The following is a 72,089-nucleotide window of genomic DNA, read 5'->3' as shown; positions in this document are numbered from 1 at the left end:
ACCTTACACAGCAACAGCAATTTTGCAGATGTGATTAAGAGCACAAACCTTGAGATGGGGAGATTATCCTTCATTATCCAAGTGGACCCAATCTAATCACATGAGCCCTTAAAAATGGAGAGCTTTTCCTGGCTGGATCAGAGAGATGAGACAATGGAATGCAGAAAAGTCAGCTGGAAGATGGCAGGATGAGAAGGATTCAATACCCATTGCTGCTTCTGAGAAGTAGGGGCCATGTACGCAGCAGAGAAAGGCCACTAGGAGCTAAGGGCAGCTGCCAGCTGCCAGCAGCAAGGAAACGGGGACCTCAGACCAAACCCATGGAACTGAATTCTGCCACCTGATTGATCAAGGAAATAGATTCTGCCCTAGAGCCAACAGAAAGGAATGAAGTCCCAATAACAACCTGATTTTAGGTCAGTGAGAGCCATACCAGACGTCTAACCTGCAGAAATCTAATAAAGGTGTATAGTTTAAACCACTAAGTTTGTGCTAATTTCTTAGAGTAACAGTAGAAAATTAACAATAGTTGGTAAAGGTAGAGATTGGCAAAATCCTGGAGGAAAGCAATATTAAAATATGTAATCAGAACTTTAAGAGTATTTATATCTTTTAACCAAATAATTCTACTTCTGGGAATACATACACAGGAAATAGTCATAAATATGGAAAACCTCTTATTTTAAAAAATATTTGTCACAGCATTATTTATAGTAGCAAAAAGCTAGAAGAAATATATTAATGTTTAACACTAAGGAAAAGGTTAGACCAACAAATACATCCAAAGGAACATTATCCAGCAAATAAAAATTAGGTTTATAAATATTAAATAACAATATGCTGCCATGTTAATTACTTAAAGACTTTTTAAAAAGTATCAATACATAGAAAAAATATCTGAGAGAAAAATACAAAAACATTAGTAGCATCTGCATTAGAGAAGAGGTGACTTTAAATACACTTTCCATTTCTCTGCATTTCCGAGTTTCCTTTAATGAGTGTGAATTCCTTTAATCTGCTAGAATAAGGCAGATGAGTGCAAGCATGGATGATGTTAGCACCTCTCCGACGGTGGGCGGGTTTTTACTCATTACATGTAACTTGACGTGGCTTTAAGGGTAGACGAATTAGGCAGCTTTCTCCATAGTATAAATTTAAGAAAAACCAGGAAGGTCTGTGGGCATTTCACACAACAAAGATAGAGAAGGAATGCTTGGCTTGGCAAATCCTAAGGAAATACATTGACTTCTTTCAAAAGCAATCCTATTCAAAAGCAGTAGAAAGAGCAGGGGACATACAGGTAGCTCCAGTATAAATTATAAAAGTATCCTTTTTTCTACTGTACTTTTAGTTTTTTTCCTTTTGATAAACTTACTTTGGAATAATTTTAAATTTATAAAAGTTGCAAAGATAGTACACAGATGTCCTATATGACCCTCACACAGTTTCCCCATTGTTAACATCTTACATTTGTCAAAAAGTAGAAACTGACACTGGAACATTATTAACTAAACCTCAGATTTATTTGGATTTCACTAGTTTTTCCATTAATATCCTCTTTCTATTCCAGCATCCAATTAATGGTACCACATTGCATTTAGCTGTCATGTCTCTCCTGTCTCCTCTGGTTTGTGAGTTTCTCGATTCTTCCTTATTTTTCATGACTTTGACAGTCTTCAAGAGTACTGCTAAGTGTCCTGTAGAATGTCTGGATTTGTCTGATGTTTTTCTCATGACTATACTGAGGTTAGAAGTTTTTGGAAGAAATAGCACAGAGTTGAAGTTGTCTTGTTGCATATCAGATGATAGATGACACACACATGACATCACTGGTGATGTTAACCTTCATCACTTGGTTAAGCCAGTGTTTGCAAGGTTTCTCCACTGTTAAATTAGTAGTGTCCCCTTTCCCTACTCTAATCTTTGGAGATAAATCACTAAATCTAGCCCACTCTCAAGGGAAGGTGGATGATAATTAAGCTTCACCCCCTGGAGAAGGATGTATCTGCATATTTCACCTAGAATTCTTCTCTAAGAAAGATTTGTCTCTTCTCCCCCATTCATTCATTCACTCATTTATATCAGTATGGACTCATGTATTTTTATTTCATACCTTAGCTTATAATCCAACCCTGCATTATTTCATTATTTATTTTGTTACTCAAATTACTCCAGCTTTGATCATCAGGAGCTCTTTCAAGTTGACTCCTGCGTTCCTTTGACATGTCCCATCCTTTTGGTTGATTGTGTACTTTCTTCCTGGTACTACAAGATGCTCATTTGTGTTTTCTCTGTCCCAGCCATAGAATCAGCTGTTTCTCCAAGAAGCCCTAAGGAATGGTATTTAGAAACCAAGATCTGATACTGGGTGTGCTTACTGCTACTCAGTCTACCATAACTTTATAAGTTTCATGTATCTACATCTTCAGTTTCTTTATAGCTATAAAAAGGCTCTAATCTTTGTTTCAATTCTGGGACTACTAAAAGATCTCATAGCAATCCTAATCTCTTTGCAGTTTCTATTGAGAAGGTATTTTTAAAATACTTTTCTATTTCTCTATGAGTAGAAATAGTCTCAACTTTTCTTCCCAAATGTCATCAATAGCTTATTTCTCTACAGAGGAATTTTATTTGTGCTTTAAAATTTTATTTTTTTAGAAAAGTAGCAAATGATATTCTTCATTTATAATTCTCTACTATTTCCTCTCTGAGTCAAACTGCCCTCACTCATTCATCTGTATTTTTTTAAAAGACAGACTCTTTTTTCCTTTTAAACTACTAAGGGGCAGCAAACAGAAAAGATTTTACTTTGTCTTGTTTAGTTTTCAATAAAGATTTCTTTATAGTCTCCCAACACATATCCCACTCCATCTCCCTGCCCTCCCCAACACAAAAATCTCTGAAACAGCTGTCATTATATCCAAAATTACACAACTAGGAATTTGTTTCTCTGACTTAAAGTTCTAATTCTAAAATATAAACATAATACTTCCTAACTAAATATGGTGGGTTGATCATGTGGGACAGGAAGCAATAGTGAACAAGGATTTCAACAAATTTTAGGAAGATAAGTTAGTTTGAGGATTGTTAACACACTTAGCAGAGCTGAAGTATCATAAAGCTTAAGTGCCCCCACAGGGAGATGTGGATGAAAAGTGGGCCACATTGTCCCCAGAGAGCACTGGAAAAGTTTACGACTGAGAAGCCCCATGTAGCCAAGCAGGCAGGGATGAGGCACAGGGCTCACAGGAGAGTGAGACTCTCCTCCACAACCCAAGCAGTCAGGATCTCCAATTTGTGCCCACTCTGCCAGGGGAGAACCAACGTTTATTCTCAGGGAAATTTAACCAGATAGGCTCTGGGCTCAGGAGCATCAGGAACAGCAGCATAAAGCACAGATTTGAAAGCAGAGTGAGCTTGGTGAAGTTGTTTGCACAGCCTGAACCAACCAAACCGCCAGCTAAAACCCATCGAGACCCTGCAGTCAAACTCACAAGGACACAAGCCTTGCTGTGCACATGGAGTTTCCCTTTTTTTTTTAAAGAGCTACTCTTAAATATGTTTATAAATAAAACAAATACAATTACTGTATATAAATAAATGTTAGAGGAAAACTTCTAACATGAAATACACTAAAATAAACCAAAAAAGAAGGGTATTTGGAGAAAATATACCTAATGCAGAAAACAGAGGTAATACAGACAAAACTTAAAACCTTCAAGATAAAGTTTGTTTTTATGGAAGAAAGTGGAGGGATGACACTATACATAAAATAAGAATAAGATGTTACAAATTTTTTTAAAAACATAATTGATTATGGAAGAGCTCCTAGAAATTAAATAAATATGATAGACAAGATAAAAAATTCAGGAAAAATGGGGTTAGGGACTAAATACAAGGAAATCCCCCATAAAATAGAACAAAAAGAAAAGGAAAATAGATTGGAAAATATGAGAAATTAGAGAATAAATTCTGCAGGTCCAATATCTCACTGGAGTTTCACAAGCGTAAGAGCAAGGAGATTAAAGGGGAGGAGATTACCAAAGAAATAATACAAAAGATTCCCAGAATTGAAAGACATAAATCTCAAGTTTGAAAGCATCCTCAAGAGGTCAGCAAAAGCAATGACAGGAATTTTATCATGAAATCAGAACAACAGAGATAAAAGATTCTCAAAGCTTATAGAGAGAAAAGAATACACACAGAGATCTATGCTGAGAATCAGTATTGCATCAGATTTCTCAGCAGCAGTACTGGAAGCTAGAAGGCAATGAATCAATGCCTCCCAAATCTGAAGGAAAATCTTTTTTAACCTAAAAAATTGTACCCAACCAAACTATCTATCAAGTATGGCAGTAAAGAAAACTATTTTATAGTATGCAAGGATTCAAAAAATTTACCTGTCATACACACTTTCTTGGGAAGGTACTGGAGTATGTTCTCTATCATTGCAAGGGAGTAAGTCAGTGAAGAAGACATGGAAACAGAATCCAACAATAAAAAGGTGCAAAAGAAAGACCCTGGACAAAAGCCATGAACAAGGCTTAGAAAACAACCAGTTCATGTGGGAGCATAGAGGGAAGTGGAAGGGAGGTCTGAGGTGTTCGAGAATTTTGAAAATACTATTGCTTGTATTTGACAGATTTTTTGGAGTATTCAGATAAAATAGCAGTAGGTAAATAGAAAGCAAAGCAAATGGAAAAATGAGGAAATTATTAACCCTAGGTTAAACAAAATTTACATATAAAAGAAAGCATAATCACAGCATACTACTTAGAGCAATTATGGGACACATTTATATAAACATAATACTATAAATATTGTGATATAATTATATTAGGAGAATATTAAGAGAATGAAGGGGAGATATTTAAGACGAGGTGTTAGAAAGCTAGTTCCTCATCTACAATAACAGAAAGTTAATGGATAACATCTAAAATTGATAAATTAATAAATCATAGTATATACATATACAAATACATGTGTAAGTTGTCCCTGACTTACGGTTTTTCAAATTTAAGATGGTGCAAAAGCAATATGCATTCAGTAGAATGCATACTTCGAATTTTGAATTTTGATTTTTCTTTTCCAGCTAGCAACATGTGGTACAATACCCAGTGATCATCAGGGTAAACAATGGATATAATTACAACCATTCTGTACCCATACAACCATTCTGCTTTTCACTTTCAGTACAGTATTCAACAAATTACATGAGATATTCAACACTTTATTATAAAATAGGCTTTGTGTTAAGTGATTTTGCCCAACTGCTGGCTAATGTAAGTGTTCTGAGCACATTTAAAGTAGGTGAGGCTAAACTATAATGTTTGGTAGCTTAGGTGTATTAAATGCACTTAAACTTACAATATTTTCAACTGAGATGGATTTATTGGGACGTAACTGCATCGTAAGTTGAGGAAAGTCTGTATATGGAAATATGGAAGTAAATACCAGAAGAAAAAGCTACAAGAATTTTAAATGGTTACTTCTACAGAACAGGACTGGGAGGGAGGTTTAGTAGAAGTGGGGCAGAGGATTAGTATTGTTTTAATAATCCTTTTACTATCACTTAATTTTCTAAACACATCAAGGGAAGTAACAAATGAAATCCGTGAAGCATCATTTTAGTATTAATAAATTTATCAGATCCTTTTCGCAAAAGGGATTTTGTTGGAGCGAAATCTGGAGAGAGCATATGAAAGTACGAAAATTTTACAAATTTCTTTAACCCATACTGTTGGTACTGTTTCTGGGACTCGGTCCAGGCCCCATCCTACCCTGCCCTTCCTTGTCTTACTCTACAGTCATTACCATTTTATTCACATCTAGACCTTTAATTACTCTCAAAAAATTGATGACCCCCAAATCCTAACTCCAGCTCAGACCTAGAATCTAGTCTGAACTTTGTCACTAATGAGACGTGCGACCTGGGGGGAGTCACTTCTCTTTGGGTCTGGGTTGCCTTGTCTGTAAAGTGAAGTACTCAGATGAATGATCTCTTAGGCCTTCCGCAGATAAGAATGGTAATGAAGGAGACATGTTTGTGTGGGTCTGGCTGTGGTAGGACTCCTCCTGAAATGTTGATCTGGAGCGGGAAGTGGACTCACAGAGCACTTATGCTGGCATTCTGAGATACACATACATATTCCAACATTCTGGAACCTCAAGTTCCCACTTTTCTCCTAATGGCTGAGCATTTGAAACTGCTGCCCTCTACTGCACAGAAATAATCCCACCAGGAAGGCTAGGAGGCCTCCAAGAACCAAAGCCAGCCAGGACAAGGCCCTCTGGGAGGCAAGTGAGTCACAGGAACTAGCCTACAATGCAGTCAGAAAATAAGTGAAAAATCAAGCTATAAAAATCTGCTTAAGCAAAATTGTGCTCCAGTACTTCAGATATGACCTCATCATTACCCTCAAGTTTTGCTTACTCCAGCCCCCTGATAGCCGGGCAGATTAAGGTAGGACAAGCAAGGGGGCCAAGGGCTGCTGCCCCATTCCAGAGGACTCCAGAAAACTCCAGAAACAAGTCCCTGGGAGTGTCACTATTGGAAGGCCACTGAAATATGGATACAAGGATAGGGTGAGGCAAAAAAGCTCTTTCCTAATAGCTGTTAGTCGAAAGAGTACTATGGGCCCTTAATTTGATCACCATTAGGATATTCTCATCTCTGAGAATAGGCCAATAAGCAAAGTAGTTAGTCTTACAACTTTGTTCTCTGCGGGGGTAAGTTTTCAACTTCCACCTGCAACCCAATGTACAACTGTAGCTTTGTGTTTGTTTTTCTTCTCACTCCCCAGAAGCAAGTTATCAAGGTTCCCATTCCATTTCCCAACAGCTCAGTAAATGGGATTGAATAGAATTTAGTGTCCTCTGGCCTTTTTCTCTGCTGAGACAATCCAACCAGTGCCAAATTCAGCCTGCCAAATGCACTGTCCCTTAGTATGGCTTTTATGAGCAGTGGACAGATGTGGGCTGAGAATACAAGAAAGGGAGAGGGGGAAAATTATGAGAAAAACTTTTCCATTGAAACAACTACACTTATCTAAATATAGCCCAAGTCATGTTGGTTAGTTACTCCCAGAACTGCTCTTTGCTATTCCCCGCAACTACACACACACACACACACACACACACACACACACACACACACACACACACTTTTGTATAAAGAGGAAATGTAGCGTAGGCTCAAGAACAATAATTGGCTTGGGACTGGTGTTGCATAACCTTGTCGTGATTCCCCTTATTTCACACTGACTTGAGCACGGCCCTGGCAACAGCCATCTGGTTCTGATCATCAACTGGTATCTCTCTTGTTGTGCTTAAAATCCTTCCTCCTTTGAGACTGTAGGCCAAACCAATCTCTTACCAAGTTGCCTTTCAATTGAACTGCTAATTGTGAAGTTCACTGAGAGCAACTGCTCTCCCTTCACTATTAGTTTTTTCCATTCCTCCTCAACCTTGACAACTTAGGAATTGCAACACACAACTATTACATTACTTTTCTCTTTCAAAAGCTATAGTTGGTGAACATAGCATTTTTTAGAATGTTGTTGGGATTAGGAGAAGGCACGGCAGGAAGCAGATAGCGTAGTAATGAAAAACAGGGGTTTTAGAGTCAGATAGAGGTGGATTTTCATTCCTACTGTTCCATCTACTAAGTTATGGAATTTTAGATGTTATTTAAACTTTCTCTTGATCAATGAATTATTTTTAAATGTATTTTAAAACTCAAAACGCATAGGGAGTAAAATATAATATTTTATATTTTTTATATTTTTATAAAAAATATCTATTTTTTCTTCTTAATTGAGGTACAACTGCGAAGAGTAAACCAACTTATTAGTTCTAATAACTTTTATGTAGATCCCATAGGATTTTCTTGGTAGATGGTCATATCATCTGCAAATAAAGACAGGTTTACTTCTTCCTTTCCAATCTGGATGCCTTCTATATCTTTTTCTTGCCTTATCACACTGGCTAAAACTTCCATACAACATTGAAGTGGCGAGGATGAACATATTGCTTTGCTCCTGATTTGGGAGAGAAAGCATATAATCTTTCACCATTGTGATATTAAACTGTAGATTCTACATACATGACATTTGTTTATCTCATTCATCCCTTCTATCCCTAGTGCAGTAAGACTTTTTATCAGCAAAGGATGTTGAATTATGTCAAATGCATTTTCTTAATCTATAATTTGTCTTTTTTAGGCTGTTAATATGGTGAATCACATTGATTAATTTTCAAATGTTAAACCAATCATGCATTCCCAGGATAAATCCCACTTTGTTATAATACATTATCCATTTTATATATCATTGGATTCAATTTGCTAAAATATTGTTAAGAATTTTACACCTATGTTCATGGCAGCCAGCCTCTAAGATGGCTCCCAATAATCTCTGCCACCTTTAAGCAGTCCCTTCCAGTATTGCACAATAAATGACCAATACAATATTCAATAAGTGTTGCTAGGTGACTCGAGATTAGCTTATAGAAGCTGTGGCTTCCATCTTGCTTGCTCTCTCTCTTGCTTGGATCACTCATGCTGAGGAAAGCCAGCTTCCATGTTATAAGCAGCAATCTGGAGAGGCTCCATAGCAAAGGAACTGAGGACTCTTGCCAATGGCCATATGAGTGAGTTTAGCATCAGATTCTCCAGCCCTAGTCAAGCCACCAGATGATTTCCACCTTGGATGACAGATTGATTGCAACCTGATGAGAGAACCTGAGCCAGACCATGCAGCTAAGTCTGGATTCTGAATCTTCAGAAACCATAAGAAAATATATATGGTTTTGTTATGCAGCAATAAAAAAATAATACAGACATCATTAAATTATGTGGAAACAGTTTGATCCTTTCGGTCTTGCTTTTAAGCTGTTAGGCTGCACAAGAACTGCACTTAGTCTAAACAAGAACTTTCTTAGTACTCTACCCAATAATGTGAATTATGAGGTTTTCCACTCCAAGCACTGTTCTTTCAGATGGTTCTTTCCTCAGCCTCAAGTAGTTTCTTTACACACATGTGATCATACTCAACTGAATACTCAAAGAAGTGCCTTTGCAGATCTTGTTTTCTTTGTGCAGCTCTCTCTTCTCTAGTATGCTGTGCTATGAACTCCAGCTACTTTGGCTTTCCCAAACTCCTAGCTCTATTTCCTCAACTCAGGGAGACAGCCATATTTTTCCTAGTTCCTCCTTCCTGTGCTATTGCCTGCAAATTCTCTCCAGGCAGCCATCCGGGACAATCACAGGGCTTACTTCATTTGTGTCCTGTCTCCCAGGGATTACTGACCTTCACTGCCTGATGGCCAATGTCTTCAGTGCCATTGTTTCATTTATTTAATCTGGTTTTTTAGTTGTTTCAGGTAGGAGGGCAAACCCAGGTTGTCTCTCTTAAGCTCCAGAGAAACAGACCAATAGGATATGTGTATATATTGAGAGATTTGTTTTAAGTAATTAGCTCATGCAATTGTAGAGACTGGTAAGTCCAAAATCTGTAGGGTAGACCAGAAAGCTAGAGACCCAGGGAAGAGCCAATATTGCAGTTCAAGTTCAAAGGCCATCTGCTGGCAGAATTCCTTCTTGCCCAGGACAGGTCAGTCCTTGTTCTATTAGGGACTTCAACTGTGATTGGAGTTGAAGGGATTGCCCACATAAGAAGGGCAATCTGCTTTACTCAAAGTCTAACAATTTAAAGGTTAACCTTACCCAAAAACAGTGTCACAGATACATCCAGAATAATGTTTGACCAAATATCTGGACACCGTGGCCCAACCAAGTTGACACATAAAATTAACCATCACAGTAATATAAAGAAAATAAATAATTACACTGATTGTTAGGAACCAAGATTTTCAGCTTAAGAAGAGACACAAATATGAAGTCCAAAAAGCACCTGATTTTTAAAAATTGGAATTATCAGTATAACACATCATATTTTTCTTTTCACAACAAATAAAATGTATTTTCTAGCTCAGTCTCCTAAAAGAGTCTAGAACCTCTAGCAATAAATACTACTAGTGCCTAGATATTTACAGTATCTAAATAACATTTCTTATTCAAAGGAACCAAGGCTTTTTGGAGAAATGGCTTCCTTTGACAAGTTGGACTCCTTTCCCACTGCTGGGCACCACTGGGTACCTCTATCTTTAAAGGGCTTGCAATCTCATTTGAAGGTGACCTCAGTGAGGTTTGGAGGAATTATCCAGATTTAACTTGTATTGGAAGTATGCAGAACCATCTACAAAGTATTTTTTATCAAAAAAAAAAAAAAAGCCTGAATCTGATCAGACCTCAGATTCAACTACAGTTTTCAGGAAATATGGAAGATAGAGGAAAATGTTAAAGGACAGCATGAACATGAAATCCAAAATCTGCAAAATGACTCTGGATAAACAACTAATTTTTTCCAACTAATAAATACTTTTTAAAAAAGAGGGAGGAGGACCTGGATAGGTAAAAAACGGACAAATAGTCAAAGGCAATAAATGAACTCAAGCAGAGCCTGATTCAAATAAATCAATATTAAAAAGATAAATACGTGATACTTGGGGAAATGTGAACACTGGTCGGATACTAGATGATGTCTTGGTCCATTCAGGCTTACTATAACAAAAATACCATAGACTGGGTGACTTGTAGACAACAGAAATTTACTTTTCACATATCTGGAGGCTGGGAAGTCTAAGATCAAGGTGCTGGCAGATTTACTGTCTGGTGAGTTTCCACTTACTGGTTCATAGATAAATGGCTATCTTTTTTCACTGTGTCCTCACAGGGAAGAAGGGGCAAGGGAACTCTCTGGGGTATCTTGTATAAGGGCACTAATCCTATTCATGAGGACTCCACCTTCATGACCTAATCACTTCCCAAAGGCCTCACCTCCTAACATTATCACACTGAGGGTTAGTTTTCAATATATAAATTCTGGGAGGACACAAACATCCAGTCTATAGCAGATGATATTAAAGAATTATATTAAGGTTTTTATGTAGAATTAAATTTAAAGTAACTCACTGGGGTTTGGGAGGTGGGAATTAAATGAAACAGGATTAGCCAATGTTAATTGTTAGGAACTAAATAACAAAGGGTCATTATTCTGTTCTCTACTATTGTGTATGTTTGAAATTTTCTGATTAAAAAATTAACAAAAAGAGTGGGTCTCTGGATTCAGACTCTGGGTTCACTTTCCAGCTTTGCTTCTTACTGGATAGATATAAAATCTTAAACAATTTTCTTAACCTCTAAGCCTCAGTTTCCTTATGGACCAAACAGTAAGAGTTCTCACCTCATAAGAAAGTAATAAGGATTAGATGAGACAATGTACATAACATGCTTAATACATGCCTGGCTCACGCTTAAGCACCATAATGAAATGCTGGGCATAGTTATCATTACTTAATTACTCACTTTGTATGTTCATGAGATTTAATCTCCCTTCTGTCAAATTTCAGATCTTTTATAAATACATAAATTAGGAGAAATTTTAAACTTTAAAAGAAAATCTGTCAAGTCTCATTTCAATCTTATTCATATCACCTATGTTATATATTTTACCATATAAAAAATATATATTATGAGTTCTACACATCATTTTGTTTAAAAAAGAAACAAAAACAACTTTGCCTGCCAGAAGAAAATCTGTGAAGGAACACTTCCTGAGAAGTAGAGTCACTGAGATAGAAATAAGGAAACTGATGTGGAAACAATGAGTCATGAAGCTATAATGATAGACTTTTCGTTCTTACATTGTCCTTTGTTCAGAACTTTGAAAACGCTATGTCTATATAAACATATTTGGTGTCAACACTGACTCACTGAGCTTTTGGCAAGCCTATTAGGCCTCTCATCTTTAACAGGCCATAATAAAATACTGAATTCATGTATTACACTAGAGGACTCATGTTAAGCCTCTCGCAGAAAAGCTTTAACTCCAAGTGGATTACCTTGAATTCTTATAGCGTATTTGCTTCATACACCAGTCTGAATTACATCATCAAATTTCACAAAGACGTTCCAAGTAATGCCCAAGCTCAGAGAGAACAGCATATGAAGACCATGTTGTTCTACACTACAGTAGTGCACTGTCAATATTCCATTATCTGAAGGTACGTTTACAACCCCCCAACTTTACCACAGCCCATTTTACCTCCAAGTTCTCTCACAGTTGTACCTAACTAGTTAATGTGAATACCCACGGTTTATTTATCCTTTGAGCCTTCATAAAAGGAAAAACTTTTTATCATAAAGTTACTAAGAATGAATTATCCAAAAATTTATGAGAAAAACACCCCACCCATAATGCCATCACCTTAACACATCGTTTTAGTTTTTACTTCTCATTCAGCTTGAAATATATTTTTAAACAAAATTATTCATTAACTTTCTCTTGTCCCCTATCATCCCTTGTTTAGGAAATGCTAAGCCAAAGATGGGTAAAATTTAGAAAGAGCACTGTTTAGGGTGGTTCCTTTCTAGCAGTCTGAGATATCTGCAAAATCAAATCGTCTCCAGAATGTTTGTTTCCTGGCCCCATCCATCCATTCTGTTTGTGCTGTTCTTGTCAATCTTCTTCACTCTTTGCCCCACCCCTTGTCTATTTTTCCAAAGCCAGAACACATTCAAACTTTTCCCCTCTCACCCTTGGTTGTTGATTTCTAAATTTCTAAATTAAGTCAACATCGCCAAGTCAGTGATTCTCACTTCTGGCTGCCCTTTACAATCACTGAATGTTTTTTACAAATTAGCTACCCAGGCCTTCCACCAGACTGAGAATCATAATCTCTAGGACTGGAGTATGTTTTTCTTAAAGCTCTCCAAGTGATTCAGAGAATCTACAGGGCTTGGAAACCACTGTTCCAGCGATTATAATTGTACTGGTCAGGCCTTGCAAATCCCATCTTCCATTATTCTACCAGTATTTGTACATTCCCTTGGTATTTTTTTTTTTAACATCCTTATTGGAGTATAATTGCTTTAAACTGGTGTGTTACTTTCTGCTGTATAACAAAGTGAATCTGCTATATGCATACATATATCCCCATATCCCCTCCCTCTTGAGCCTCCCTCCCACCCTCCGTATCCCACCCCTCTAGGCGGTCACAAAGCACCGAGCTGATCTCCCTGTGGGATACAGCTGCTTCTCACTAGCTATCTATTTTACATTTGGTAATGTATATATGTAAATGCTACTCTCTTTGTTCCACCTTCCCTTTCCCCTTCTTTGTGTCCTCAAGTCCGTTCTCTACGTAAGCATCTTTATTCCTGTCCTGCCCCAATGTTCGTCAGAGGCATCTTTTTTTTTTTAGATTCCATATATATGTGTTAGCACATGGTATTTGTTTTTCTCTTTGTGACTTACTTCACTCTGTATGACAGACTCTAGGTCCATCCACCTCACTACAAATAACTCAATTTTGTTTCTTTTTATGGCTGAGTAACATTCCACTGTATATATGTGCCACATCTTCTTTATCCATTCATCTGTCGATGGACACTTAGGTTGCTTCCATGTCCTGGCTATTGTAAATAGTGCTTCAGTGAACATTTTGGTACATGACTCTTTTTGAATTATGGTTTTCTCAGGGTATATGCCCAGTAGTGGGATTGCTGAGTCATATGGTAGTTCTATTTTTAGTTTTTTAAGAAACCTCCATACTGTTCTCCATAGTGGCTATATCAATTTACATTCCCATCAATAGTGTAAGAAGGTTCCCTTCTCTCCACACCCTATCCAGCATTTATTGTTTGTAGATTTTTTGATGATGGCCATTCTGACCTGTGTGAGGTGATACCTCATTGTAGTTTTGATTTGCATTTCTCTAATGATTAGTGATGTTGAGCATCCTTTCATGTGTTTGTTGGCAATCTGTATATCCTCTTTGGAGAAATGTCTATTTAGGTCTTCTGCCCATTTTTGGATTGGGTTGTTTGTTTTTTTGATATTGAGCTGCATGAGCTGCTTGTATATTTTGGAGATTAATCCTTTGTCAGTTGCTTCATTTGCAAATATTTTCTCCCATTCTGAGGGTTGTCTTTCATCTTGTTTGTAGTTTCCTTTGCTGTACAAAAGCTTTTAAGTTTCATTAGATCCCATTTGTTTGTTTTTATTTCCATTTCTCTAGGAGGTGGGTCAAAAAGGATCTTGCTGTGATTTATGTCATACAGTGTTCTGCCTATGTTTTCCTCTAAGAGTTTGATAGTGTCTGGCCTTACATTTAGGTCTTTAATCCATTTGGAGTTTATTTTTGTGTAAGGAAGTGTTCTAATTTCATTCTTTTACATGTAGCTGTGCAGTTTTCCCAGCACCACTTATTGAAGAGGCTGTCTTTTCTCCATTGTATTCTCTTGCCTCCTTTATCAAAGATAAGGTGACCATAGGTGCGTGGGTCTATCTCTGGGCTTTCTATACTGTTCCACTGGTCTATATTCTATTTTTGTGCCAGTACCATACTGCCTTGATTACTGTAGCTTTGTAGTATAGTCTGAAGTCCAGGAGGCTGATTCCTCCAGCTCCGTTTTTCTTTCTCAAGATTGCTTTGGCTATTCGGGGTCTTTTGTGTTTCCATACAAATTGTGAAATTTTTTGTTCTAGTTTTGTGAAAAATGAAGTTGGTAGTTTGACAGGGATTGCACTGAATCTGTAGATTGCTTTGGGTAGTATATCATTTTCACAATGCTCATTCTTCCAATCCAAGAACTTGGTATATCTCTCCATCTGTTTGTATCATCTTTCTTTCATCAGTGTCTTATAGTTTTCTGTATACAGGTCTTTTGTCTCCTTAGGTAGGTTTATTCCTAGGTATTTTATTCTTTTTGTTGCAGTGGTAAATGGGAGTGTTTCCTTAATTTCTCTTTCAGATTTTTCATCATTAGTGTATAGGAATGCAAGAGAGTTCCCTTGGGATTTTAGAGAATAAAGCTCACAATGGACATATCTATTTAGTTTCTGGCTCAACTATTCTTGCTCTAGGAAACTCTGTTTCTCCCCTAATTTATGTTCTCTTTTTGGTACCATCTCAGAACGTTTGATTAGCCACCCTGAATTCTCTTATGGCAGTGGTTCTCAAATTTGAGTATGCAACAGAATCACCTGGAGGGCTTGTTAGAACACAAATTTCTGTGCCCCATCCACATATGTGTAATGTAGCAATTCTCAGAATTTGCATTTCTAACAAGTTTCCAGGTGATACTGATGTTCCTGATCAGGAGACCACACTTAGAAAATCACTGCCACAGATTTTATTAACCCATAACTTGGGCATAACCTGGCAACTTCACACAGGTAAGTGACTCCTTCTTCCCAGAATAATAATCTCCCTTTAATAATCCATTTCTGAATCACAATATACATTTGCATTTTAAGGCAATTAAAGTCAATAAGTCAGAGTAAACATTGAGTGCTTACTAGGGGCACAACAGGGTTCTGATTACTAAAAACCTCACTGACTTTTCATAATACATGTTAGAATTATTGACGTACATTTTCTTGTTAGAACATAAACTTCTGACCCCAATTTGAGAAGGGAAATGAGGAGGTTCTTTGTTGAGTTCTGCCACACCAAACTCCAGGTCATAACGATGACCTTTAACTGTTACTGAACTTTTCATTCCTTACATTTTAGTACTAGATTATCTTCCCAATGTGTTAAGTGGGTTAATTTCATCTCTTTAAGCAGAATGCAAGCTTTGTAAGGAGAGGACCTATGTTACACTTTTTGTCCCTTAGTAGTGCTGGACATGTGACAGGCACTCAACCTTTATTGGCTGACTCATTCATTCATCACTTCCCAACATGCTTTTCCTAAATCGGGGCTCCAAAGAGGATCATGAATTGCAAAAGCATCAGTCTCAGCCAGAGGAAGAACAGACTTCTAAGCCAACTGAATGATTTGTGTTTTAGTCACTCTCCTGGGTTATGCATGATTTTTCCTTGTCTCTTTTTACCTTGATAACTGAGATCTTACTGTACCATGATGAATCATCAAGAGGAAATGCTGGAGATAGTTAGAGTTAGAAATGAAATCACATATTACCAGTGACAGCCTGAACTTCTAGGAATAGAAGGACTAGAAATTGAAAATGGAATTCTTTTTGTTCACCATCTTATAGATAACACTAATAATTCCTTTTTAGACATCAAAATTGGATCAATTTTGAGAAGCAAGAGAGAAACTGAGGAAAAAGAAATATTCAAATATCACACTCTATTGGGTTGATACATTCATTTGTGGCTATCAGCAAAGTTATTAACACACAGCAAGGGTGATTTTGACCAAACTCAGTGATTATTAACTCTCACATAAATTCCCCCATGCTGTTGCCAAGTGATTCTAATTCATGTTTTGATAAACATTTTACCCAATTCTATATTTGCTGAATTAGAATAATTTGACAAGGGCTCATGAAGGTACATAATGCTATCACCTTATAATTTCATGGCTCAGAGGCTTTCCAACTCTTTGCCCTTAATATACCCAGTGTTCCCCAGCCATTGTTCCCCTATAAAACCACTACCACAACCCCATACTGCCAGTGCTCCCCTCCCCTGGCACTATTAGTATGATCTTAAAGATAGGGAGACAGGAAATAGCAGATGAAAGTTCAGAAAAAAGGAAATGAAGCATACCATTCAGATGCTAAAGACTCGGCAGTTCTGTACTCACAATCCATTTTGGAGATTGTTCTGATGAAGAACTCAAACCTCACATCCTTTTGAGAAATGGAACAGATAACAATAGCAAAATTGGGCTGTTATTGAAATAAAACAGAAAATATGCTAAACACAATATTTAAGCCTTAGCACACACATACAAAAATTTTAAATAGATATAAATATCATACAGTCTTCAAAAAAAAAAAAGTGATCCTTAAACTTTGTACTTATAAAGAACAAAAGACCCACCCATGACATTCTATCATGTGACAACTTATCAATGGAAAATAAAATTTACTAATCTCTCCTTTAGACATAATTTTTAGAATTTTTCATTTATTCAGATGTCAATTTTTATGCTTTTGGTCAGTACTTAAAGGTTATATAAAATGTATTTATAAAGCTCAACATTTTTATGCAAACTACATGTTAGACATAGAGAATCCTTACTAACAACCTATGATCTATAGCCCATATTTAAAGAACCACCTTTGTCTTTTTTTTTTAATGTGGCATCTTTTAAAAAAAATATTTATTTATTTATTTGGCTGCACTGGGTCTTAGCTGTGGAAACGGATCTTTAGTTGCGGTATGTGGGCTCTTTTAGTTGTGGCATGAGTACACTTATTTGCAGCACACATGTGGGATCTAGTTCCCTGACCAGGGATTCAACCCAGGCCCGCTGCACTGGGAGCATGGAGTCTTAGCCACCGGACCACCAGGGAAGTCCAAAAACCACCTTTGTCGGTTTAATCCTCTAGCTGAAAACACAGAACAAAACTGGAATAGTAGTGATTAACTCACCTGGGGAAATGCAGGAATTATATTCTTTTGAAATCACAAGTGCCACCAAATATTTGAGCAAAAGAGAATAGCCAATGATATACAAGGGTTTTCAACCTTTACAGTTTGGGCCAGATAATTCTTGTTTATAGGTGGTTGTCCTGTGCATTGCAGGATGGGTAGCAATATTCCTGGTCTCTATTCATTAGATGCCAGTACTACTATCCCACCCTCTCAGTTATGACAACAAAAAAATGTCTCTAGACATTGCCAAACGTCCCTTGGAGGATGGCAAAACCATCTCTGGTTGAGGGCCACTATTATAAAGTGATAGGAGGATAAAGTTCAAAATTAGATATTCATAAAAAAAAAACTAGAAGATTGCAGTCACAGAGGTATCAATTTGATTTTTTGCATTATCTCAAAGTTTCTCCAAAGATTCACATTTTCCCAATGGAATAATTCCCTCAAGGTACAAATGACACTCCAGAGACAAGAAGAAAAGTTCATTTTATTGTCCAATCATTTTCTTAAAAAAATTTAATTTTTGATAAAATAAAACAAACTTTTAGTACCATAGAAACCTTTCAACATGTACAATGACATATTATTACTATGTACAACTTCAAAAACAAACGCTGCCAGCTCCAAGTAAAGTGATGTTGAACACTGTGACTACACGTAAGCTGTAGGAAATTTCCTAGATGGCCAATGTTTTCCTTAGCTTGGAAAAAAAAGTATACAATTGAAAAATATAAATAAGACCTTCAATCAGTTGAGAATCATAAAAACACTTTCTGAAGTTCAGTCATCTGGATCTTGGGGAATATGTAGTAGTTACGAGAGTTCAACAATTAAAATGAAAGCCTGTGGATATGCAAAACTGAGTATTCCAGGAGAGGTCCTGTAGGTTCACAGTCGGTCTATCAAAAATAAAAGCTATTCTTATTGTGGTGGAACTTGGTATCTGGCTCATATACCATTCTTCACCAGCTCATGGACTCCATTCTCATCAATGATTAAAGGTGCATGGAATTCTTTATCTGCCACATAACTTTCTAGTCCCTACAAGAAGGGTTGAAATGAAACACAGTTAGAAAACTGGTGGACACTAGTCATGTAATGCTGGACTTAATGGCTATAATAATGATATAAAGCATGAATGCCAAGTTGGGTTGAGATACAGAATTTACAAGTCAATAAAAAATCTACTTAGTATACTTTTTAAACTGGGCTTAATGACCTATTTATGGAAGCATAAAACAAAAAACAAAAAGAGGGAAAGTTATTCTGATTATAATAAAAGTTTTAAAGTTAATAAGATGATAATCATTCTTCCTTATAATCATCACTCAGTAGAGCTAACATTCTAAGCAAGGTGGCTGTTTCTGATGCTAGAAGTGAACAATTTGACAAGGATCTCCAGAAAAAAATATTACATATTAGAATAAAGGGGTCCCTACATCCCCCAGTCTTAAAGGTGAAAGTACTAAGCATATGAACAAAACAGACCCACTGAAAGGAAAAATTACATCACACTAAAAAATGACAGATGATTTACCTAAAAAACAAGGTTTATTTTTTAAAAGCCCATTGCATTTCAATGTGTAGGTGAAATGAAATAAACATTAAACATTCTGTTCATGGCAACTAATGGACAGATGCAAAGCCATAACAGGAACTCTCAAAGAGAAGGTTTCTCATTCCCAGGACGAGCTCTTCAGGGCAGGGCCACTGGAAAATGATGTATTTTCTCTAAGGACAACTCTACTTCAACATAAAACAATATCACAATCCTACTTCTAAAAGAATAGGGAAAAAAGCAAAAAGCAAACTTACTTCTCCAGCATAGGAGATAAGAGGAGAGATTTCACATTGTATTGGTACATCATTGGCATCCTTCAAGCTAAGAAAAAAAAAATCAGACACGGTAAAGATTCTGCTTCCCGTGTTACTTGCCAGAGCGAAGATACAGACCATAATTTCCCTCTAAGAAACCTGCAGATAACAAAATTCTCCTAAACAAATAGAACAGATCCTACCCTCATGATCACTTAATTCCCTGAGGAGTAAGTTAACATGAAATCATCATGGTCCAAAAGACACTATCTGGGGTAATCACCAGTAGCTATTCAAAGTACTTCGCCAACATTGACATACTTATCCCTTAATGTACATATCATTTTTTATCATTTCCAAATTTTAAGTTCATAGAGAAGGGACTAGTTACTGAGTACGCACTGTGTTCCAGGCTCACTGCGAGGCATTTTGAATCCTTCGTATTTCATTTTAACCCTGCCACAGCCTTGCATGTTACGTACTAACGTTGACCGACATTCTAAAGCTGCACTGTCCAAGACAGTGGCCACTAGCCACATATGGTTATTTAAACTTAGATTAATGAAAATTTTAAAAATTAATTAAAAATTTAAAATTCAGTCCCTCAGTCATAATAACCACACTTCAAGTGCTCTGTAGCCATGAATGGCTAACGACTACCAAATTGGATAGCACAGATATAGAACATTTCCTTCATTACAGAAAATTCCACTGGACTAAAAGGTCAGTTAAATTATTTCCCAGTACAGCCCAAATCTCCTAGATTAGATTAGCTGAGCTGATTTATTCAATGTTTCAAGGTGCTTCTCGGTTACTTTCACCAAGGTCCCTTTTTTAAGAGCTAAGGCAGAATGCACCCAAGTGAAGGCAAGACCAAAGTCACAACTTGCTTCCTCTAGATCACGTTCTAACATTTATAGCCACCTGCGATCCTGAGTTTCTAAATTATGTAACACAAAAGTCAATAAATAGTGCTTTTAATATGCTTAAAGTCACTAGCTTCGAGGTTTTTCACCATTTCAAGAATTTTACCAGTAAGATACAGGGCACACAAAAATCTACTCTTTTGCAGGCTCAAAACATATTGTCCTTTGTTTTACCAAATATGTGGTCTGAAGCTTTGGTGGGGTCAATAAAATCAGAGGGCTTCTGAGGTTAGCCACACCCAATCTTTCTGTCAACAGAACCATTTAGTGAGCCTTCAAGGCACTCTATACCCTACTCCAACTCACTTGTCCTGCTACTTCCCACTCAAACCAGGCCAGACACATGTACCTTAGATTATTCCAAGTCATTCTCAACTATGGTCCCTTTAACTATCCAAATCATACCCACCCTCCAAGACATAACTTAAGCCCCAACCTTCCTTTGACCACTGCATTTCATAGTGATTGCTCTCATTCAGTTATTTATAAAAAAAATAAATAAATTTATTAGACCTGTGATAAGTCACTGCCTCCTATTATTATTTATACCACACACTTAATACATACTGCCTGATGATGTTACTTTACCTTTATGTATGTGCATCTTGAATCTCACAGTAGGCTGTAAGAAATGACTTATTTCTCTTGTGTAAGCTACTTCAGCACCTGGGATACTAACAGTACCTGAAGGTCTGTGTGCAGGCCTACAAATGCTTGCTGGCTGAATGAATAAATGAACTATTGAGGGTAGATGGATGGCAGACTAATTCAGGTAAAAGATGAACTAAAAAGATGGAGCACATATCTCTCCAGCCAGAGATGTAGATATGTATCAGATTCTATCAAAAGAGCTCAAGAGATCTGGTCCAGACCCTCTGGGGCAGCTTGGAGTCCTATAAAACCAAATAGGAAAATGAGGACCCATTCCATTGATAAGATGTATATAACCCAGCCCCACCTGAACCCCTAAAGGATTTGGTGTGCCAGGAACTGAAGGTGTTTTTGAACCGGAGGAACACACAGCCAACCTGAATATAACTTCCCTTCTAGTACCACAAAGATACCAAAAAAAACTAAGAAAGTTGGATGCCCGAGAAGAGAAAACAGAGGAACTCCTGTCACCAAATGTAAAATCTCAGGAGATAGGCAAATCAGCCCCACACAGCTCTGTCCCCTAATTCTTTAGTCAAGCATCTTTCTGGTAGCTAACACTGTTGAGTAGGTATTCAGGTAAAAAATAAAAATAATGTCATTTTGTCAAAATTCAGCATCCTTGCTTCCATTCTTTCAGCATACCTCCAAGCTGTTTCTTCCCTCTTTTATAAAAAATACTTTCTTTTCATCTCCCATTTTTAAGTAATTTTTTCTACTCTATGAGGGCATTCTTTAGTCCTAAGAATTTCAGCAGGACCTATTTCTAATTCCATGATCTCATTTGGGGCCAAACTTTGATTTCAGTTTAACTATTCAACAAATGGTTAAAATGAAGTAAATGGGGATGGGGGGAGTGTGAAATAAAAGAACTCAAACAAGAACTAAATAATGTTTAAAACTTTTTGTATCTTAACTGAGATAGCTGGATGTTGTTTTCGGTTGTATAATTAAGAAGCTGTTTCACTTTACAGGTTAAAAGCTGTGGTTCAATCAGAAGGAAATTTAGGGTCAAAAATTTATTTTTTTAATTGTAAAAGCAGCTTGCTTCCACATATTAAAGACGATGGATGGGACAGACAATGACAAAGGGCACTGCGTCCCAGCTGCTATGGCATAAGGGGCAATAGTTAGCCATGGCTGCTATAAGAAACTAGCCAGCTCTGTGAGTCCACTTCCTTGTCTCCAGGGCCACATCCCAGAAACACTGACACTCACAGGGACTTGTCTCTACAGGGCAAAGATGAGTGGCACAGGCAGGAAAAAACACACAGATGAAACTGACATCACTGCTACTCTATTTCTGAGAAAACTCCCATCTCCAGATCCTTGCTATGTACACATTTCCCAAATTATCTTAAAAACTTAAAACTCAAACTAAACCTTATTACTTTTAAAGTGTAACAAGAATACCAAGCTGTCTCTTTAGCTATAAAGATAATGGCTTTTTCAAACTCTGTTAGTACCCAAACAAGAGAAGATACATGCTACTTCTAGCTAAAAATTATCAACCATTAAGACAAAAAGACACTTTCTTTAGGAGCAGGAAGTAACTGACTAAAATTAACACAGAGAGACCAAAAATGGAGCTGTTACTATGAGAATAAATCAGAAGAACAGTTTTCTCCACGTTAAGAGCCATCAAATATGTCAAGAGCAGTTAGCCTTTATACTGACAGCATATATCCAATTTGATAAGACACATCTGCAGAATGTTATTTTTATCTAGCTTATGCTAAAAGGGGTATGCTGGGATCCAAATTTGTTCTCCCTGGCCTGTAACCTGCTCTAGATTTTATCTTTTACTTGTTAACTTGTCACTACAGGCTCAAATACCTATGGTCAAATTTTTTAGAAAAGCATGCTCCCCATTTCCAGCATGCACTGAGATTCTGAGTTAGTGTCATCCAGCGAGATACCTGCCACCAAATAAGCAGTACCCCCACCAAAGCTTCAACCATCCACCCCGCAGACCACCAAAAGGCAGAGAGCACTAAACTACAATGCCAGTTAGTATGGAGGGAAGCACAGCCCCATCACCATGCACTGCAGGCAGGCTGGTATATTTACTTGTGATTGACATCAGCTGTGATGGTCTCTGACTTTCCATTTGTAGCACTGCTATGTAGGAACAAATAAGCATTAATGGGAAAGGAAACATACCAAACAATAAAAATGAAGTGGAACTGCAAAATATACTTGACCGAAAGGCATGTATTTATGATAAATTATAAACTTGGCAAAGGAGATCTGTGCGGGTAAAAAAAATGAAAAACAACTCAGTGGTCAAAGATGAAGCATGAGGACCATCTGACATGGCACAGAGCAAGCCTGTTGACAAGACAGAGCCTGAAAGTAGCCTTGGACTGCGAGACAGTCTACCACTGCTCCTTTTTGTAAAAACATAGTTATGGACCAGTAAGTTCCAATGCCCAATGTTCTAACCTTTACCAAGGCATTCTAGAGCTTTTGTGCATACAAACAGTCTTTTTATCCCTTAAGAATATAAATTATATGGCAGAATGTTTTTTACAGAAGTATAGAAACATCGAATGATTTAGAAAGGGGGAATTCTAGGTGCCAAAAGGGGTTTTATCAAAAAACATAAGACATAGCTTAAAAGTGCTTTATCTCACATTTGAATAGCCCCAAGGATCTTCTTTTTTTTTTTTTAATTCTAAAATCCTAAAACGTTTCCAAAGTTTGAGTATCAGTGAATGTAAGTAGCATGCACATCCCTTCCTGGCACCTCCCTCAGCAATCTGAAAGTGCCATGATGAGAACTGAAGTATGCCTATGTCTCATAGGCAGCCTGTGGGTGGCAGGTCTTTTGTGGGTTGGAGGGCAGGGGCTCGTAGATAGCACTTAAGTGAGGCCACAGATATATGGGCAGCAAAAAATCAATCCTCTTGCGCTGTGGCATAGTGGCCTCTGATGGACTTTAACCATGGGGCACACCAGAAGAATTACCTACTGACCATTATTCAGTAGGAGTCAGTTCACTGACACAGTAGAGAGGCATCCAAAAAACCAAGAGCTTTAGAAGATTCCTCTTTAAAGGGAAGTAAAGCTATTGTTCTCTTTGTTAACAGGCCAAGCCTTCATTACTTCACATCAGGATCTGCCCACATCAATACTTTGCTTTTTTAAAAGTTCTAGGAATACATCAGAGATAGAGGAAAAAGAAGTCCAAGAGGAGAAGCCCAGGAAGCATCCACACAGAAGAGAAAAGGCATCAACCTACCGCGGAATTGCTGGGAGGCGAGAGCCATTTTCATCTATGAAGTGGCCCCCGGCATTGAGGACCCAGCAATGATGAAGGGACATCAAAGCATGCCTTGCAGTAGTGGGGTTGTCCTTCCCGTTCTGACTGTCTGCATTCTTCAGTGGGGAAAACTCATCTTCCCGTAATACTTCATACACCACAAACTTCCTAGAGTAGAACCATACAAACACTGCTTTATTATGAAATAAAACTGTGCACACAGCTTCTGACTCCTCTCTATATAGCTAAGCCTTTGGTCTTCAATTACAGTCTCTCTTAATCCAATTTCAAACGAATGCTGAAAGAAATAATGTTCATCCCTGGATGAAATAAAGTTGGAATTCTCTTCTCTCTGCAAAATGAAAAATTATTTCCAACCCCAACAATAAAATACTTCATCTTAAGTCAGATTAGAAATGTTAATACAAAAAGATCATATTAGTATCTATTCTGAAACAAAAAAACAGGCAAAAAGGATGATTTAGAAATGTATATAGGAAGATGACTTCTGCATTTTCATATTGGTCAAGTTCTGAGACACAAATCTCAACATCAATGTGATCTTTAACAGAGAGCTGTATAAGATAAAAACATGTTCACTGAAACATTTACTCATAGATCAGTAAGACATCCTAAACACAAAATGGGCCAATTCTCTATCTCAACCTTTTCTGTCTCTCAGCCAAAATAAGTGACTTTAACAATTCTGCAGGAGAGTCAGATAATAAACTAACTGAAATTTTTTAAAAAGTACCCACAGGCAACACAAACCATATTCTTGGATTGGTGGTTTCACACTAGAGGATGATAATGAGTCAAAACTATACACTCACAATCAAAATGCCATAACTGACAATATACACTGTCAACTGTTTTCTGAAAAGAGTGTTTTGCCTAGAAGAGTAAAGGGCAACATTTCAAGACATACTTAATCTTACTGATGTTATTCGAAACATACTTTGCAAACTGGAAGATGTCAAAGACAAATTTTTCCATCTTTATTCCATTTGGTTTGTCTGGCTTAATTAACTGCCCCTGGGAATCCACATATGGAATCTTCTTCTGAGCCACATGGTGCTGCAACTGAGGTTCATAAATACTAAGTAGGAAAAGAAAAAAAAAAACATAATCACTTTCCAAATTTAAAATGCCAGAGAATCTGATAATCATACTCAGGAGCAAACGCACCAACAATGAGTACTAAGATTTCAAAGGGAAAAGCATTTGTTAAATTTCAGTTCAAGTTTAAATATTAAATGAATAGATTTCCCTATTCATTTCCATAAATTAAAAAAAATCAAATCATGATCTCCAAAATAAAAAAATACACACACAGCTCACACCAACATCTCTCCCATGATTTCCATGTCTTTTATAAAATGTTCCACTCTTCGCCCCAACTTTCCCAACTGAGATACCATCAAGTGTTAGATGGAAAGAAGAGTATTTATAATTACTTTGGATGAATTAATAACACAGCTGCAAAAAGCATAGTGGAATGGGAAATATTTTGGAACCGGAGTTGAAATTCTAAAGTAAACCTGAAAATGGAAATCAGAAGAAAGCTGTAATAGCAATTCTCATATCAGACAAAATAGACTTTAAAGACTATTACAAAAGACAAAGAAGGACACTACATAATGATCAAGGGATCAATCCAAGAAGATATAACAATTGTAAATATTTATGCACCCAACATAGGAGCACGTCAGTACATAAGGCAAATGCTAACAGCCATAAAAGGGGAAATCAACATTAACACAATCATAGTAGGGGACTTTAACACCTCACTTTCACCAATGGACCGATCATTCAAAATGAAAAAAAATAAGGAAACACAAGCTTTAAATGACACACCGAACAAGATGGACATGACTGATATTTATAGGACATTCCATCCAAAAACAACAGAATACACTTTCTTCTCAAGTGCTCATGGAACATTCTCCAGGATAGACCATATCTTGGTCACAAATCAAGCCTTGGTAAATTTAAGAAAATTGAAATCATATCAAGAATCTTTTCCAACAACAATGCTATGAGACTAGATATCAATTACAGGAAAAAAAACTGTAAAAAAATACAAACACATGGAAGCTAAACAATACGCTACTAAATAACCAAGAGATCACTGAAGACATCAAAGACAAAATCAAAACATACCTATAAACAAATGACAATGAAAAGATAACAACCCAAAACCTATGGGATGCAGCAAAAGCAGTCCTAAGAGGGAAGTTTATAGCAATACAGTTCTACCTCAAGAGACAAGAAAAATCTCAAATAAACAACCTAAACTTACACCTAAAGCAATAGAGAAAGAAGAACAAAAAAACCCAAAGTTAACAGAAGTAAAGAAATCATAAAGATCAGATCAGAAATAAATGAAAAAGAAATGAAGGAAACAACAGCAAAGATCAATAAAACTAAAAGCTGGTTCTTTGAGAAGTTAAACAAAATTGAAAAATCATTAGCCAGACTCATCAAGAAAAAAGGGAGAAAAGTAAAATCAACAGAATTAGAAATGAAAAAGGAAAATAACAACTGACACTGAAGAAACACAAAGGATCATGAGAGATCACTACAAGCAATTATATGCCGATAAAATGGACAACCTGGAAGAAATGGACAAATCCTCAGTAAAGCACAACCCTCTGAGACTGAACCAGGCAGAAATAGAAAATATAAACAGACCAATCACAAGCACTGAAATTAAAACTGTGATTAAAAGTCTTCCAATTAACAAAAGTTCAGGACCAGATGGCTTCACAGGTGAATTCTACCAAACATTTAGAGAAGAGCTAACACCCACCCTTCTCAAACTCTTCCAAAATACAGCAGAGGGAGGAACACTCCCAAACTCATTCTATGAGGCCACCATCACCCTGATACCCAAACCAGACAAAGATATCACAAAAAAGAAAAACTACAGGCCAATATCACTGATTAACATAGATGCAAAAATCCTCAACAAAATACTAGCAAACAGAATCCAACAGCACATTAAAAGGATCATACACCATGATCAAGTGGGGTTTATCCCAGGAATGCAAGGATTCTTCAATATACACAAATCAATCAATGTGATACACAATATTAACAAATTGAAGGACAAAAACCATATGATAATCTCAATAGATGCAGAAAAAACTTTTGCCAAAATTCAACACCCATTTATGATAAAAACTCTCCAGAAAGTAGGCACAGAGGTAACCTACCTCAACATAATAAAGGCCATATATGACAAACCCACAGCCAGCATCGCTCTCAATGGTGAAGAACTGAAACCACTTCCTCTAAGATCAAGAACAAGACAAGGTTGCCCACTCTCACCACTATTATTCAACATAGTTTTGGAAGTTTTAGCCACAGCAATCAGAGAAGAAAAAGAAGTAAAAGGAATCCAAATCAGAAAAGAAGAAGTAAAACTGTCACTGTTTGCAGACGACATGATACTATACGTAGAGAATCCTAAAGATGCTACCAAAAAACTACTAGAGCTAACCAATGAATATGGTAGAGTAGCAAGATACAAAATTAATGCACAGAAATCTCTTGCATTCCTATACACTACTGATGAAAAATATGAAAGAAAAATTAAGGAAACACTCCCATTTACCATGCAACAAAAAGAATAAAATACCTAGGAATAAACCTACCTAAGGAGACAAAAGACCTGTATACAGAAAACTATGAGACACTGATGAAAGAAATTAAAGATGATAAAAACAGATGGAGAGATTTACCATGTTCTTGGATTAGAAGAAACAACACTGTGAAAACGACTATACTACCCAAAGCAATCTACAGATTCACTGCAATCCCTATCAAACTACCAACTGCATTTTTCACAAAACTAGAACAAAAAATTTCACAATTTGTATGGAAACACAAAAGACCCCGAATAGCCAAAGCAATCTTGAGAAAGAAAAATGGAGCTGGAGCAATCAGCCTCCTGGACTTCAGACTATACTACAAAGCTACAGTAATCAAGGCAGTATGGTACTGGCACAAAAATAGAAATATAGATCAGTGGAACAGTATAGAAAGCCCAGAGATAGACCCACGCACCTATGGTCACCTTATCTTTGATAAAAGGAGGCAAGAGAATACAATGGAGAAAAGACAGCCTCTTCAATAAAGTGGTGCTGGGAAAACTGCACAGCTACATGTAAAAGAATGAAATTAGAACACTTCCTTACACAAAAATAAACTCCAAATGGACTAAATGTAAGACCAGGCACTATAAAACTCTTACAGGAAAACATTGGCAGAACACTCTATGACATAAGTAACAGCAAGATCCTTTTTGACCCACCTCCTAGAGAAATGGAAATAAAAACAAACAAATGGGATCTAATGAAACTTAAAAGCTTTTGTACAGCAAAGGAAACTACAAACAAGATGAAAAGACAACCCTCAGAATGGGAGAAAATATTTGCAAATGAAGCAACTGACAAAGGATTAATCTCCAAAATATACAAGCAGCTCATGCAGCTCAATATCAAAAAAACAAACAACCCAATCCAAAAATGGGCAGAAGACCTAAATAGACATTTCTCCAAAGAAGATATACAGATTGCCAACAAACACATGAAAGGATGCTCAACATCACTAATCATTAGAGAAATGCAAATCAAAACTACAATGAGGTTATCACCTCACACAGGTCAGAATGGCCATCATCAAAAAATCTACAAACAGTAAATGCTGGAGAGGGTGTGGGGAAAAGGGAACCCTCTTGCACTGTTGGTGGAATGTAAATTGATATAGCCATTATGGAGAATAGTATGGAGGTTCCTTCAAAAACTAAAAAGAGAACTACCATATGACCCAGCAATCCCACTACCGGCCATATACCCTAAGGAAACCATAATTCAAAGAGTCTTGTACCACAGTGTTCACTGCAGCACTATTTACAATAGCCAGGACATGGAAACAACCTAAGTGTCCATCGACAGATGAATGGATAAAGAAGATGTGGCACAAATATACAATGGAATATTACTCAGCCATAAGAAGAAATGAAATTGAGTTATTTGTAGTGAGGTGGATGGACCTAAAGTCTGTCATACAGAGCGAACTAAGTCAGAAAGAGAAAAACAAATATCGTATGCTAACATATATATATGGAATCTAAAAAAAAAAAGTTCCGATGAACCGAAGGGCAGGACAGGAATAAAGGCAGAGACATACAGAATGGACTTGAGGACATGGGGAGGGTGAAGGGTAAGCTGGGACGAAGTGAGAGAGTGGCATGGACATATAGACACTACCAAATGTAAAACAGATAGCTAGTGGGAAGCAGCTGCATAGCACAGGCAGATCAGCTGGGTGCTTTGTGACCACCTAGAGGGGTGGGATAAGGAGGGTGGGAGGGAGACACAAGAGGGAGGGGAAATGGGGATATACATATGCATATAGCTGATTCACTTCGTTATACAGCAGAAACTAACACAACACTGTAAAGCAATTATACTCCAGTAAAGATGTTAAAAAAAAAAGTAAAGCTGAGTAACTTTTAAAAAAGTAGATAGTCATCTTAAATGTCTAAAAAGCAATCAAGTAAAGAATCAGATATTGAGAATGTCCTTCATTTTAAAATCTGGTGTGATAAAATAGCTCTTATTTTATCCTTAGTTAGCACTACTATGCTGATCTCCATCCTTGTCTCACGTTCTTTTTTCTTTACTTTCTAATGCACTAGTTCCTAAATGCTAGTCTGAGAACCAGCTAAATTAAATGGTGTGGACAGCTTGTTAAAAATATGGATGTCTGCATCCACCTCCAGAAATTCTGATTCAGTAGATGTAGGGTAGACATCTGTATTTTTTAAGGTTTCCAGTTGTGGTAGAGAGAGGGTATTCCCTTTCTTATTCTTTGCTTCTCCAGAACCTAGCACAGCTGGAGGGAGGGAAGTAAGAGAAGAGCGAGAACTGCTTTGGACTCCAGTTAATGCACTGAGGAGAATGGGCTACTACAAATTTGCACTCGATGATATATCTTACTAAAAACAACTACAATGTCAGGTAAACTTCCATTTGATAAAGATGCTCCTCAGAAAGGAAGATGAATCATGTACGATATGGACTTGAAGTTTCTTCCTACTTCTCAAGTGACTTAGCTTCAGATTAACAATAAATAAAAATTTTTAAAAGCCCCCATCTTGCCCATACTTGACAACATCTCTCAGAAATGGTACAGTGAAGAAATGGTTGGCAATGTTCCCCGCATTGAACAGCAGTCGTCCATCTGAGCTTCGTTTTTGAGCTGTAGACAGAGAAATCTCACTATATTCCACCACCTGGTATACTCCATCCACTCGGCAAACCACTCCAACTGGTTCTGTAGGGTTCGTTTTCTCTACCACCTGCCCACCAAAGGAAGACAACAGTAGAGAAAGAAATTCAATCAGGCACTGCATTGGAGATCTGTCATTTTCCAAGACCACATTTACAATTTTACTTATTTTATCTTTAAGGTATTAAGTCAAGAGGAATCTTTAGATAATCATCTATCTGGGAAGAGGTAAATTATCTCCCTCCAATTTATCATCTAACTAAACTGTACAGCAGAAATTCCATCATATACATAGGGCCCAGAAGAAATCACATTGGACTGGGAATAACTAAATAAGGAATCTATGTTCCCCCAAATATGTTTTTATTATTGAATTTATCCTTAGCCACACTCAACTACTTTGAGAATAAATGAAACAAAATCTCTCTGAGATTCACAAAACAAAAGAAGTAAGGCATTTTGCCTCTCATTTTGCACAAACCAATATTTCATTTGAAAATGGTGTTTCTTTCATTTTCGTTCATGAATACAGCAAATTCCTTATTTTTCAGGGACTTGGCTAGGAGGTAGGAGGGTTAGAGCGGGCAGGTCACAGTGTTCCACTCCACCTTCAATCAGAAAAGCCCACTCATATTTATGTTTTGCAGGCTAGGTTTTGTTTGAAGTAAGAGGTTCTATGCTTTTTTAAAAAGTTGAAAACCAGTGATTTGATAATCTAGCAAAGACTCTAGGATGATCAGGGAGCTGAGAGAAAAGTATTTGGTCAAAATCAGAGGGAAAACATAAGAGTATGTAATTTTAAAAAACCTCACAGGTGATTCTGATACCCCACTACCCTAAGCATATATCACTGACCTAAATTAAGTGTTTAGAATAAAATTATGAAGCAATTGTATGCAATGCACTAACAGAAAACTCAAGCCTCAGATGAGATGAATATCCAGCAGAAAATCAAACAATTAAAATATATGAAGATATTATTTTTGCCCTGTTCGATTAACAATTCAGCATATTCCAGAGTATTTTGAAAAATCTGTCCCCACTTTGAAAAGTCTATGCAAACTATACATGAAATTATATCAATAAAATTAAAGCTTTTCTTCAGCAACTGATCTCTTAAAATAAATACAGCCAGTGGCAGTCCCTTCCAGACAACTAAAGCCACTATTGAGCACTTAGTTTACACAGCAATTAGAGATATAGGCACTGAGTGTAGCTCAGTGAGGCTGGGCTACTGGATACGTAGGCCTGCTGTGTAGTTTCACAGTTTGCTGCCCTGAAAGGAGTACAGTATTCAATGAAAAGAAACCTTCTACCACAGAAGTGGATTAAACTGGAGGGAAACATACAGCAAAATTATTTAAACCAATCATGGACCTATTTGCAATTCTAGTCTATCACTTCACATTCTCTACAGTAGGTATCTCAGTAGACAGGGAATCTGGAATAGATTCCTCCCATTCCCATTAAAACACACACACACACACGAGGTTTGTTTTCCAGTCACTTCTATACAACCCTACTCCTAACCAGCCATAGAAAATAAAAATAAGCGTATTCACACTTTACTTCCCAACTGCTAATCTGCCAGTAAAAGGTTTACTTTTATAACAACTATGAACCTCCAAATACTATAAAAGTCCAGATTACAAAAGAAAGCATTTGTAAAGTACATGAAGTTGGAAGTCAGTTTATATTCTACAGAAAAGATTTACAGCATAAAATTAAGAGGTCTCTTGATTTCCTACAAGTTAAATCCTGAAAAGCTGAGTTCAAAGTAACACTTTAACCTCAAAGTTACTGCAACTGCTTTACAAAATTATCTTTTCTTTTTTAAAACACTTTTTAAAGGAATTTTTTTTTTAATTTAATTTATGTATTTATTTATTTATTTATTTTTGGCTGCATTGGGTCTTCATTGCTGCGTGTGGGCTTTCTCTAGTTGCGGTGAGCGGGGGCTACTCTTTGTTGCGGTATGTGGGCTTCTCATTGCAGTGGCTTCTCTTGCTGCGGAGCACAGGCTCTAGGCACGCGAGCTTCAGTAGTTGTGGCACGCAGGCTTCAGTAGTTGTGGCTCGCGGGCTCTAGAGCGCAGGCTCAGTAGTTGTGGCACACAGGCTTAGTTGCTCCACGGCATGTGGGATCTTTCCAGACCAGGGATCAAACCCATGTCCCCTGCACCGGCAGATGGATTCTTAACCTCTGTGCCACCAGGGAAGCCCTAAAATTATCTTTAATTAACAATCATTCCTACTCTCTCAGCTACGTACTTTTGTAAACCACTCCACTAAGTCTTTTCTCAAGGCTCTCACTCCATAAAAAATACTTAATTCACCAAGACAGGAGCCTATTAAAGAATTAAAAAAGAATTCCCTGCATAGAATTCTACTACACACTATGCATCACTCCCTAATTTAGGTGTTTTTTAAAATATATTTTAACATCTTGATTTTTTAAATTAAAAGGTGGGAGGACAGATTACATAGATGATTTCTACTATTTCTAAAAGTTTTTAACGTATACCAGTCTTGTAATATTTCGGTTCCATCTGAATATGTATTTATGCATTCATTGAGTGACTGTTACATTATATGCCAGACACAGAACTAGGCAGGAAGACTGAGGCAGGATTTGTCCTAGAGGACCCAGGGGAAATGGAGAAGAGAGAATGGTTGTATTTATATCCCTGTATGATTAATATACTCATAAAAGTTGGCATACCAATTCAATGTTTTTTGAGCTGCCAGCAAAAACATAATTAATCAAAAGAATTTGGCTTTATAAATGTGATATAATACTAAAACTAAGAGTTGGGAAACAGTTCTAATCCTGCCTCTGCTAATGTGATGAAGGACCTTGAGCCTGGAACTTATTTAGTACTGGAACTCAGAGTGTCCATTTCTGAGATCAAAGGGGTTGACCAGATAGATGATCTCTGAGGTCCCTCCCAGGTTCAATATTCTCTAATCATTTAGAATTTAAATTGATTCTGAAGCTCAGAGCAGTAAAATTTTAAGTTTCTATTTTAGGAAGAAGAGTGACACCAAGTGGAACAAAGTCAGAAACACAGTTTTGTTTTGTTTTTTAAAGCTTAGTAGCTACGTAATTAAAATCCAATGCACTATTTCTATTACAGTTTAGTAGCTATTTACAATACAGCACAGATACTCATAGAGTACTGAAATGGATAGAGGTCTTCAATCAATGAACTAAACCAACCCTTTACTTTCAGAGTCAGGAGGAGTCTTCTTAGGTCTACCAGCTTAATCTCTCAAAACTTGTACTAGTAAATTTAAGACTTCAGCTTCTGTGACTTTGCATTAGATTTGTAGATAAATTTGGAGAGAAATGACATCTTTATAATAGAAAATTTCCAACCAAGGATATGATATGTCTCTTATGGCAGCTCTTCTTTTTAAATTCATATATTTAAAATTTATATGTAGTTTAATTTGCTTTTGTCAGAAGCCTATACGGTTTTTGCTTCTGGGAAATAGGTCTTCCCTTCATGTCGATTTTAAAATTATTCTAACACAACACTGTAAATCAACTAAACTCAAATAAAAAAATAAAAATAAATAAAATTATTCTAAACTTTCTTCTATCATCTTTATGGTTTTTTACTTGGTAATGCATTTGAAATTGATTTTGGTATGAGCTCTGAGGGAGACATCTTACTTTATTTTTAGCCAGTTATCCCATTCATTTCCCCCCAATGAGCTGAAATGCCATCTTTACGTGAGTTTGTTTCTGACTGATCTGTTCCATTAACCTGTCATTCTATTCTGGTTTCAGTACTACACTCCTAGTTACTTTTTATTTACAACCCATTTTAATATCTGATAGATTGTCTTCAACCCTCTTCCTTCCTTATCATCATCTTTTTTCAACATTTTCCTGGTCATCTTTACAATCTAAACTTTATTTATTTATTCTAAACTTTACCATCATTTTGTCAAATGTCCCCAAAATAGTCTCACTAAGACTTTGATCAGGATTGTGTTACACTTTAATTCTGTGAGAACTGATACCTTTACAGATTTCCAGGAAAGTAATATTTACATTAACATTTTCAAATCTTCCAAAGTGTTATTAAGGTCTTTGATGTCATAAAGGCAAGTCTCTTATATTATCATCTATGAAACCAAAAAAAACTGCTAAAAAGAACTATGCCAAGGACAGCCATATTATATGGCATTACAAACCTCCCTCTGTCTCAACATCAGTATGTTTGTGGTCATTCATGCAGTTATTTTATCTCTTTAATTGTCCTTATCCCCTATCTGCGTATTTCCAACTTATTCACAAGACTATCATGAGTTACCCTGTCAAATGCCTTACTGAAGTCTACATCTGCTATTTCTACCATATTTCCTTTACCTACTACTCCAGTAACTTTGTCATAGGAAGAAACTGGGTTAATCTGATCAAATACAACTTGATATTAATGAATCCAACAACTTGATATTAATAAGCCCATCCCAGGCCTAGTGATGACCATTCACTTTCCCAGGTACTTACAAATCATCCTCGCATATTTTAAACTCTTACTTGTGATGGACTAAGCATACATCATTATTTCTAGAATCAAATGTTGCCAATTTAAGAAAAAAAGTGGGTGCGGGATAGTTTAGTTACTTTCGAAGATGAATGATTCTAAAATATCCAAATCACCCTAATAAATCTAGTTTGACTCCTGGAATGTATATACTGACAAGAGAAAGACCACTTAAAGCCTCATTATAGTTGAGAAAGGCATTACCTTTGCTCCACAGTCTGCTCCTTTCTGAATGCAAAATCCAATGAACCGTGGGTCTGCCACTTTTACTAATATGTTGTCAACACAATAGACATGAATGCTCCAAATGCCTCTTTGCTCCATATCCTCCACAATATTCTGGGCTGCAAGAGCCCGATAAAGACCACCATTCCCATCTGGGAAATAAAATAGCCTGTTAGTAGCACACCAGAACTCAGTGTGACGGCAACCCAAAGATTGTTTAATGTTTCTCAACTGGGATGAAGATCTCTGAAAACCAGTTTTACATTACAGGGCCAAGAAAACTGAATGTCCATAAGGAAGGATCCAGGTGTCAAAAAGTTATACTACGTGATTTTGAAGGTAATTTAGCATAAGTATAATAACATTATTAATGTAGGGCTAGGCAACCCCAAAGAACATACTTTTCTTTTTAACTCAGCCCTTTTAACAATTTGGCCTATAATATATTGTGAAACATAAAATTCTTTAACAGGCAATAATTATTTTATAACATTTCAAGTTTTATTTGTATGATTCAAGTTAGCTCTGTATTTATAGCCCCAACACTGACAATTTCATCCATCTCAACAATAAAAATACCTGAGTATTGATACCAAATGATTTGTTAAGAAACCAGATTAATATGAAGGTCTATGGTGATTTAAACTAAATATATGTAAAAGCCTCTTCTTTCCCCATCTATTTTTAGTGCTGCTTTAATGTACTTCTTCCAACAACAACCTCAGCTACAATTTAAATGACAAAAAATTAGACAACTTCACAAAACAAAGCTAAAAATAGTAAACTCTTCTATTAATTAAAAAGAATTGAGTGGGGGGGGGAAAGAGTTGAGATGAAATAAAAGCCTACACCTGCAAAGCACCACTGTAAATAATGTTTTTATTTCCTTTCAGCCTTTCCTTCAAGAAGAGCTTCACAGAGATGAGAATCTGTTGACACATTTACTTTTATAGTGGGATCATACTTATGGTCACTATATGTGGCTACACAGGCAGCACACTGCCCAATCCTAGGGATGCCATTAGCAAACTACAACTGTGCATGCAGCTCTGTATTTCTCATTCTCTTACTTAACCTACTGAAACTATTTCGCTTTGTCAATTAATATCTCCACACAATTATTTCAATACTGTTTAAGAATTAATGCTACAGGCAAACTATAATCTAGCCTCTTATTTTTTAAGCAGCAGATGGTTTCCAATTTTTCACTACAATAAACAATGTAGCCATGAACAATACTGTATATAAAATACTGGGTAAAGAGAATAAATACTCTGAATGCTGCTCAAATTGCTCTCAAGAGCAGACATCCACAGCAAGTATAAAAGCATATCCATTTCACCCATGGGCATTTACATTTTTTTTAATCATTGCCAAATTTAAAAATAATTAAAATATTAATTTTTAACATCCAAATCACCATATTAAAAAAATCAAAACTTAAAGAGCTACATATCGTAAATCAACTGTACTTTAAAAAAACAATTTAATGAGTTGTGTTACTACCACTTCTAGTCACCATTAAATAAGAATGGTTACAAACCTGGAGCCATAGAAACCTTGTTCTTCTCTTCCAAAATAATTTTCCCATCAAAACTCATAGCAGGCAGCATTCCCTGCCGAAAAAAGATTACATTCTCTTTTTTTAAACCAAAGTGTTTGTGCTTTGTGAAGAATTCCTTTGTAGATTCCATTGTTCTGCCACTGGTCATTATATACCTTGCAAGAGAAAAGTAAATCTTCTAAGCCATAGCGCTATGTGAATTAGGGCAAAGTAAAGTCTTGTCTATTTCCTAAACTAAAGAAAATTTTTGAGAGCACTGTTTATTGTTTTCACTTCCTTCATCCTCTTCCTGGATAAGGCAGCATTAGCTGCTACCCAAGGGGAATTTCTTCCAGTAACTTCATCAATCCTTATGTATAAAATAAATCTGTAACAATATTAAAACATATCTCCTGCCACAGAAAGCCTACAGCTGGCTCAAGTAAACATTTTAGAACTCTGAAAAGTGTATTCTAGGTTGAAATCTCCTATTCTAGTAATAGGGAGAAAAGGGTAAATGTAATGCATTCTAATTATCTCTTATGGTTCTTTTTACAAAAATTTTGAAATGGAATCTGGGCTCTGCTCACCCTTTATTTAAAATCATAAAAGTGTAATTATACTCTCTGTTGTCACAAAACTCCAACCCATGTCACCGTAGCAAAAGAGAAAAAAATTCTATCTAAAACCATAATTAGTGACTACAATAGCTTTTCCCATTACTAAAATGTAAACCATATATAAGTAGGGATTTTTGTCTGTTTTGGTTCTGTCTGTCTCGGTTCCCAGCACCCAGAAGTAGGTACTCAATTAATATCTGTTAAATGAAAAACATTATATCATTTCCCAGCATAGTCAATATCTGATTAACAAATTATCCTGGGCATTATGAGTATTATGAAGCCTGGGCACAAAAACTTTGGGCATCATGATTTAGATGACAAAAGAAGTGACTAAACTGTTCCACATAAGAAAAATAAATTCTGAGCTGTGAGGAGAAAGAAAAAGAAGAAAATCCAACATGATAGTGGGAGGCCAGGGCTGTAGGTAGAATTTTGGCCACTTAGAACACAGACGTCCTTCAAAAATCCCCAAGGGAATCAAAATGAAGAAAATAGTTCACAGCTGGCCAATACCATCCTTAATAGCTAGAAAAGCTGAGGAAATTACAAAAAGCCTATTTTTAAAGGCATCAGAGAGCTACAAAAGCAACATGGATTAGAACTAAAATTCAAGAGAGTGAGAATCTTTCAAAGGAGAGCTGAAGATATGCAGCTGCCTTTTCCTGGGGGTATTTGCTGATGGGGGTAAAGGCTAGTGGTAGAGAATCTGAGCTTGGACCAGGCAGAAGGACAGAGAAACCAGCAGAGTTTTTGTTGGTCACCTGGGGCTAAAATAACAACATTAGGGACTTGAGGGATTTCAAACGCACAGCTGGTTTCCCCCTCAAAACATGCTAACTTCCAAAGCTGCTCTGAGAAACAGATTCAAGAGCTAAATCAAAACCTTTTAAAAAACAGAGCAGAATTTCCTGTAATCTCTTGGTGTTTAGAAGATGAACACTGGCCGAGATAGGCCCTGGTGACCTGACATACTATCAGAGACTGAGAATCCCAGTTTGGCCCACAGCAGAGAAATCAATGGGGCTTTCAGCTGGTGTGTATGGGAGAAGGGTGAGGTTTCAGGTGGACTAGATAACCCAATATTTAAGGATATGAGTTTCTAGAGTGAGAGAACCCACGGAGTGCCCACAGCAGTGACTGAAAATAGATCCATACCACGTCGTCATGAAATTTCAGTTACTAAAGATAAAAAGAGACCCCAAATTCTTTCAGAGCAAAAGGGGGGAAAAAAAAAAGATTGGGAATCAGAGTGGCAATGGACCTCTCCAAAGCAATGCTGAAACAATGGAGCAATGCTTTCAAATTTCAGAGGGAAACTGATTTTCAATCAGAAATTCTATACATAAACAAACTACCAATCAATATGAAGTTTCTAGACCTAGAGAACCCTCTGAGTACCCAAAGGTACTCAGGTAGGGATTAAAAGTTGGAGGTGAGTATATATTGCTCATTAAGGCTACAGTGATTATCTATCTAGCTGTAACACATATTATTTTAACATATATGGTAAATTATAGCTCCCAAGAAAATCTGTAGTAACAGGAAACACATCTGCCTATGAATAAAGTACATATGCATTTTGAATATTATAAACCAATATATGTTCAGACACTGTCCCATAATGAGAAATATCTTACCACGGAATGATGCATTTGTTGCCATGATATTTTTCAGCTAACTGTTGAAGCTTCAGGATACGCTCTGCTTGAATCTGAAAAAGTGTCTTATGGGATGGCAAACCAACATCATACATCCCCTTGGGATATGCAACACCAAGTCTTGTCCCCTGCCCACCAGCTAGAAGAAGAACTGCCACTTTGTTCTGAGAAATCTGGAAAAGTCCTAAAAAAGAAAATACGTGTATCACTCTATAGTTCAACACTTTAGGATTACATATACAAAGGTAGCTGCAAAGAGTCACCCTATCTGCATAAGCCATAAAGACAAGGAATTCACAAGTAATCATGGATGACTATCTTGTTAATAAAAACATTTTTATTATTAAAAAATTAAATTTATATAACCCAACCAAACACCAAACAATGAATAGTATACTTTAATGAACTAATAATTTTTATTCTAATAAGGTTGGAAGGCAAAGACCAAGAGATGTTATAAATGTTTTAAAAGCACTTGACAACTTACCAGATGTGGCAAGTTAAGAAAAAGATAGGATAAAAGCAGATCCCTAGGCTTCAGGATGAATGATGATGCTATTAAATTACCTCCAGCTGATAAATCAATCAATAACAATTAATCAATCAATGAGCATATAAACATATAGACAAGCTACCATCCAGTAAATGTAAAGAAAAGAAACCCTGAGTTGGGAAAGCAGTGTAGTCCAACGGTTAAGAAGCCGGGCTCTGAAGTCAGGACACCTGGGTTTGAAACCCAACTCAAGTGAATGAGCTTAGGGGATGTGCCTGCAAAAGGGCATCAGGAGACTTTGTGGAATGATGGAAATGTTGTATATCTGATTGGGGTGGTAGTTACATGGGTGTGTAAATTTGCTAACAACTCATAAAACTAGTGCATTTTATTGTATGTAATTATACTTCAGTACAATTTATTAAAATGCCTTCTTTTTTTTTTAAATAGGCCATCTATTGCAGCTCAGAAGGATGTGACATGGAGTTTTTTTGAAACTGTAAGTGAAACTATAAATGTTATTAAGAGACAGAGGCTCTCAGTTTGGATTAAAAATAAAATAAAATAAAATCTTGCCATGTACCACTTCTAAGAGCTACCTCATAACTCTAAGGTAGACAGCTTCAGCACCAGAAGGTAGAGTAGCTTGTGGGAAGAGGCAACAAAGAAACTGGATCTCTGGGAAGCTAGAAAAGCTGTAAAAGCTCAGATGTGATAAAGCAATGGTTGATGGGTTTTGTTCTATTTTCTGAATTTCATACTTTCATTAAAATTCTCAGAAATTCTACGAATAAGGCAGGCCACTATCCACAATTGTAGGCCAAGCCAGAGGGGGCAGTGGTGGCCAGTATCAATTATTATTATTTTTCACATCTTCAGGGAATGCGGGTTTGTCTAATTTACCAGCTTTATGCTTTATGTTTTTGATATATTGGGCTTTCCTAAAGCTAATATACTAGTACATTGTGAACTTAAAGAAATATTCTTAATAAATCCATTATAAAATGAGAACTGTCCTGATTCTACAATCTGTCTTCACTAGTAACTAAGTACAGCCAAGGATGTTATGCAAGAACTTTCTAGCAATTTTTTCAATCAAAAAATTTAAAAGTACGTTAGATATTTCCATAATTCTCACCTTTGATGTAAAGCTGAGAGCTTAGCTATCTGAGAATTAATTTTCTCTCGTTCTTCCTTGCCTATAACTAGATTGTCCTTGTCCTTTTCTCCATGGAATTTCATTGTACCTTATCAGAGTTTGAAAATAAAATACCAGGGGTAATGTTAGACTCCAAAATAGTAACTAAAATCTAAAAGGTAGGTATAATTTTCCCCATTTTAGAGATAATAGGCTCAGATGAGTTAATGATCTTGCTCAAGGTCACACAACTAAAAAGTGTGAATCAGGATTAGAACTTGACCTATTCACCAGCACTGTACTGCCTACAGCAGTCTCTTATCACACCCAAACATTTAACAGATAAATTATACAGTACCATAATTTTTAGGGGTGTAAACTGTCCTTCCTATTTCCTTCTTGCCCTTCCTTCTCTTTTCCACTGAATTCATGAGAGGTTGTGCTGCCTTTTCTTATCTATCTTACCCATCACCCTACATGGAAAAGCTGCTGAGCTGGGAAGAGCCCATATTCTCCAAAACTTGCCAAACACTGAATTTCTAACAGCATTCCAGCTCCGTGTTGTGTTTAAACACTCCCCACAACCACCATGTAACAAAGACTGGCTGAGATGAAGCAATCTGAAGGGAACAGGGAACCATATAAAGCAGTTTTGAAAACCATTTTACATTTGGTTATTCCTTGAGTTATGAAAGAAACTATGGTTTCTAGGAAATAAATTTAACTCTGCTGTCACTGACCCAAAAAGCATTATTTTAAAATACAGGTCCAGGGGCTTCCCTGGTGGCGCAGTGGTTGAGAATCTGCCTGCCAATGCAGGGGACACGGGTTTGAGCCCTGCTCTGGGAAGGTCCCACATGCCGCGTAGCAACTGGGCCCGTGAGCCACAGCTACTGAGCCTGCGTGTCTGGAGCCTGTGCTCCGCAGCAAGAGAGGCTGCGGCAGTGAGAGGCCCGCGCACCGTGAGGAAGAGTGGTCCCCGCTAGACGCAACTAGAGAAAGCCCTCGCACAGAAATGAAGACCCAACACAGCCAAAAGAATAAGTAAATAAATAAATAAATTTAAAAAAAATAAAAAATAAAAAAAATAAAATACAGGTCCACAATTCCTTACCTAAACCAGATTTATTTCAGAATTTTATTTCAGAATGCAGAACTCTTCAAAATTTAAAAAGGAATATAGTACACAGACAATATGTTATATTTTACCCCAGCAGATCTGAGACAGTACCTTATAAGCACATTAAGTGGGATACAAAAAGTTTATCAATAGTCTCATGTCTGTTCAGGTCAGGTTTTGCACCATTTTAGAATGGCAGATAAATAACTTCAGTCTGTCTGGACCCTCACATACCACCAAAGGTGCTGGAATCAAAAATATTTCTAAACATGTTCCCCAAATGTCCCAGATAAATATTCTGGACACAAAGGTCTTTGTTTTTTTGGTACTATTTATTTTCTTTATAGAGCACATGTGATTTAAGTTGTACTGTTAATATGGCTCTAATCATCCTTCCTGCCTTCTTACTTTTACCTTCGGTCCAAAAGTAAGTTTCTTCTCTCAGCTCCCTTACCTGTAAAAGGTAAGAGCCACACTCCCAGAGTCAGCTCCACATCTGAGCTCCTGCTTGCCAGATGGCCAAGCAACACCAACCAGCACAGATTCTTACTGGTTATCAAAATATCACTGTATAACCTTTTCTCTTCCTTGGATCAGTTCCCTAAACTACTGCTTCATTCCAAATTTCCAAATGTTTCCATTCTAAAGCTGTGCTAACCAACAGCTGATAGTGGTCTCTTTCTTCATTGAAATAAATGGCATGTGTTTGTTTCCTAAGCCCCCGACAGCCATACTTTCTCCAATTCTTCTTTCCATCTGTGGACCTGATAAGCCATCTAATCACTATGTTTTAAAAGTAGCATTGAGACCATGCTTGCCAGGGGTACATTTCCAGGCAGATCTACATTTACATCTTATCTCCATCTAGCTACAACTATTATAATGAATTATAACACAACCCATAAATATTTGTGATAAAAAGGTGTCTCTGCATTAACTTCTTCCTGCGTATGCATCTCACTTATGGACAGAGAAAAACAAGAGGAAAGAAAGCAGTCCCTAGAGTATCAAAGCCAGCTGCAATTCAAGAACTAAATAAATGTAGCTACAGCTGTTGTTAACAATACCAAATCATGTGGGGCTGAAGTATTCATCCATTTCAACTGTGTTACTACAATAAAACTGCAATGTTTATCAAAAGTGTGTAACACATAAATTAGTATCTGTCTTATAATGACAGATAAAATACTTCTTGAAATTAATCAGGCCAATAAAATTCAGTAAGCCTTTTAGTTACATGGCAATATACATGATTTCAAACTGTATGGGTCATACCATAAATTTTATACAGGCAGCACTGCACCTATTTGAAAAATGTTAACTGATTATAAATGTACTTAACCCATGTGACAATTAGGAAATTATGAACTTCTATCCCAAAACTTCTGCAAATATATGGGAAAAAAACCCTGAAAAGTACATTACTATATCATCTTTTCATTACAGGTCACTAGAGTTAATTACCTTCCCACAGAAATCAGGACCTAACACACACTAAATCAGAAGTTTAAAAAAAAAAAATCAAGCCAGAATGAGCCATTCCCAGGGCAGGGGTATACCTCTCTCCTTGGGGAGTCATGCATGTTAGCCCAACAGAGTCTGAGCACTTTTCCTGATAACATTTACAACAAACAGAGAGAAGAGTTTACAGTGGCCTCTCACAGGTCAACTGCTTCCTGGATAACTTCCTGCTTGGACTAGTTCCTCTCATACATACTTTTTGATTTGAGCATGTGCCTGAAACAAGGAGGATGGCACAGGTGCTTCTGATGCAGAGCATTGCCAGAGCTTTCTATCTAAACTTTCAGGACTGCTGGACAAGGGGTGGGATAAAAAGGCTATTCAACTGGTGGAAATGAAGAAAGACTATACACGAGAGAGGAGATATTTTAAGTCTTTAATTTTTAATCACATTTTACAGGTGAAACAATTATTTTATGGATTAACTACTTCCCCAAAATATTAAGCACAAAAAGTAGACTAATAAGGGAAATCTCTATTTGAACTGGTTTTAGATACTGGGGGATTATTGTGAATTTCATTAGGTATAATAATGGCATCGTAATTAGGAAGAAAATGTCCTTACACTTAAGAGATGTATACTGAATTTTATGAGGGTAAACAATGTTTGCAAGTTGCCTTAAAATACTACAGCAGAGAAAAATGAAAGAGGGATAGATTAAACAAAATTAGCAAAATTTTGATAATTATTTAATTAAGGTAATGCATATATAGAAGTTCATTATACTATTTTTTGTCACCAAATATCTGCTTCCAAATATGCCTGAAATTTTTCATAATAACAATTTCTGGAGCAGGCTATACATAAACTATAATCCTAATGTACGTGTGTGTATATATAAGAAAATACTATAAAATATTACTAGCGAATATTTATCTCTGGATTGTGGGACAGCAGAGATTTATCTTTATTCCTTTGTAATTCTTAGTATTTTCCAACTTCTCCAAAATAAGTATGTGTTATTTTTAAAATAAAACAAATCTATTAGAAATATCACTGTCCTAGATTTCAGGAAATGTAGAAGAAGATAATGTTATGAATACATTTTTTCTAAACAATCCATTTACTTTTCTACAGTGCTACATGGATTAATTTTTTTAAATGTCTCACAGGTAAAAAAAAAAAGGGCTAACACTGAATATTAATTTCTTATTATAACACAGAATTACAAGATTGTTTTGTGTTCAGTTTAAGCATGCATTTCTTTTAATAAAGAACGGGATTTTTTTTAAGCAAATATATTTTCCCAGTGTGAATATCTTTTCTAAAATGATATTCTCATTGAAGCTTCTGAATTACTTCTTCCAAGATCTCAGTTTTGTAAGACAGAGGTTTTTCAGTTACCCCTCTACATTCCATTTTCTACAACTGGCCAGAACACTTCAAGAATTAAATCAAAACAAGATCTCTCTTCAATAAAGGGCACAGTGGTAGCTTAGGTATTTATCCTTCACCAATAATTTTCCACACTAGGTGTTAAAATTTCTAATGTCAGTAGCCACCAGACCCCTTGAAATTATTGTACAATGCTTTTATTTCCCCTATCCTGGGGCAGTGGGATGGGGGCAGGTGCAGCGGGGGCTGGGGGGGAGGTTGTCTTTGATATAATTATCAGGAATGTCCTACTATCTGAAATAAAGCATTGAAATCTTTGCAATGGCAATCTCTTTCCTTTGATAACTTACTGCAGAAACTTCATTTTGTTAGGAATTTGCACACATATGGCAGTTTCTACCTAATGAAAAGGTTGTAATGTCAGTTAAAAAGTCTCCCTCTCCACCCCTATTGCTTAAGCCACAAATAAATATTCTTCCCTTGACAGCAAGCCAAAAGGAAGTTTGCTTTGCACCTTCTTATACTAGACTTGCTTGTAACAGTTCTGGATTTTAATCTAAATGAAAAGTCATAAATGTAGACTTTTGTTCCACAGATTCCAACAAAAAGGCCATAAAGAAGACTCAAACTATAGGAAGTCTTGACTGTTGCTCATGGTCCCCATTATACAAGACCAAAGCTTTGGCTTTCCATAAGAGTTAATTCTAAGACTTCATCTCCATAATATCACAAGGAGAAAGAAATACAGGCAGCTGGAATACCAGAGGGTAAGAAGAGGTCCTGTGTGGCTTTTGGTGAAACCCAGGGAGGGAGGGAAAGATTAATGAATCCAAAGTTAGTGAGGGTCACAGTGTCACTACTGTCCTCCATTCAGAAGGATCCATCTGGAAGTCACTCTCTCACATCTTAGTGGCAGAGCCCTGTTCTAAGTAAGAAGCGAGGTTAGCCACTACCAAGCATTTTAAATATGAAAGGGCCCTCATTGAAGATTATCCAATTATTTTCAATGTTTTTAATCTTCAACCCCTTTTAAGTAAAACCTCATGTAAAGAGGTTTATTTGTTTATGTATCAAATACATAAAAACAGGTCAAAGTAGAACTGCTCCTGGAGTGGGGAGATGAAGGGGCTGGAGACCTACCTGTTTAGTATCTGTTCCCCCCTCTCCACAGTTTCACCAGCAGTCGAAACCCTAGAGGTCTTTGGAACAGTTTGAAAAACAGTAGATCTGTAAGCCCAGAGAAAGACATGAAGATAATGGCAGAGAAGAAGGTTGATAATGGCAGTTATGTTTCATTTTTGGGAGGTTGCAGGGAGTGCCAAAAAGCGAAAGACAATAAAAATACCCATAGTGTGGTGCAAATATAGACTATAAATCATACCTATAAAAGTAAATATGTATATAATCAAGTACTAGGTGGCAATGTGGACAAATAAAAACATAGATTTCATGAGGTTATGGGCAATTTCTCTACAGTATATCTGTTACTTTGATATTATTTTTGCGATAAAGTAATGTTTTTTTAAAAAGGAAAAAGTATTAGTCCAATCTGTTCATTCTACAGCTGAGGAAATGAGGTCCAGATTTGACAAGAAGCATGTACAAACACTCAAGGGCCTGCAATATTTAGTCACTTTTACTTATGGAGGAGTAGTAGATTATAAAAACCATAGTTCTTAACCCTACCAAAAAAAGCTAAATTTTAGCTATTTTGCCATTGTCAAAAGCACTCATTAGTACTAGCTCTGGGGACAGATTTTATGATATGCTTTAGAGGAAAAAGCATTGTGGAAATTCAACATTTATCAACCAACATATAACTGCAAAACACTGCTCTAAATGCTATGTGACATACATAGACACCTAGGACACAGGCTGCTCTTTAAAAGTTTACAATGTAATGATGAAGACAGACATAAACAACCCTTATTATAAGGAAAAATGAAAGATGAGCATGGACAAATAATTTCAACCTGGGACACTGACAAGAAGATGACAGATCAAAGAGTATGTGTGGTGAACCTTGGAGAATGAGTGTAAGTTTCCCAAGTGGCAGAGCCACCTCACTGCACAGCTCCAGGAGACAGGTGGCATCACAAGGTGATCCAGCTACATGGAGAAGGGGTAAAGGCCAGACCCAGCTAAGGACGAGCATGAGCAAAGGCAGGAAAGGCATACTAGAATGTTCAGAGAAAGGTGAATTACAGGGTCCAGCTGAAAGGTGTGGGGCAGTAGCAGTGGAGAGAAACATGAGACAAGATTGGATAGGGCCGTGTTAGGGGAGGGTTTTGGAGTAAGCTAGCATAAACGGAACCATTCAGCTTGTGCTTCAGGAAGGGAAATCTAATAGAAATATGGACACTGAGAAAGGAAAGAGGCTAGAGGCAAATTATGACTTGAATGAGAAGAGCCTTGAATGAGGCACCAGAAATGAAAAGAGAATGAAGAGACTGGCAACAGGAGCCACTGCGGCCTCTTGGCCACACAATCTGTCACTCTCAGATCAGTCACCTGGTTTAAGGTCTTCAGGAAGTGAAAATATTGTTACTTTAATGGTTTTAGTACATCTCATAATAAGCCTTCGAGCAAATCTTCCCATGCTCAGTACCTTCACTTTCCCAGTCCTGCAGCTGATCTTGATCCCTGGTAGCACTGCCCAACACCTCTCGAGGGACAGGTTCCATCCGTGCGTCCACTTTCTCTGGCTGGGAGGAATGGTTAAATCCTTCAATGGCCTTTTGAAAAAAGAAGTTCAGCTCCTCAAAGTTCATGGCCTGGAGCTCTGTGAAAAGTTCTACCTGTTGGGCTTCTTCCAGCTCATTCCAGAATTGCAACAGGTGTTCTTGCCCAGCTTTGGACAACCTGAGTTTGAGGGCATTAACGTTCATAATGCTCTGGTAGCCAAGTTTTGTGATAACTGGGGTGTAATTTCTGTACCTGTAAACCTGAAAGAGAAAAGAAATGAATAGCAGGTCAAAGTCCAACCTCAAAACCTGAGGAGACTTTTCCTGTTAAAAGTAAGTACATTAAAAAAAAAAAAAAGTCTTGGGAGATCCCTGTGGTCCAGTGGTTAGGACTCAGTGCTTTCACTGCCAGGGCCCGGGTTCAATCCCTGGTTGGGGAAGTAAGATCCTGAAAGCCCCACAGTGTGGCCAAAATAAATCTTTAATAAAATAAAAAATAAAAAATTTTTTAAAACCCTTGCTGTTAAGGAAATTCTGCCTTTCCATCATGATCATACTCATAAGAGATCAAACTTGTAAGACAATGCTAATTATTCTTATATACGAGGCACTGCACCAAGTACTTTACCTACATGGTCTCATGTAATTTTCAACAGCTCTATGACATAAATACTATTATTATCATCGCTTTACAGTTGAGGAGAATGAGGCACAGAGAGGCAAAGCAACCCGGCTGACTGGTGGAGCTAGGGTGTGAATGCAGACAGTCTGATCCCAGGGCTCTAGTTGCCTCTATACTACTCCTCTCTGACCACTAAGCTACTACTGAAAGAACACTTGACTGTTTAATATTTCAACCCTTCTCCTTTTATCGCTAAGGACAGAAACACAGAATTCAGAATACAACAATATCAAGAAGACAGGAACCCTATAATTATAAAAAATACATTTTATTTCAAGAGCAACTTCCACAAAGAAGCAATAAAATATGTCCACTGTCTTTACTAAGAATTGAGCCCAGGAGATTGGTTCAAGATGGTGGAACAGAAGGACGTGTGCTCACTCCCTCTTGCGAGAGCACCAGAATCACAACTGCTGAACAATCATCGACAGGAGGACACTGGAACTCACCAAAAAAGATGCCTCACATCCTAAGACAGGGGTGAAACCACAATGAGATGGTAGGAGGGGCGCAATCACAATAAAATCAAATACCATAGCCGCTGGGTGGGTGATGCACCAACTGGAGAACACTTATACCACAGAGGTCCACCCAGTAAAGTGAAGGTTCTGAGCCCCACATCAGGCTTCCCAAACTGTGGGTCGCCAAGAGGAGGTGGAATTCCTAGAGAATCAGACTTTGAAGGCTGGTGGGATTTGATTGCAGGACTTTGACAGGATTGGGGGAAGTGGAGACTCCACTCTTGGAGGGCACACACGAAGTAGTGTGTGTACCGGGACCCAGCGGAGAGAGCGGTGAGCCCAAGGGAGACTGAACTGGACCTACCTGCTAGTGTTGGAGGGCCTACTGCAGAGGTGGGGGGTGGCTGTGACTCACCACAGGGACAAGGACAGTGGCAGCAGAAGTTCTGGGAAATGCTCCTTGGCGTGAGCCCTCCCAGAGTCCACCATTAGCCCCACCAAAGAGCTCCACTGGTAGGCTCCAGTACTGGGTCTTCTCAGGCCAAACAACCAACAGGGAGGGAACCCAGGCCCACCCATCAGCAGACAAGCAGATTAAAGTTTTACTGAGCTCTGCCTACCAGGGCAACACCCAGCTCTACCCACCACCAGTCCCTCCCATCAGGAAGCTTGCACAAGCCTCTTAGATAGCCTCATCCACCACAGGGCAGACAACAGAAGCAAGAAGAACTACAATTCTGCAGCCTATGGAAGGAAAACCACATTCACAGAAAAAGAGACAAAATGAAAAGGCAGAGGATGTTGTATCAGATGAAGGACCAAGATAAAACCCCAGAAAAACAACTAAATGAAGTGGAGACAGGCAACCTTCCAGAAAAAGAATTCAGAATAATGATAGTGAAGATGATACAGGACCTCAGAAAAAGAATGGAGGCAAAGATCGAGAAGATGCAAGAAATGTTTAACAAAGTTCTAGAAGAATTAAAGAAAAAACAAACAGAGATGAACAGTACAATAACTGAAATGAAAAATACACTAGAAGGAAACAATAGCAGCATAACTGAGGAAGAAGAACGGATAAGTGACCTGGAAGACAGAATGGTGGAATTCACTGCTGCGGAACAGAATAAAGAAATGAAGACAGCCTAAGAGACCTCTGGGACAACATTAAACCAACAACATTTGCATTACAGGGGTCCCAGAAGGAGAAGAGAGAGAGAAAGGACCCAAGAAAATACCTGAAGAGATTATAGTAGAAAACTTCCCTAACACGGGAAAAGAAATAGTCACCCAAATCCAGGAAGCGCAAAGAGTCCCAGGCAGGATAAACCCAAGGAGAAACACGCCAAGACACAGGGTAATCAAACTGACAAAAATTAAAGACAAAGAAACATTACTGAAAGCAACAAGGGTAAAACGCCAAATAACATATAAGGGAACTCCCATAAGGTTAACAGCTGATTTCTCAGCAGAAACTCTACAAGCCAGAAAGGAGTGGCACAATTTATTTAAAGTGATGAAAGGGAGAATGTACAACCAAGATTACTCTACCCAGCAAGGATCTCATTCAGATTCAATGGAGAAATAAAAGCTGTACAGACAAGCAAAAGCTAAGAGATTTCAGCGGCACCAAACCACCTCTACAACAAATGCTAAAGGAACTTCTCTAAGTGGGAAACACATGAGAGGAAAAGGACCTACAAAAACAAACCCATAACAATTCAGAAAATGGTAAAATGAACATACATGTCAATAATTACCTTAAAAGTGAATGGATTAAATGCTCCAACCAAAAGACACAGGCTCGCTGAACAGATACAAAAAAAAGACCAATATATATGCTGTCTACAAGAGACCCACTTCAGACCTAGGGACACATACAGACTGAAAGTGAGGGGATGGAAAAAGATATTCCATGCAAATGGAAATCAAAAGAAAGCTGGAGAATCAATATGCATATCAGACAAAATAGACTTTAAAATAAAGAATGTTACAAGAGACAAGGAAGGAGACTACATAATGATCAAGGGATCAATCCAAGAAGAAGATATAGCAATTATAAATATATATGCACCCAACATAGGAGCACCTCAATACATAAGGCAACTGTTAACAGCTATAAAAGAGGAAATTAACAGTAACACAATAATAGTGGGGGACTTTAACATCTCACTTACACCAATGGACAGATCATCCAGACAGAAAATTAATACAGAAACACAAGCTTTAAATGACACAATAGAGCAGACATATTTAATTGATATTTAAAGGACATTCCACCCAAAAGTGGCAGAATACACTTTCTTCTCAAGTGCACATGGAACATTCTCCAGGATAATATCACATCTTGGGTCACAAATCACGTCTTGGAAAATTTAAGAAAACTGAAATATCAAGCATCTTTTCTGACCAAAACGCTATGAGATCAGAAATCAATTACAGGAAAAAAACTGTAAAAAACACAAATACATGGAGGCTAAACAGTGCACTACTAAAAAACCAAGAGATCACTGAAGAAATCAAAGAGGAAATCAAAAAATACCTAGAGACAAATTACAATGACAACATGAAGATCTATAACATATGGGATGCAGCAAAAGCAGTTCTAAGAAGGAAGTTATAGCAATACAATCCTACCTCAAGAAACAAGAAAAATCTCAAATAATCTAACCTTACACCTAAAGGAACTAGAGAAAGAAGAATAAACAAAACCTGAAGTTAGTAGAAGGAAAGAAATCATAAAGATCAGAGCAGAAATAAATGAAACAGAAACAAAGAAAACAACAGCAAAGATCAATAAAACTAAAAGATGGTTCTTTGAGAAGATAAAACAAAACTGATAAACCTTTAGCTAGACTCATCAAGAAAAAGAGGGAGAGGACTCAAATCAATAAAATTAGAAATGAAAAAGGAGAAGTTACAATGGACACCGCAGAAATACAAAGCATCATAAGAGACTAGTACAAGCAACTCTGTGCCAATAAAATGGACAACCTGGAAGAAATGGACAAATTCTTAGAAAGGTATAACCTTCCAACACTGAACCAGGAAGAAATAGAAAATATGAACAGACCAATCACAAGTAATGAAATTGAAACTGTGATTAAAAATCTTCCAACAGGGCTTCCCTGGTGGCACAGTGGTTGAGAGTCCGCCTGCCAATGCAGGTGACACGGGTTCGTGCCCCGGTCTGGGAAGATCCCACATGCCACGGAGCGGCTGGGCCCATGAGCCATGGCCACTGAGCCTGTGCGTCCAGAGCCTGTGCTCCGCAATGGGAGAGGCCACAACAGTGAGAGGCCTGCGTACCACAAAAAAAAAAAAAAAAAAAAAAATCTTCCAACAAAGTCCAGGACCAGATGGCTTCACAGGTGAATTCTATCAAACATTTAGAGAAGAGCTAACACCCATCCTTCTCAAACTCTTCCAAAAACTTGCAGAGGACGGAACACTCCCAAACTCATTCTATGAGGCCACCATCACCCTGATGCCAAAACCAGACAAAGAAACTACAAAAAAAGAAAATTACAGACCAATATCACTGATGAATATAGATGCAAAAATCCTCAACAAAATACTAGCAAACAGAATCCAACAGCAGATTAAAAGGATCATACACCATGATCAAGTAGGATTTATCCCAGGGATGCAAGGATTCTTCAATATATGCAAATCAATCAATGTGATACACCATATTGACAAATTGAAGAAGAAAAACCATATGATCATCTCAGTAGATGCAGAAAAAGCTTTTGACAAAATTCAACACCCATTTATGATAAAAACTCTCCAGAAAGTGGGCACAGAGGGAACCTACCTCAACATAATAAAGGCCACATACGATAAACCCACAGCAAACATCATTCTCAATGGTGAAAAACTGAAAGCATTTCCTCTAAGATCAGGAAAAAGACAAGAATGTCCACTCTCACCACTACTATTCCACATAGTTTTGGAAGTCCTAGCCATGGCAATCAGAGAAGAAAAAGAAATAAAAGAAATACAAATTGGAAAAGAAGAAGTAAAACTGTCACTCTTTGCAGATGACATGATACTATATAAAGGGAATCCTAAAGATGCCACCAGAAAACTACTAGAGTTCATCAATGAATTTGGTAAAGTTGCAGGATACAAAATTAATGCACAGAAATCTCTGGCATTCGTGCCCCGGTCTGGGAGGATCCCACATGCCGCGGAGCGGCTGGGCCCGTGAGCCATGGCCGCTGAGCCTGCGCGTCCGGAGCCTGTGCTCCGCAATGGGAGAGGCCACAACAGTGAGAGGCCCGCATACCGCAAAAAAAAAAAAAAAGACACATGCATCCCAATGTTCATTGCAGCACTATTTACAATAGCCAGGTCATGGAAGCAACCTATATGCCCATCGACAGACGAGTGGATAAAGAAGATGTGGTACATATATACAATGCAGTATTACTCAGCCATAAAAAGGAACGAAATTGAGTCATTTCTAGAGACGTGGATGGATCTAGAGACTGTCATACAGAGTGAGGTAAGTCAGAAAGAGAAAAACAAATATCGTATATTAATGTGTATATGTGGAATCCAGAAAAATGGTACAGATGAACCAGTTTGCATGGCAGAAATAGAGACACAGATGCAGAGAGCAAACGTATGGACACCAAGGGGGGAATGTGGTGGGTGGCAGTGGGATGAACTGGGAGATTGGGATTGACATGTATACACTAATACGTATAAAATAGATAACTAATAAGAACCTGCTGTATAAAAAATAAATGAAATTTAAAAAAAAGAATTGCCCCCTAAAGGACAAGCAATACACACATAACAATCAAGTGATAAGGAGATGCTTTTTAAGAGCATTCCATGATAATCCAGCCAAATGTTAATAGTAATAAAAAATAGGAGAATGAGGAAATATTTAATCTACTCAGCTAATACAGATAAATGCAAGAGAAGACAGGCATTGTCCAGAAAGAGTTCACAAAGTAAGTATGATCTAGCTGTGTCTCAAGGGTTGAAGAGATTATATAGACAAGATTCGGAAACAAGCAGAGCCTGGTGGCCATGAAAAGTAAACATGTGTAGGATGGAGAGCAGTAAGAAAGTTGAAGTTTTATGTAGAATGATGGGAAATGATGTAGGTTAGGGCTAACCCATGAAGAGCCTTGAAAACTAAGCAAAGGAATTTAGACCAAACAGAGGAGGTAACAGGAAGCCAACACAGATTACTAAACAGGGTCGTTCCACCATGCTTTAGAGAGATGAGAGAAAAGAGCATGGCACAAAACAGACTGTAAGGAGGGAAAATTAGAAGCAGGAAAACAAGTTAAAAGACAACTGCAGGTGTGAAAAACCAAAGAGCAACCAGATTTGTTGCAGAGGAAATAAGAGTGAAAGGGATAAATTTGAGACACACTGTAAAGAATCATCACTGCGTTGTAATTGCTTAGCTTAGATATAAAGGACAGAGGAAAAGTAGGTACCAAAGAAAAAGCAAGTATCTTCTCCTGTAAGAATAGTAAAAGGCAGTATACAAGGTAGTTGAGAGCAAAATTCTGGAGTTCAGCTTTATTTCCCTATGCCTCCGTTTCCCCACCTGTAAAGTGGGATTAATAATACTCTCTACCTCATGAGGACTATTAAACATCAAACACCATTTACAAACTCAGGTTAAGAGAACCTACATCTGTGGGTCCCTAGAAGGGGCAATAACAACGAACACTAACATATATATGGCAGCACGATTCTTATTGCTTTATAGATAGCTGCTAATCCTCAAAACAACTCTAAGGTACTGTTATTGGGATTGCTTTACAGAGGAAGAAATTGAGCCACAGAGATGACGTGCTCAAGGTCCAAAACCAGTAAAGTGACAGAGCTAGGATTCAAACCCTAACAGCCTGACTCCTAAGTTCACGTTCTTAACCATCATGCTATACTGACCCTCAGGAGAAAGACTCTGTTATCTCCATGTGCGTGTGTATGTGCATGTGTGTATGTGTGTAAAAAGAGAGGGGTGGCAAGAGAAACAGGTGATTTGTACTTTATTCAAAAATACAGACACACTTGATTTTCTTATACCTGACTCACTTTGCAAAACTGAGTTCATAAGCCAACAGAATGGAGAAAGGAAGAAAATGTACAGGACAAGTAGGAGAGGAACTTTACAGGATGAACCAGACATAACCACCTCCATGCCACAAAAATAGTATTATTTTCTCCATTAATTCTCATAAGAGGTGTGTGCATGTGTGTAATGGTAAGCAGTAGTAAATAAGAGAATTAGACAAGGATTTTTACTTTGACAACCAAAGTCTGAAAAAGTTGAAGATCTAGAAATTATGACAGAACTTGCTACATGGCCATAGCAATGCATCTGCATTAAAACAATGACATATTTGGCAGTAGCCCACCATTATCAAATATAACTTTATTAGAATTTAAATTCAAGTTTAAAAGATATTTAGTATTTCCCCCTCCTTTTCTGGTCTCCTTCCTACCTCTATATCTGCGGCTATATTATGTCCCCCAAATTGATAAGTAACCTCTTAGAGCGTTTGAAAAATAGTCATGGGGAGGAGACATGACCATTGAACCCTTTAAATGCTTCACAGCATAGCCTATTAAGTCTTTTTTAGCCCAAGCTAAGTGAGGCAACTCAATAACAGTGAAGGAACGGAAACTGCCTTCGATCCACACCTAGTTAATTTCACCAGACAACCCTTAAACTAAAGGCACTACATAATAACATACACACATTATCATAATCACTATTCCCTGATTTCAGATTTCATAAACCATGTACAAATAAATATAGCATAGGGTCAGGCCAAACTTAACAAAATCTTCGGGAAGCCATACGGCACATGTGTGCTCTGAACCCTCCAATCCCATGTTTCTGCTTGGCCAAGCCAAGGGAAAGCCAGAAATTTCAACCCTCTTCCATCACCAGTATTAAAACAAAACGAAAGTGGCAAGTAGCCTTTGTCCCACTCTCATGGCCCCCACAAGTATCTCCAATCCTTACCATCAACGCTTTCAGAGTCTTTCCCTCATTTACACAGGACACCCCAACTCACTCCCACCGCACAGTTCCAACGACTTGTCCCCACTGTAGGCCCCCCAAGCTTGGCATAACTGTGCACAAGGCCCTAGCCTGAGAACCTCAAGGCCCCCATCCCAGGTCCAGGCGAGGCTCCGCTCCCAACCGCTTGACAAACCCCTGATTGCAGACATTGCCCATGTGGGCGCCCTCATGCCAGCACTCCCAGCGGGGTCGCCGAGGCTGAGAAGCGCTGCGGGCCACACGGGAGCAGTGTGGGTGGGCAGCGCGCTCCTCGGCGTGTGCCAGGTTGCTGGCTCTTTGCACGTACGTGCGCCGCGTGTCCACGTCGCGCGCGTGGCCGTGGAAGCGTGTGCGTGGCGGCACCAGGCCCCCACCCGCCCCGGGTCCCGAGTCCCGCCGTCTCCTCCAGGGTGCCAAGAGTAGACAGCGACTGAGCTGGGAGCCCCTCACCTCTCTCGGCGCGACCACAGCTCCGCCCAGCTCCGGCTCCTTCGGCGCGGCCACTCATCGGCGTCCAGCGCCCGCTCCGAATATATACCCTCATCCAGGGGGCCGGGGCGGCGGGGCGGGCCGGGAGCTGGGGCCAGGGGGAGCGCCGGCCCCGGCCACCCCGCCCCTCCGTCGCCGCGACGAGTGGCTGCCCGCGCGGGGAGGCGTCGCAACCACCCGCCCAGACACGTCAGCGCCCACAGCGCAAGCGACGAGGCGGGCGCGGAGAGGAGCGCCGCGAAGGAGCGGGGCGGGGAGGGGCGGGGCCTCTCGCGTCACTCATTCTCCAGTCCAATGGGGATGGCGCGAGGGTCCTGTCAGTAGGTGGCCCCGCCCCCAGCGTCCTCCCGGCTGGGAGGGGTGTCCTTTGCGTTCGCTGGGTGGGGCGAGTTTCGAACCCAGCGGAGGTACCACGGCTAGGCCCTAAGATCCCCGACGTCACTGTGTTGTTCCTCGAGGTGCCCTCCTGCGGCTCCTAGTCTTTCCTGTGGCCCCACGGCTCGGGGCGCCCCCCTTTTTCCAAAACGGACCGCGGAGCTGGACTGGGAGCTGTGTCATCCGGGTTGCGTTTGTCCGACCACCCACACGGAGGGTTGCGAAAGCGCGGCAGCAGACGTCTCAGCGCAGAACCCCAGGGGCGGGCCTGTCGCGCCCTCTGACCTTGCGCTACTATTTCGTCTCAAGTTGGCCAGGTAGTCAGGGCCCTGACCGTGTTTCTGTTCTATGGTGTTTGGGGTCGCAAGCACGTGAAACCAGACCCATTTACCTTTGCACAAATAGGCACCAAAAAAAAAAAAAAAAAAACCAAGAGAGGAAATGCAAGCAAATGTATTAGGTAACCTGAGAAAATGAAAAGCGCGCGCCATAGAGACTGAGCCCGATGTCAGCTTTGTGTGACTGTGGTCTTAACCTCCCTGGGCCTCAGTATATGACACGAAAAGTGTCGTCGGACTGGTTGACCTCCAAGGCCATTGCTGTGCGACTGTTTATTATTGCCTGTATACCATATAACCTTGTGTGGATGTGCACATGCGATTATATGCTCGGCACTGTGCCTTTAAAAGCTGTGTTTATGCGTGGCACTTGGCACAGTTTCTGCAAGAAGTCCAAAATGTTGAAATACCAAAACATCTAGATTTAACAAAATACCTAAGAAATTCAGGCATCTCAGTGCCTTTCTTCCACCTTCTTGAGTGCAAGAGCCTTTTAATTTTCTTTATCAATTTCAAAATCATCCACTGCATTAAGTAACTGAAAATTTTACCCTGGATGAGTAATGCTGGTAGTTATACATTCAGGAGATTGAACACTATCTTTCATGATCACAGAATGTCATCCATTTGTTTGAAAGATTTATAGTTGTAGTGGTTATGAACATGAGATCTGCAGAATTCCAGCTTCTTTATTGCTTGGAATCTTTGGCAACTTAACTTTTCTACATCAGTTTTCTCATCTATAAAATACAGACAATAATAATTATGCCCCTTAGGGGTGTTGTGAGGATTAAACCAGTCAATACAAGAACAATGTGGAACAGAGTAAATACTAAATAAATTGTAACTGTTTTTATGTGAGTGCTTATGCTATGTCAGGCACTGTTCTAGGTCCTGAATACCTTGATATACTTACCATCATCTGGAAAACCTTTTGTTGTTTGGATCCCTGATACTATAAAGAACATTTCCCTCAAACCTTTCATGATAACTAAAAACAAAATTACTCCCATTAATGTTGCTGAGTTCCCACTTGAAGAGACCTAGAAGCCTCCCCACAATAATACAGCTTTGTGACCTTTAAGGAAGGGAAGAGAATGTAAGACAATTGCTTTCTAAAAATATACTGGGTGTCACTCATCTACATTTCTACTCCCTGAGGAAGAAATATATGAGAATTTAGAAAAATTTGACGTAGGAGACCAGATTCAAAATCACAGTTCAACCCTGATTTCTTCCTTTATAAAATGAGGATAATACCTAACTCACATGGGTGTAGTAAAAATTAAAAGATAAAGACTCTGTAATAGTGTCTGGAGTATTATAGGCATTCTATAAATCTTAGATGAATGAATGAATAAAGAGAAAAATCACTATTAAAGAGTTCATTAAAGAAAAGAGGAAGAACTGAGCCCAACACAAGTGTTTTCAACGAACTATTATAAAATCAAATTTTTACTTTTACCCTTTGTGCTAAAAATATTTTTCTAGTTTCTAGGCATAAAAAGGGCCATAATCTCATCTTACCAGATAAATATCCAGAAATGTCTTACCTAAAGAGTTATTTCTGTCTTTTAAAATATTTTTTATATACATAGTCTTTTAAAAACTAACAGCAGTGACTTCCCTGGCAGTCCAGTGGTTAAGACTTCATGCTTCCACTGCATGGGGGTGTGGGTTCGATCCCTGGTTGGGGAACTAAGACCCCGCATGCCACGTGGGGCAGAAAAAATTAATAAAATAAAATTAAAAAATAATGGCAGAGAAGGCGAGGATGCTCACTATCCATGATTATTTAACATTACACTGAAGATCTCTTCTAATGCAATTAAGAGGAATTGTAAGAAACTTAAGAATTAGAAAAGAATAAGCAGAACTACCTTGAATTTCAAATGACATGAGAGTACCTGGAAAACTCTAGAAAATCAAAAGATTAATTCAAACTATGAGAATCAATGATAAGACTAAATCATAAAAGATTTCAGTAAGGCTATAAAATGAACAGATAGAAGTCAATCGTTTTCATATACACAAACAACTACTTAGAAGACATGATAATAGAGGAAAATCCCATTTACGATAACAACAAAGGACATTAAATGTAACACAAAATGTGCAAAACCTGTATAAAGAAAGCTGTAAAACATTCCTACACAAAAGCCACAAAGATACTTGATAAAAGGAAAAACACCCTTTGTTAGTGTATAAATTACACTCCATCTTATAAATGTATAAGCTAGACAAGCTGATACCAAAGTGCTCATGGAAAAAGAAACATGAAAGGATAACTAGGAAAACACTGAAAAAAAAAAAAACTACAATAAGAAGCCTACCTACCCGATACCAAAATTTTCTATGAAACCTCTATAATTAAAACAATGTGGTAGATTGTGAATAGCTGTGAACAACATGAACAATTGTGAATAGATAGTCAAATGGAATAGACTAGACAGTCCAAAATAGGCCCAAGTACTATATCATAAAGGTGGCATCTCAAACCACTGTACTTTTGAGTAAATGGGACAACTAGGTAGCCACTTGGAAAAAGATGAAACTAGATCCATACTTCACACCATTCATAAGAAAAAACTCCAAACACATCAGAGATCTAAGAGTAAAGTATAAAATCATACAGGTAGTAGAAGAAAACATGGAATACTACATAGCTACATGGAATACTACAAAAAACAAAAAGAGAGACTGATACGAACCGAAAAGGGGTGACTTTCAGGACATTGGTATGTGAGAAAAAAAGCAAAGTGCAAACAAGTATACATAATGAAAGAAGGGGAAATAAGAAAATGTACAAACATCTGCTTATTTTTGGAAACAAAACAAAGCAGGAAAGACAAAACAGAAACCAATAAGATTAGTTACCTGCAGAGGGTGGGTAGGAATCAAGTGGAGGAATGGGGAGGGAAGTCGCACTTTTCTAAATACAACTTTCTGTATAGTTTTGACTTTTGGAACCCTGTTAATGCTTTACATATTCAAAAAATGAAATAAAAATAACAAAGAGGGAGGTTGAACCCTGAAACAGAAACCAAAGAGAAACAAATCAACCTAATTATATCTTAAATAACATAACTTTTTAAGAAGGTTCCTTGGGGGAATTAACCCAAGTAACTTTTGAAGACAGTATTTTTTCACAGCTTTATTGAGGTTGAGTTAAAATAAACTACAGATATTTAAAATGGACAATTTGGTGATTTTGACATATGAATATACCTGTGGGCACAGTATTTTAACTTTCTACCCTCAATCTAAAGACAAAATGAATTGTAAACAAGTGTTAAACTAGTTAGTAGGTTGGCTTTTCACAGTGGTGTGGGTTAGCAATTCTGAAACTTTTGTTTGTATCGTGGAGGTGAGCAAATGACAATATATTGAAGATAATGAGAGAGAAGTTACTTCTGGAGAAGAAAATTACACATATGGAAAGGCAGAGAGGCTAGAATTACCTCTTTAGTGCAGATTGGAATTGAAGTTAGCATGAACTCATGATTATTAATCCCAGTACAGAAATTGCATACTTATGTGTGTATATGTGATAGAAATGCATATTTGGGGGAAAATGCTAGCAATTAGTGAATTGGGTAACGGGTATATGGAGCTTCTTTGTACTGCTCGACAATTTCTCTGTAAGGTTGAAATTATATAAAAATTTTAAAGTTCAAAAAATTAGAATACAACTAATGGTGGAGTTCTTCACTATCAGTCCAAACAAAAGAAGAAAATCTTTAACCCACGGAGCACACAGCTCTGGAGGAAAGGACCGAGGGTGTGAGAGTCAACAGAATCGTTTGCCTGTCCCCTGTCACATGCCCTCAATCACCGGGTCGGAAAGCCTCATCACCTGGGAAGCTGTAAATGCCACACAGTGCTGTTTTGGGTGACAGCTGTGCTCCCTTAGGACAGGAATAATGCTAGGAAAGTGTTTTTCTCTAATTCTCAACCTTCCAGTTGAAAACAGTGAGGCTTAGATGAGGAGTATGGAAACGTGTTGTGCAGAGTGGGGAATGGCCTGGAATCCCTGGATATTTATATGGATGTCCCTGGGCTTGAACTATTCTCTTAAGAACAAACTGGCACATTTTTCAGTATTCAATCAAGAACAAATAGATGTTTTTTCAAAATATGTTTATTGGGTTGTTCTGTGCCAGTCCTTGTGATAGATACCAAGGGGAATCAAAAGCTAGGGCCTGGGTCCCCAGGGAATATATAAACATGGGGGAGATGTTCCTTTTTCAAGCCAAGGGGCCATAAGTGCCACAGTGAATGCACAAATGAAGGATTTCAGAGCTCAGAGGAGGGAGAGAATAAAATAAAGAAATGTCTTAAAAGGATAGGCCAGGGCTTCCCTGGTGGTGCAGTGGTTGAGAGTCCGCCTGCCGATTCAGGGTACACGGGTTCGTGCCCCGGTCCGGGAAGATCCCACATGCCGCGGAGCGGCTGGGCCTGTGAGCCATGGCCGCTGGGCCTACGCGTCCGGAGCCTGTGCTCTGCAACGGGAGAGGCCACAACAGTGAGAGGCCCGCGTACCGCAAAAAAAAAAAAAAAATGGATAGTCCAATAGGGTTTGAGAGAGCCAGGAGGTGAGAAGCCTCACTCTTTAAGGCACCACCCCTTGATCCTCAGCCTTAATAATGGGGCTTCTATGAGCCAGTTATTTGTTTTCACACTGGCAACACCTGATGCCTCCTTAGCAAAAGAAACCAAGGAATTTGTACTCAGAGAACTTAGCAAGACATCTAGTAGGGTTGGTACTAAATAAACTGTGAAATCAGAAGCATCGAAAAGGGGATATTTACCAAAGGGTACGTATTTTAGGTAGTACGTATGATCCCAGCTTGGCTTTAAAATAAAAATAGATAATACTTTCATTAGTTAGATAGATAGGTAAGATAGATTAGATAGTTGAGATAATAGGTAGGTAGAGGCTGTGAGATTAGGAAAAATCACCCTAATTCACTGAACTTCCGTTTCCTTATCTACAAACTAGAGATAACAATACGTGCAATATAAGAGAATTAAAAGAGAAAGGACCTAGCACACAGCAATTATTCAGTAAGTGTTAGGTGAATTAATAAGAGAAGGAAAAAAAAGTAAAGAAAATAAGGGAAATGGAGTGGTCCTCTATTAAACAGACAGAATCATGTTGGGATTCCAAGAAAGGTGTTTTAAATGGGCTATTATCAGACACATTCAAAAATTCAGAAGTGTGTACCAAAGAAGATCTTATGTTTTGTCTTTTAGGGACAATGGGATTCCGGTGACTTTGGGGTGTTTTCTAAATTTACTAAAGTGAAAATTATTTTACAATTAAGAGAATATATATTTTTTAATTTCAGAAAAGCAGGTATGTTACTTAACAAGTAAAGAGGCTACTTGCTTGCTTGTTTTTCCCTGCAGTTGTATCGGATATGTGCCAGTCTGTCCACACTTCCTTTTGTAGTACAACCAGTGAGGATCCCCACAGACTTTTCAAACAGTGGGCTGGTATTAGTGAGCATACACCAGGAGTCCTCCCTTCATTGTCCTGAATGTGATGGCCTCAGCTAGGCCCCTGAACATCTAAAGGACCCAGGTTATTTCCCAGCAGTTCATCAGATCACCAGGAGGTCTGGCTTAGCTCAAGGCTCGCATGAGTGTTTCATGAGATCACTATTTCCAAGAGACAAACAGATGAGTGGTGGAGGAATCAGGGCTTTGACTTTCCTGTTGATATTTTCCTAGAACTTGAGTCATCCTAACTTAATAGCTCATCACTCCTCCCACTCTCTAAATTTTCTGTAGCTCAGGCTGTGTTTTGAAATATTGTGAAATAACGAATACACCCTGTTATATATATATATATATATATATATATATATATATATATTTACTCAAAGTACAGCCCCTCTAAACTGACTATAATCTAGGAAGTAAATAAATAACAGGAAGAAATGAACCAGGGAAAGAGTAGATGAGTGCTGTGTGTAATCATTACAGAGATACACAGCCTCAGGACTCCAAACTGAGTAGGCTGTTATGGTGTGGGAGAGTGGACTTTAAATTCCATTCCAGTGCTGTTAGCCAGAGATTGTCTGGTCCATCTCCCTTAATTAATAGAAAAGGAAACAAAACCCACCTAAAGTTAAGTGATTTATTGAAGGATAGAACAGATAATTAAGAAGCAGAACCAAACTTAGAAGCCTAACACTGTATAACAGGGTTTTTCTGGATTTAATGAGTGGAAAAATAATCCAGTCATTAAAAACCTCAACCACCATAATACATGTTTCGAGTGTATTTTCTTCTCTTCAAGCTAAAAGGCTCTCTACCATTCTGAGTCCTGGGTCAAATATTTAAGGCACCCTCTTCGGAGGCCACTTAGCTGGATATTTCTAAAGCACAGGGGGGCTGTCCCCAGGGGAAATTCCTTAGAAACTTAGCCTAGAATGGCATCTGGCCAGCACTGAAACCAGAGCTGCAACATATTTTGTTCTAAACCTGTCTCACCACCTATCTGGTCATTGTTCTTTTATGCCTCTCAACTCAATATGAATGACAAACCAAGGTAGAGCATAAGTTGTTATTGTTGGAGATATCTCCTAGTCACCTATTCCTTCCTTATGAATCTACTACAGCTGAAATTTACTTTATATTTTCCAGGTAATATCTTTATTTTTATTTTTTTTTTTTTTTTTTTTTTTTTTTTTTTTTTTTTTTTTTGCGGTACGCCGGCCTCCCACCGCTGCGGCCTCTCCCGCTGCGGAGCACAGGCCCGGGACGCGCGCACAGGGCCCAGCCGCTCTGCGGCATGTGGGATCTTCCCAGACTGGGGCACGAACCCGTGTCCCCTGCATCAGTAGGCGGACTCCCAACCACTGCGCCACCAGAGAAGTCCCTCAGGTAATATCTTTAAATAAGGAAAAGATAAAAATGGCATGTCACCTCCGAGAAATCTCAGGCACAGCAAGGAGTTCCACACATTTTTTTTTGTTCCAGACTCCACCTCTCCACTTGGCCTGTGTTACTTAATATTAATAGAAAAAAGACCTAAAATCGCAATAAAAGTCTCTGATAGTGCCAACTGGCTTAGCATCAAAATTGAAATACAAAATGCAGTTTCAAAACTTACTTGGTTCTTAGAGCTGCTGGGTAATTATTTCCTCTACCTCTCAACAGCACTCATTTATTCATTCACTTTGTTTTTGGCCGCTTAGCATAATAGGTAAGAATATGGACTCTGAAGCCAGAGAGGATGAGTTTAAGTGCTGACTATGCAATTACTTAGCTGAATGACCCTGAATTAATTGATGTCTCTGTCCCTCATCCCCCCATCTGTAAAATGGGGATAATGATAGGACCTACCTACTAGGGTTGCTGTGGGGATTAATATTTTTAAAGTGCTTAGAGCAGTTTCTGACTCAGAATAAGACCTTGGTAAGCTTTTGTTTAAAAACTAATATTTACTAAGTTTGGCTTACTGGGTGTCAGGTATTGGGACTAGAATGGTGCAGCAGACAGACTCTAAAGTAAATCCCATGATCCCTGCCTCCTGGATTGTGTAATCCCCTCCCCTCGAAGGTGGGCAGGACCCATGACTCGCTTCCAATAGAATATGGAAAAGGCGATGAGATAATTATTCCCATGAATACATTATGCTATATGACAAAAGTGATGGGATGTCACGCCAATTATTAGGTTATATTATTTAAGACTTTTTGCTAGCAGACTCACTTTGACTTTTTTTACTGGCCTTGAAGAAACAAACTGCTATGTTGAGAACTGCCTATGGAGAGAGCACATGGCAGGGAACTTCACACATGTTCTAGGAGCTGAGAGTGGCCTCCAGCCAGTAAAAATACAAATAAACAAAAAACCTTGAAGTTTGCAGTCCTACAGCCATCAGGAAATAAATTCTGCCAACAATCTGCCAGCTTGGAAGTGGATTCTACTCCAATCGAGCCTCCAGAAGAGAATGCAGCCCAGCTGACACCTTGATTGCACTGCAGTGAGACCTTGAAGCAGAAAACTAAGCCTTGCCCAACACCTTGATTACAGCCTTTTGAGAGACCCTGAACCAGATGCCCCAGGTAGCTGAATAGGTTGGAGAAAAACACACAACCATTCTGACTGGAGTCACTTTAAATTCATAACTACAATACTATGCAAATACCATATACTATATTTCTATAGTCCACTCATTTTTCAATTCTCCTAGATAACATGTTTCACATCTTTTATTTCTCTCAAAGAGAAACGTTTGTAATAACCTTCTCCTCCATGCTCATTCTCAGCAGATAACCTTGCTTCTCCTTTCACTGAGAAAATAGGAACAATCAGAAAAGAGTTTCCTCAAGCTCCCACCACCACATCCACCCATTTACTGTATCTGTACCTGTATTTTTATCTTGTCTCCAAGTGCTTAGAATAAACTATCATGGTCCAATCCCTCTACCCATGAGCTAGGTCCCATCCCCTTATGCCTCCTTAAGGATATCATGATTCCTAATAGGTATCTCAAAATTGGCATGTCTTTAACTAAGCTCCTGATCTACTCCTATTATCCTCTCCACTCTGCCCCACATACAAACCTACTTCTCTCAGTCTCCTCTATCTCTATGGTAACTACATGCCCCTGGTTTCTCAGGCCAAAAAACTTAGAGTCATCCTTGGCACCTTCTCTCGTCCCAGATCCAATCTACAGTAAATCCCATGCACTCTATCTTCAAAATGTATCCAGAATCCTGCCCGTTTTCACCATCACTTTCTTCCATCCATGTCTAATCCACCATCATCTCTTACTTGAATTGTACACAGCAATAACTCCACAACAGATCTCCTTGCTTTTACCCTTGCCCCTCTGCCAGCCATTCTCAATATAGCAGCCAGGATGATCTCTCGAATTGCATCACTCTTCTGCACGAAACCCTCTGACAGCTTTTTATCTCGCTGGGAGTAAAAGGCAAGATCATCAAAAGACCCGCAAGATCCTACAAGATCTCCCCCCCACCCCACCCCCACATACAGTCCTTCTCTAACTCCCCCCTTTTATGTTCTCCATATCCTGCCCTGGTTCACCAGACTCCAGCCACACTGGAGCTTAGAATTTGTCCTGAGAGTGGTGGGAAGCCCCTGATGAGTTTTACAAGCCATCTTTCTTTCTTCTCTGCCTATAACATAGGACAAAAGTTAGACAACTAATATCACAGACTTGCACTACTACGAAATTGTTGCGATGGGCCTTGTTGCCCCCAGCAAGGGCACAAAGGATCCCTTTGCATAGTTGGTGGGGCTTGAGATACATTTCTTATTTTCCTTTTTGTGCCAAAAGAAAGATTAAAAGCAGAAAATTTAAAGACTGAAACTCTTAATGTTTTTAAAAGTTTTTTCTTAATTTTTTGTATTATACAAGTATTATAAATATTAAAATTTGTAATGTACAAAAGAGGTAAGGAAGGAAGGAGGCAGAAAGGGAGGAAAGGAGAGGGAGGAAAGAGGAAGGGAGAGAAAAAGAGATAGAAAGGAAGAAAAGAAAGGAAGGAAGGAGGGAGGGAGGGAAGGAAGGAAAGAAGGAAGGAAGGAAGGGAAAGAAAGAAAAGAGATGAAAGAAAGAGAAAGAAAGAAAGAGAAAGAAAGGGAGAAAGAAAGAAAGAAAAAGAAAGAAAGAGAAAGAAAGAAAGAAAGAAAGAAAGAAAGAAAGAAAGAAAGAAAGAAAAAGAAAGAAAGAGAAAGAAAGAAAGAAAGAAGGAAGGAAGGAAGGGAGAAAAGGGAAAGAAAATCATCCGAAGAGCCTGCCACACGAAACAGTTCCTATTAACAATTATGTTAAAGTACTTTTTAAATCACCACCACCCCTCCCCTCCCCAGGGAAGTGGGAGGAACAGTGGCTTCTCCTCTGAAGGCCTGACTTCATTTAGGATGCCACACCCTGCCCTGGCTGAGTTCACTTCTCACCCACAAGTTTTCGAAAAGACTTCCTGGGGTTTGCTTATGAGTCCATGACTTTTCTGGCATTTCACTCAAGTAACTTCTGACTAGGTTTTGTCTTGGCCATAAGGCTGTTTTTAAAAGAGATTCTGGATTTTTCTCTTGAAGGAAAAACGATAAATTTAGTTGTACTACATTTTCAGCAGTTTTAATGAATGAGTGATAAAATATACGCAGGCTACCCAAGAATAGAATAAATCTTTTCAAATTGAAATGACCATACAAACTCTCTTCTTCTCACTAGAATCCCTCATTAAATTATATCAGGATAGAATTCTACTGATCTCTGTGTTTTTTAAAAATTGATTTCTCCTTTTATTTATCTGTCACTGAATATACTATCCTATTAGTGTTAGGTTTTATTAGGTTCTATTGTAACTATTTTAAAAAGTTGTAATATTTTGTTTGGACATCATCATTTTTGTTTAAATAACTCTTTAAAGATTGCTATTTATTGTTAGCCATGAAAGATGAAGCTTTAGGTCACAATTTAGTACACAGAAATAGTAATTGATAAAAAGTAATTTAGAAATTTTAAAATATAAATGAAACTTTCCAAATGGCAGTTGGTGACTCATTGATTACAGCATCCAATTATAGCCAGTTTGGATTATTTTTAGAATGAGGCAAGTACACATTTAATTAACAAACAATATGAAATCTTCCAATTATGTGCTTAAAAATTTTCTGACCACAAAAATTTAAGAACATTTTCTACTAATTATTTTGGTCATTTTTTCATCACCCATTCTCTTCACAATTGATCCAATAAAAGTATTTATGAACAATGCCCTAAATATGATAGTTACAAGATTGGCAGATTTCCAGAATTTCATTATTAAATATATTGACTTGACATTTGTTATGCACAACAAAGTACATTTGGCTAAATTTAGTATAAAACTAATGTATGCAAATCCTTTAGTTATTTATAATTATAGGTAAATTTCCATTATTTCTTAGGTGCATACTGTGAAACAGTAGGCTAAAATACAACTTTTTTAAAATGTGAAAGTGCCCCTTAAGTGATTCTATGCTGTCATAACTTCTCTCAGCAATCAACAGTTTCAACAAAAGAAATAAATATCAATCAAGTGAATCATGGCTTAGAAAGCAAGGATGTTTCTAAATCATTGAGCTCTTCTCAAAAACAACTAAGATGTACAGAACAATTTTTATTGAATTTTACATGCATTTTTTTCTTATAGTTTCATTTCATCTTCATAATAATCCACTAGGCTAATTTCAATATCATCTTCATCTTATACATCAAAAACCTTAGGCTTAGAAATGTTAAGTGATTTTTTTAAACATTTTTATTGGAGTATAATTGCTTTACAATTTTGTGTTAGTTTCTGCTGTAAAACAAAGTGAATCAGCTATATGTATACATATATCCCCATATCCCCTCCCTCTTGCACCTCCCTCCCGCCCTCCCTATCCCGTCCCTCTAGGTGGTCACAAAGCACCGAGCTGATCTCCCTGTGCTATGCAGCTGCTTCCCACTAGCTATCTATTTTACATGAAATGTTAAGTGACTTTTGCAAGGTCTCATACCAGTGGCAGATTTTGAATTTGAACACATATTTGTCTGACTAAAAATTTCATTCTCTTAATCACAGTTTTAATAAGTCCATATCTCCAACCCTTTAATTTCCAAACCAGTAAGTACTCTCCTCATCACTCACCACCCATTTTAGATATATATTGCTTGGTGATGTCTAAAAAAGGCAATGGTGACAAATTAAATATCTGTGTACTTCTAATCGGTAATGCAGTGATATCTTATTGTTTTAATTTGCATTTCCCTGATGACATAGGATGTGGAGCATCTTTTCATATGCTTCTTTACCAACCATCTGTATATTTTCTTTGGTGAGGTGTTTGTTAAGGTCTTTGGCCCATTTTTTTAACTGAGTTGGTATATTATTTTTTATCTTTTTATTTTCAACGAATTTGTGTCTTTTATTCTGAAGTTTATCTCTTATAGACAGCTTATAGTTGTATCCTGACCTTTTTCCAGTCTGACAACCTCTGCCACTTTATTAGTGTTGAGCCCATTTACATTTAATGTGATTATTAATATGGTTGGATTTATACCTGAAATTTTGCTATTTGTTTTCTTTATGTCTCATGTCTTTTTTGGACCTCCATTCTTCCTTTATTGCTTTCCTTATGCTAAACAATTATTTTTAGTGTAGCATTTTAATTCCTCTGCTGATTTAACTATAGTTGTTTGGTGTTATTTTCTTACGGTTACTTTAAGAAATACAATATGCCTTGTAAGTTTTCACAATCTACTTTTGGTTAATAATCACAATTCTGGTGAAGTTTAACAAACTTGCTCTAATATAGCTTCATTTTCTCATATATATTACATATTTATGTTATAAACCCAAAAGTAAAGTGTTAAAGTTATTCTTTTATATGATCTTGGGTCTTTTTTTTTAAGTTAAGAGAAGAAAAGATTAAAATCTATCTTTGTCTTATATTTACACATATTTACCATTTCTGATGCTCTTCATTTCTTTGTGTGGATTCAAACTGCCAACTGGCACCACATCCTGTCAGCCTGAAGTACATCCTTTAGTATTTCTTGAAGGCAGGCCTGCTAGGAATAAATTCCCTAAGATTTTTTTTATCTGGGAATATTTGTAATTTACCCTCATTTTTTGAAGCATGGTTTTCCAGAACATGAAGTTTACTCATTTATTTCTCATCAAATTTGCTATTTTTACTGACAATTCCAATGGATATGGGTTTCTCACTTTCCACCCAGATCAAGCCAGCCCTTCTAGCAGTGAAGCTGCTGGTTTTTACAGCCAGCCCCACCTTGGTAGCACTATCAAGGTATTAGGGTTGGGGAGTTGGAAACATCCCCAGGCAAGAATACCACAGACTCCCACTGCTTGTATAGAAGTTCAGCAGTTTCTCACAAATAATTATTTCTTAATTTGTTGTTTGTCTTTGGTCTTTTCCCAGACTCCTGAAATGATCATTTTTTGAAATTTTTGTCTAGTTTTATACTTGTTTTTTGGGGAGAGCATTTTCTGCCAGAAGTACTGCTCTCTGATTTATATAGATTAAATATTCTCAAAGGATTTAATGCTTCGAACAGCCATTGACTTAAGAACGCTTTATAATTCTGGCTGCTCAGGGCAGTAGGGGTGATTTCCTATCCTATTATAGAAACTCATTGCTCTAGAGTGTCACATTTTAACTTTATTTTTTCCTGTTGGAAGTACAGCTAGTTCCTTTTTATCAGAGATAACAGGGGACTTACATTTACTGAGCATATACCAGGCTACTGGCATGATACACTTTCTCATGCTCTATTTCTCTTTAAAATAATGATTGTGGGCTTTTTATAACTGTAAATGCAACATAAACTGGTTTTTGAAAAATTTAACAATACAGAAAAGATTCGTCTCTCCAGAAATATTTTATAATGTCACCATCTAGAGAAAGACATACTTAATATCAGTCTACTTCCCCTCTCTCCCTCCACCCTTTAAATCTGTATGGGTGTGTGTTTTGAAATTAGTTGCAGAAGGCGGGAATTAAATCTCCTACTGCTCTCAAGATCATAGCCCTCTTCCAAGGTTCTAAGATTTGTAAAAATCTTCTTCTCATACCAACTACTGGGGTAGAAGAGAAAGCCATAGCCCTTTGAACTTGAACAGTGCCTAAGACATACATTTTGGTTATACAAAGATAAGCAAAGATTCTGTTCTTTAAGGAGAAACCAGATGTTTAGCTCCAAAAACTATATTGCCCTCTATATGCAAGATTTTTTTTCCTTGTGGGTGCATATTTTATCCTCTAAGAATTTTTAAAATATAAATATGGATTGATACTGCTTTGCTCTTAAAAATTATTGTTAACAGTAGGATAGACTGCCATCAGGAGAAAACTTGGACTAGAGAAGAAAATAATCTTAATTTGAGCTGGTGCTTCCCCCTTTTTTTCTTTTTTTTTTTTAATAGGAATCAAAATGTAATTTACAGCCAGGCCCAGGAAAAAGCAAATCTTCAATAACCAAGGGTATGTTGGTTGAAAGGAGCAGCCAAATCAATAGCAATCTTTAATGTCTTGTCTTTTTTCTCCCAGGAGGGAAAAAATAAATGCTGTTCTTGGTTAGTTTGAGTTTTACTCATTTTTTTTAGGTGAAGTGAGTAGGAAATCGTTGGCTGCTCTCGTTGATGGGGAAACAAATAGAACTGGAGTGTCCCCATAACTCTCAGTCCAGAAAGGACAGCTAGTTCCTCTTTTCCCAGGAGCTGACACAGTCTGAGTGGAAGGGAGTCATCATTACCATCTAACCAAAGCCTGAGGCATTCCCCTGAAATGCTGAGAAAGAGAGAGGAAAAAGTTCCTTCTCCAGTAGATAGGACTGGAATCTCCCAAGAGAACAGAAGCCGTGAGGCCACTCAGTTGAGGGAGTTTGATGGCAGAGGCTGTGAGAGAACAGAGAACTGAGGGAAGAGGGGGTTGTGGAAGAAGAGATTGATTGATCAGTCAGTGCAGACTCTGAAAACCCATTTGGTAGCCATGGTGAGGATCTGCTCTTGACTCAGTTCTAGGGAAGCTATCAGTCTAAGATGCATGTGGGTACTGCACCAGAGTTCCAAACTATCTCAAATGGACCCAATATGTAGTCCATCTGCACTGTAGTTTTTTAGCTTCTGAGAGCAAGATATTTTTGAAATCCAAATAAGATAATCCCAATTTCATGTCTTTGGGTTCCCCACAAGCAGAAAATCAGGCGACCACTCAACATGCTCTGTACCCAAGGAACACAACCTTTGACATACAAAGCAGTTGGGCTCCTTATTTCCACACACTCATCTGTGAGAACTATCTTTACATAGCCCAAATGCCCATTAAATTGCTCCCCCAAAGAAAAGATGAATTCTCTTTGGAGCTATAAAATGCAGCTTGTGAAATCGTAATAGTTTTTCAATCTGTGAAAGCCACCCCAAAACTCTGCTAAAATGATCAGGGATTCCCTGGTTTCTTGTTCAGAACTTATATCTAGGATCTTAATTATTCCATCTAGATTTTTTTTAACATGGTACCTGCTTTTTTACGAACAATGTCTTTGGATTGGAAAAATATAACTTCCTATATCATACTAATTCCTTAGATTAGAAAGAGAAGGGTTATGTTACCCATCAGGCTTGGCTGCTAACTCGGCATAGTCGGGCAAACCTGCCCTTTTCTGTAGATGGGCTATGAGCATTTGTTGAGTTGTTCTAACAGAGATCCCAGTTATTGTACTTACCCTTGACTGAGAACTTTGTTTTTCCGTAAACAAAGTTTCGAGAGTCTATGTTGCTAAGGAACTTCAGAAGGGCTGAAGGTGTGGTAGTGGTGGTTCAGGGC

The 72,089-nt window shown here is 37.9% G+C and overlaps 1 protein-coding gene across 4 annotated transcripts; it reads right to left on the bottom strand.

The window, feature by feature from the left end:
• Positions 1–17,944: 17,944 nt before the first annotated feature.
• Positions 17,945–56,184, bottom strand: UAP1 (UDP-N-acetylglucosamine pyrophosphorylase 1). Of its 4 annotated transcripts, none has more exons than XM_082612711.1 (11): positions 55,975–56,132; positions 47,258–47,594; positions 39,021–39,225; positions 36,761–36,936; positions 35,197–35,369; positions 30,311–30,504; positions 25,093–25,233; positions 24,114–24,302; positions 22,940–22,990; positions 19,293–19,359; positions 17,945–18,518 (listed from the first exon to the last, which is right to left on the bottom strand). In XM_082612711.1, the coding sequence occupies exons 2-11, from the start codon at positions 47,535–47,537 to the stop codon at positions 18,426–18,428; spliced, it is 1,569 nt and encodes a 522-aa protein (XP_082468837.1). In that variant the 5' UTR covers positions 47,538–47,594; positions 55,975–56,132; the 3' UTR covers positions 17,945–18,425. The 4 variants fall into 4 exon arrangements, with proteins under 4 accessions (XP_082468837.1, XP_082468838.1, XP_082468839.1 ...); XM_082612712.1 differs by having other exon boundaries at positions 22,940–22,987; XM_082612713.1 differs by lacking the exon at positions 22,940–22,990.
• Positions 56,185–72,089: the final 15,905 nt, after the last annotated feature.

The sequence above is a fragment of the Mesoplodon mirus genome, assembly GCF_964341445.2.
Source record: "Mesoplodon mirus genome assembly, chromosome: 3".
In the NCBI taxonomy this organism is placed as follows: Eukaryota; Metazoa; Chordata; class Mammalia; order Artiodactyla; family Ziphiidae; genus Mesoplodon; species Mesoplodon mirus.
The sequence above is the reverse complement of the archived record's forward strand: the minus strand, read 5'-3'. Positions and strand labels throughout refer to the sequence as shown.

Bases quoted from the DNA above. Each gene is read 5' to 3' on its own strand.
- UAP1 (XM_082612711.1), bottom strand. From the start codon at position 47,537: ATGAACGTTAATGCCCTCAAACTCAGGTTGTCCAAAGCTGGGCAAGAA. The intron at 35,370-36,760 runs GTTTGTAACCAT...TTTATTTCCCAG, and splicing joins CAAGGTTTCTATGGCTCCAG to ATGGGAATGGTGGTCTTTAT. The intron at 25,234-30,310 runs GTATGGGCAAGA...TTTCCTACTTAG, and splicing joins TTTCTGAGAGATGTTGTCAA to TATTTATGAACCTCAGTTGC.